At 45.2% G+C, this 72,089-nt stretch overlaps 1 protein-coding gene across 1 annotated transcript; it reads left to right on the top strand.

Annotated features, from left to right (window-relative positions):
* Positions 1-29,663: 29,663 nt before the first annotated feature.
* DAP (death associated protein) lies at positions 29,664-67,661 on the top strand. Its single transcript, XM_029590041.1, has 4 exons — positions 29,664-29,818; positions 38,804-38,900; positions 62,971-63,013; positions 65,054-67,661. Exons 1-4 carry the CDS (start codon positions 29,764-29,766, stop codon positions 65,171-65,173), a joined length of 315 nt encoding a protein of 104 aa, XP_029445901.1. The 5' UTR covers positions 29,664-29,763; the 3' UTR covers positions 65,174-67,661.
* The last annotated feature ends 4,428 nt before the right edge of the window (positions 67,662-72,089 follow it).

The following is a 72,089-nucleotide window of genomic DNA, read 5'->3' as shown; positions in this document are numbered from 1 at the left end:
GCAGACCCAACGCCATCGTGGATGCTGAGCCTCGGCATGAGGAGCCAGGAGAGGTAGAGGGCCTGGAAGAAGCCACAGGATGTCGCGGATGCTGGGAGCTGGCGGTGGCAGCGGCAAGGCCAGCGCTCGTGGAGGGCCGCGCGAGGTGATCAGGTCCAGCCGCGGTGCCAACGTGGCCGGAGCGCTCAACAATTTAAGAACATTAGAACACTATAAGTTGCCATATAGGGTCAGTCTGAGGGTCCATCAAGCCCATCATCCTGTTTGTAATAGTGGCCTAACCAAGTCACAAGTACATGGCAGGTACCCAAACATTAAATAGATTCCATGCTACTAATGCCTGTAATAAGTAATGGCTATTCGCTAAATCAACTTGATAAATCGCAGATTATTTATTTATTATTTAATAACTTTTATATACCGACGAACGTTGGGAACATCTTCTCCTGCAGGAACTTGTCCAAACTTATTAAACCCAGCTACACTAACTGCCTTAACCATACCCACTGGAAGTGAATTCTGGAGCTTAATTATGTGTTAAGTGAAAAATAATTTTCTCCAATTTGTTTTAAATGTGCTACTTGCTAACTTCCTGGAGTGCCCCCTAGTCCTTGCATTTTCTGTTGATAAGCAGAATTCTTTAGCCATACTGTCTGGGTGACATTGTCCGGGCATCACGGGGTGGAGCTGTCTCTCTCTAAGCTCAAAGAGCTTTTGTATGTGCGGCTGCACGGTTCTTCCCATGCTCCTCAAGGGGATCTCCACCAGTTTCAGATGCTTGATAGATCTCTCTCATTCTTTCTCCTCAGAAAAAATGCCGACGACCCCTGGCTTTAAGTACTGCTAGTGTAGTAAGATCATGTCAGTGACCGATGGACATGACTACTGTTACCTGTGTCTAGGTCCCGAACATAATCAAGCAGCCTGTAAGGGCTGCGGGAGAATGTCTCCCTGGGCCCAGTACCAGAGAGCTGCGAAAAATTCAAAATTAAGAGAAGAGTCATCGGGATCCTATAGCCCCTGTCCAAGGGAGGGAAGGACAACGTAATCCTCACCCGGCTGAAGACTCAGCACTTCGACCCGGTAAGGCGGGCCTCTTCAGTGGGATCCAAGGGAAACAGAAAACAGGTCGATAAAATTCTGACATTTTTGTCCTCGACGCACGCTGACGTATATAAGAATGACACAGCCCATAGTGTCAAAACGACCAACACAGGTGACAGCGTCGAAGTCAATGGAAGAGAAAACATTGCGGCACTTGTTGCTGACCAGTGCATCGAACAAATCAATGCAAGTGAAAGCGTCGAGGACATTGACACATCTGGAACCATCCAAAAAACCGATGCATGTCAAAGCATCAAAATCAATGCAAGTAAAACCAATGTTGACACAATCAAGAGCATCGGAAACATAGCATAATATAGTATCACGCAAATTGACGCATGATGAGGCATCGTATGAATCGACGCACACAAAATCTCATGGCCATCCAAAATGGCTTAGAGAGTCAGGAACGATTCTTGCTAAGATATCAGAAAAGTCAACTTGGTTAAAGGTGTCCTCCTCTCCTTGCACCAATCCTTCTGAACATGACACCCCAATAAATCTTGACGCAACTTCAAAATTTATAATTCGACCAGAACATTAACCGCCACACTCCCGACAAAGTATTGTCCGATCACATAGGTCTTTATTACAACTGTCTGACCAGGGCTTAGAGGAATCTCCTGTGAAAGTGGAATCCTCATCAGACACATCTCACTCCTTAAAGGACCATAAACATTCCTCCTTTCTTCAGGAACCTCTACATGATAGGCCTGTTCACCCACTGAAGGAACCTCCAGCTGTTACGCTCGCCGCCTGCGGCAGCCCCACAGTACAGTCCTCTCACCTCTCTACACAAGCTTCAGGCTCCAGCTCCTCGTCGCTGGCAGCAGTGGGCCGCCAGTCCCGAACTCAGACTTCCGCCAGCACCTCCTGCCCTGCTCTGCTTCCTGGGACCTCCAGCCAGGATGCCTCCATCCGTCGGGCCTCTCCACGGGGTTTGCAGAGAGACGCCGCCGGCGGCCCCACACCCCTCCCTAGGTGCACGCGAGCACCTGTGAAACATTTAAAGGGCCCGGATGTTGATGTCAGTTCCCGCAACATATAAAAGCTCAGGCAGTGCTCCTCAGCGTTGCCTTTGCAACAGGTCGCCTTGGTCTCCTGTTCCGGTTTCTGAGTTCTAGTTGCCTTGCACTTGTCTTGTTCCTGTGATTCCTAGTTCCTGTTTCCTGTGTTCTTCTTGTCTGTCTACTGGATCGACTACCTGGTTCTTATCTCTGCTACGTCTGACCTCGCCTGTCTTCTCCGAGCCTGACCTCTGCTACGTCTGACCTCGCCTGCCTTCTCCAAGCCTGACCACTGCTACACCTGACCTTGCCTGCCTTCTCCAAGTCTGACCATTGCTACGTCTGACCATACCTGCCTTCTCCATGTCTGACCATTGTTACGACTGACCATGCCTGCCTTCTCTGTGCCTTGACCATTGCTACGTCTGACCATGCCTGCCTTCTCCGTACCTTGATCATTGCTACGTCTGACCATGCCTGCCTTCTCCATGCCAAGATCATTGCTACATCTGACCATGCCTGCCTTCTCCGTGCCTTGACCATTGCTATGTCTGACCACGCCTGCCTTCTCCATGCTTTGACCATTGCTACAAATGACTTCGCCTCAGACTTTCTAGAGTCCAGAGTTCCACATTGCTTGCTACACCTTCCAAGTGCTGCCAGCTTCCATTCAAGTTTGACATGACGCCTCTGTCCCTACCCTCTGGACACGGACTATTAAGGCTTCCACCTTCCTTTGCTCAGGCACCTTCAGTTCTTTCTTGTCCCTTGGTGCTTGAGTTCCTGTTCCACATCCCGTCCGGGATAGGACCATGCCACCTGCCGGCTGCTGTTTCTGGGCTGCCTAAGTCCTGCCTGCCCCGGCACCTGAAGGCTCAACCCGAGGGGAACGTGGGCTGGTATAGCTGAAGTTCAAGTGGCCTCCAGCTTCAGCCCACTCCGCCTGCTGATGGTGGGGACCTATAGGCCCTCGCCTACGGGTTGCGTCAACCCCACCTCAGCCCAAGGATCCACCTCCTACGCAACACCAGCACCCAGATCTAAGGCATTGAAAGCAAATATTCTCAGTGCAGTGCTTCCCCCACCCAAAAATAAGATCCACAGAAAGCCATCTCCAGATACCCCTCCCAGCCCTCGTCGTACAAGAGTAAGAGGATGTGGAGTCAAGGCCCGGATACAATTGCGGAGGAAACAATGTTGAAAATTACCTTTATTCTTAAGAAGTTCTTTGCCAACCTGTCTTCTCTCCTAACTCACCAGCCCCTTCTGAAGGGAACCGTTCCTCTCATTCAGGGCACCCTCTGTCACCTGCGAATATAGAACTTAGTCCACAAGATACAGCCAGTCCTCCTTCCTCGCCGTACCCAACCAACCATCCTGAAGATTCACTGCTATCCTCTCTTGGAAGCTCCATGGGCATCCCTTCCGACCCACCAGAGGAACAACCTCAACCTTCCTCACCCCTGCAAGATTTAACCTACTCCAAATTTTTAGCAAAAGTAAGATCGCTATTGAAAGTAGAAACCCACAAGATTCCTGATCTAAGAGTGGAAACAATGGCTATATTAAAGATTTTAGAGATTTCATCAGAACCAACCTCTCTTTCGTCCCATGCAATATTGGATTCAGTTATGGATAAAGCGTGGGAATCCCCCCACACTGTAGTACCAGCATCCAGAAAATTAGACTTAAAATACAGGAAGCAAAAATCTATCCACTATACCAATGTCCAAATCCCACACACGTCAGTAGCAGTAGAATCAGCCATGAAAAAAGCAAAGAAAACTAAACTATATTCAAATACACCTCCAGGCAAAGACAACAAGTTGCTGGATGAATTTGGATGAAAGTTGTTTCAAAATTCCATGTTAAATGCCCGTATTCAGCAACACCAATTTTACATAACCCAATATTTTTATGAATGTGTCCACAATCTAAAACCATTCGACTCTGTAACACAGGGAGATGCATAAATGCCACAACCTTTGACAGACCTTCAGGAAGGTTTACAGCACCTGCTGAGAACTGTATATGAAACTTTTGACATTCAGCCAGGTGTTTGGCAGCTTCCATTGCAGCCAGATGTATAGCGTGGCTTCGCTCCAGTAATATACGTGAGGATGTTCACGAGAGGTTGGCCAATTTGCCATGTAAAGGTGACAACCTTTTTGGGGCAAAACTGAGAGAAACAGTCTCTCAGATAACTGTAGTGGTATAATCTCTGACTTCCCCCACTGACAGTCAAGCTACTACTAGGAAATACTATTCTCAATACAAAAGAGGATACTACCAGCGTAGATCATATAAAATCTACCAACCATACTACCACCCATATAGGTCTCCCTCTTACCAGCCCTATTCAACGCACAGTCGCTTTCCAAAAAAATGCACATTCTCAATGATTACCTTATAGAAGTCAACCCAGACATATGTGCAATCACGGAAACATGGTTAAAACCCTCTGACATAGTACTAACGAACCAGCTGCCTATACAAGCCTATGACCTCATCTCAGTCCCCAGACCCAAAAAAAGAGGAGGAGGTCTCCTTCTAGCTGCTAAAAAACAATTAGGCCTAACTCTACAACATACAAACTCCACCATGAAACTCGAATTTTCCTCTTTAAATCTGAACAACTACAAATATGCCTCATCTACGCCCCACCAGGAACGCTAGATTCTGAACCCTCTCCTCTAATAGAGCTGATAGCCAAACACATCAATGTAGACAAGCCAACTATAATCCTGGGAGACTTTAACTTGCACATCGACGCTTATCCTCAATCCACAAACTGTGGAACAGTTCTTTCTTCACTCAGTCACTTGGGTTTCACACAAATAGTCAACAGCCCTACACACAAGGCAGGACACACATTGGACCTCATCTCCATCAACGACAGCTTCTCCATCTACTCCAATCTCACCTGCTCACTAGTCCCTTGGTCAGACCACCGAGTCATCTACACGACCCTCAAGATCAAAAGCCTCCTCCCCAAACCTCCACCAAAACCACCATCCATTTCAGGAAACCATGCTCACTGGACCTACTCAGCGAACTTAGCTCCAAAGAACTAAACCAGCTAGACCTCTCTGACGCTACCACAGCCACCACTTCATGGATCAAACTCACCAATAAAATTGCGGATCAAATCTGTCCAACCACCACTAAAATAATACTACCTGCACTTGACAACAGAAAACCTTTGTTTACCCCTGAACTTAAATCCCTAAAACAAAAACTACGAAATAAAGAACAAAGCTGGAGGAAAAACCCCTCCACTGCATCACATGCTATCTACAAAGCCATGCTCAATACCTACAGAAACGCCATCCATAAAACCAAGAAAGATTTTTATGCAAAAAGAATCCACAATTTCATTTTTCACTCAAAGGCACTATTCTCCTATGTTTCATCACTTACCAAACCATCTCCTCCATCCATTCCAGACCACCAAGCACTCATCAAAGCCAACGAACTTGCCAATTATTTCAAGACAAAAATCTCAAACCTAACCCGCTCCCTTACAACCCACAGCTTCACACCAACCCCCCTCCGTACATCCCAGCCTCAACAGAATTTTAGCCTAGAGTCCTTCGAACCCACCTCCGCCCTGGAGATTGAAAACACCCTCAAGAAAATCAAACCATCCTCCCACCCATCAGACCCATTACCTACAAACCTGCTCACCGCCATCCCGAACACCATCGCACAACCACTTACAGAAATCATCAATACCTCTTTATCTCAAGGCATAGTTCCCAATCAGTTAAAATTAGCAATTCTTAAACCTCTACTGAAAAAACCAAACGCCTCGCCTACGGACCCGGCCAACTTCCGGCCCATCGCAAACTTACCCCTGATTGCCAAACTGATGGAAAAATTTGTCAATAAGCAACTGTCAGAATACCTTGAAGATCACAACATACTCTCCCCGGCTCAGTACGGCTTTCGCAAATCTCTAAACACCGAGTCCCTTCTTTCTCTCACGGACACCATCCTCTTAAACCTGGAGAAAAAACAATCCTACCTACTGGTGCTTTTAGATTTATCCTCAGCTTTTGATAATGTAAATCACACAATACTCATAGACCAACTAGCAAACATAGGCATCAAAGGTGCAGCACTTAGCTGGTTTAAGTCCTTCTTGTGCAACAGGTTCTACAAAGTCAGGATAAATAACAAGGAATCTCAGCCTGTCCTGTCAGACCAGGGTGTCCCTCAAGGCTCCTCACTTTCACCCACTCTCTTCAATATCTACCTCCTCCAACTCTCTGCCAACTACTCACAAACCTCAAGCTCACTCACTACCTCTATGCGGATGACATACAGATTCTCATCCCAATCACCGAGTCACTTCAAAAAACCATCACCCACTGGAATGACTGCCTTCAACCAATCAAACACCTACTTTCCAGCCTCAACTTGGTGCTGAATGCCAACAAAACGGAGATGCTACTTATTTCCCACGACTCTCTCATCAACCCATCAAGTTCTGCGCAATCCACTAGCTTAAACATCGATTTCGCCCCGGACATCAAGAATCTAAAAACATGACTGGACAACCAACTAAACTTAAAAAAATGTATAAACACCACCACTAAGGACTGCTTTTACAAATTACAAGTCCTCAAAAAGTTAAAACCTTTCCTTCACTTCAACGACTTCCGTCTAGTTTTACAATCTATCATCTTAACAAAACTCGACTACTGCAACTCTATCCTACTTCCCCACCAATATTATCAAACCCCTACAGATGGTTCAGAACGCCGCCGCCAGAATCCTCACAAACACCAATAAAAGAGACCACATCACCCCCATTCTCCGCAACCTACACTGGCTACCCATCAAATACAGGATCCTATTCAAAGTTCTCACTATCATTCATAAAGCGATACACAACATCTCGCCCATCACGTTAAGGACACAACTTCGACCGCATACATCTTCTAGACCCATCAGAAGCGCTTACAAAGGCACACTGTATGCCCCTCCTGCAAAAACATTACTAAGGAAGAGAGCACTATCTACTGCAGGACCTCACCAATGCAACGCGCTCCCCCCAGACCTACGACTTGAACCTAGCCTACCGGAGCTTTAAAAAAAGTTAAAAACCTGCCTCTTCAGCCAAGCGTTCCCAGACACGTAATGTAACTAGGTTGACATGATTATACTTTAATTTTAAGTGTTACCTCGTCAAGCCCACTATGCTGACTCTCTTGATAGGTGGTACTACCTCCTTGCCGTCCTCCTACTCTCCTCCTCTCTCTCTTCCCCCCAAGGTCCTCCCTTCTTCAGTAGACAATGCTGATCTCCTCCCTCCCACGTTAGCCCTCCTCTTCCACCCATCCAGATCTCTCCCCCTCTTTCCGCTCCTCTCTTATATCCTTCCCCTTCAAATTTGAGCCTCCTATCTGGCAGTCATCCCATTATTTTATTTATTTTATTTGGAGTTTTTTTATTATGTGGAACAGATAGCAATCTGAGCAGGGGAGGGTTAATGTAAGATATGGGTCTGGGTAGGAGCTTGGGGTATGTTAGGTGATTTCAGGTAAAGACTTGATAAGGTTGTATGAGGGACGAGGGCAATGAAAGGGGAGGTGAGAGGGAAAGAAGCGGGTAGGGGGGGGTATTGCTCCCTCCCTACCACCCTGTTCAATTGTTTTCATGTTAAACTGGTGGCGAGCTATTGTTTAATTTTAAGTAAAGCCTTAAGCATGCACTTACAGCCCTGGGCAATTCTTCTGTTTAATTGTTAACTGTATATTGAGACTTACTGTTTAATCGTTATATGTAAAGTTTGGAGACTCACTGTTTATTGTTTTATGTAAAAGCCTTGGGTGGGCATGTAAACCCTGGGCGATTTGCCGTTCCATGTAAACTGGATTGATTTGTATCTCATACAGGAATTTCGGTATATAAAAATTAAAAATAAATAAATAAAGAAGCACAACTCTTGAATCCAAGGCAAACCCGATGGGCGCTGTTCTTCAAGAGATTTAATTTTGAACTGCACTATCAACCGGCCTCGAAAAACCTTTGCGCAGATGCTCTCTCCAGATCCTTCGAACCCGAACATGTTCCCAATGTCCCAAGACATATCATTGACCCTGCCTGTGTATCCCTCGCAGTGACCACCACGGTCCCTGATGGAAAGACCGTCATTCCACATAGATTACGTGAGCGGGTTCTCCAATGGGCCCATGACTCTAAGCTGGCTGGACATCCGGGCCGTGCCAGAACCCTCGAGATGTTGCGGAGATTCTACTGGTGGCCCAATATGGTGCAAGACTCCCGCAACTACGTAGATTCATGCCCCGTCTGTGCCCAACAGAAACCCTCTACAGGATGTCCATGGGGTCTTCTCCAACCGCTTCCAGCTCCCACCGAACCTTGGTCAAGTATATCCGTGGATTTTATCACAGACCTTCCACCGTCACAGAATAATACCGTGATCTGGGTTATCATTGACCGTTTCTCTAAAATGGGTCACTTCATCCCCCTGCGAAGCCTTCCATCGGCCCCAGAGTTGGCTAAATTGTTTCTAAAACATGTCTTCTGCCTCCATGGTCTCCCAAAAGAGATTATCTCAGACCAAGGATCACAGTTCGCTGCAAGGTACTGGTGCTCTTTATGTAAAAAGTTCAACATCACCTTGAATTTTACATCGGCCTATCACCCCCAGGCCAACGGCCAAGCACAAAGAACCAATCAGACCCTGAAGACTTTCCTCCGCTCATATGTGAATGACCAACAAGACAACTGGTCTGATCTGCTGCCTTGGGCAGAATTGTTGCATAATACCCACATTGCTGCTGCCACCGATGTATCGCAATTTTCCATGGTGTTTGGTCTATAACCACACTTACCTCTGCCAGTACCCCTCTCTGTTCCCTCGCCAGCTGCTCAGTTCATGGCCCACACCATTTGTCAGGTGTGGAACCAAGTCAAGTAATGCCTCAACCAGGCCACCGAGCACTCCAAACGGACTTCAGATGTCCACAGACGTCCCGCTCCATTCTTCCGTTCTGGCCAGAAAGTGTGGCTAAGCACTCGTCAGATAAGACTACGACTCCCTTCACACCGCTTGGCACCGAAGATCATCAGCCCATTCCCAATCCTACGGAGAGTGGGAGCAGTGTCCTACCAATTACAACTGCCACGTGCCATGGGCATTCATAACACCTTCCATGTTTCCCTGTTGAAGCCACTAGTCTTATCCTGGCCCTCTCAAAGAGATCCGTCACCACCCCGGATCTCCACTGAACCTGATGCGACTCTTCAAGTAAGAGAAGTCCTCGAGGTCCGTCAGTGTCGAGGCAGATGGGAAATCCTGGGAGGGTTACAGAGCCATGGAGAACTCGTGGGAACCTTCTCACAATATCCTTGACAAGGACCTCCTTAGAGCCTTCCACAAGGCTCACCCTGAAAAACCTCTCCCGTGTAGAGGGAGGCCTAGAAGGGGGGTACTGTTGTGCGCCCCATCCGTGGTCGGCCCACGCACGGGCCTGCTCACCTTTCCAACTCCACTGCAGGTCCAGGGTTGGCCTCTCCAGCAGCAGCTGCAAGCTTCTTCAGGCCTCGGCATCCGGTGGCGGCAGTTGCCGGGCCTTCCTCAGCGCACCAGGCCTCACAACGGGACTCGGCATCCTCCGTGGCGTCGGCCCCGCCCCTAGGCGTGCGCGGACCGCCGGTCCCTTATAGGACCAGGGGCAGGTACAAGCCCCACAACACGCCCTGATTGAACGTACTACTAAAGGAAGTGCCTGCCTGTACTTCCTTGCCTTGGCAATCGGGTCGACACCATGTATGTACTGAGTTTGCCTCCATGTCTCATAGCCTGTTCCAGTCTTGTTCCAGCATCCTTGTGTTCCAGCGTCTGTCTGTTCCTGTGTTCCCCCACGTAGTACCTCTTGGACTGACCTTTGCCTGTCTCCTTGACCACGCTGATCGCTGCCTGGATTCTGACCTTTGCCTGCCTCCTTGACCACGTCTGCCCTCTGGAACCTGATCCCTGCTTTGGCTGACCATTCTCGGACTGATCCTTGGAACTTGATCCCTGCTTTGGCTGACCTCTCTCAGACTGATCCTTGGAATGCGACCTCAGCTATCCTTGACCATGCCTCCTTGATTCTGGCCCTGCTCCTAGCCTTGTCATCACAGACACTGTACTGGCCTTCCTTGATCCCTCGGGCCTCCAGTCAAGACATCGCCCGGGCACCCTTGATCCTGGTGGGCACATCTCTATACTTCCTATCTGGGAGACCCTGCGAGGGCCACCTAAGTCCAAGCGGCCCAGGTCCCCAAGGGCTCCACCTGGGGGGACCTCGGGCTTCCAGTGGTGAAGCTCCAGCTAGCCTCTGTCTCCTCCTGTACTCCCCCACCTGGTGGCCGGAGCTTCCTGGGTCTGACCAGGGAGCCATTCTACATTGCTCCAGGACAAGGGTCCACCTCCAAGCGCAACAGCAGATTTTCTGTTTCAGATATAGTTTAATAAGCTTTTATTTTGAGTTTTTACCTCTTAAGCCAACTTCTTTTCAAATTCTCTTAGCCTCTCTTATCAATGTTTTACATTTAACTTGTCAATGCTTATGTTTTTTTCTATTTTCTTCAGATGGATCCTTCTTCCAATGTTCAAAGAAAGTTCTTTTGGCTAAAATAGCCTCTTTCACCTCGCCTTTTAACCATGCTGGTTATCATTTGGCCTTCCTTCCACCTTTCTTAATGCATGGAATACATCTGGACAGCACTTATATGATGGTATTTTTAAACAATGTCCATGCCTGTAATACACTCTTAATCTTTGTAGCTGCACCTTTCAATTTTTTTCAATTTTCCTTATTTTATTAAAGTTTCCCTTCTGAAAGTAATGCTAGAGCTGTAGATTTACTTATTGCCCCCTTACAATCATTAATTCAAATCTGATCATGTTCTAATCACTATTGCCAAGTAGCCCCACCACCATTACCTCTCTCACCAAATCCTGCATTCCACTAAAAGATCAGTTATTTATTATTTTTATATACCGTCCATTCCAAGGCATGACAGCAGGACTCGAACACTGGTCTCCTGGTTCATAGTCCACTGCTCTAACCACTAGGCTATTCCTCCTAGCTCCCTCTTCTTGGTTCCTTAACCAAGAAGCCTTGATACTTTTGATGCAACTCCAACATTGCTCTCTGCTTCAACAGCAGGGGAAAAGGGGAATTGGATTTAGATACCAACCAACGAGGGCCCCAACTTTTACGGTCTGAGGAACTGATAAGCATGGGAGTAACCTGCACAGGGCAGCAGTTACTACCCTTAACAGAAGGCCTGGGATTAGTACCCTTAATGCTTTTGATACAATTGCAACATTACTCTCTGCTTTAAAGGAAAGGGTTGGGGTGGAAGGAAAGACGAATTTGGAGTCAGAGACAACCAACATGAGCCATGACTTTTTTACAGTCTGGGGTACTGGTGCCCAGACATTAAGGAAAAAACACAGGAATGCTTCTACGACCAAGTCCATAAGCAAAGCATGTCAAGCAATACTGTCTGGTACCTGGGGGTAACCTGCACAGTGCGGCAGATACTATCATGGGAAGCTTGCTGGGCAGACTGGATGGACTATTGGTCCTTTTCTCTTTCAATTGCTCTGTGAAGCATTCATTTATTCTGCCCAGGAACTTTACCTCTCTATTATGTGCTGATGTTACATTTACCCAGTCAATATTAGTGTAATTGAAATCTCCCATTATTACTGCACTGCCAAATTGGTTAGCTTCCCTAATTTCTCTTAGCATTTAATGTGGACATGTAGAAAGTGATGCACAATGCACATAGAGAAATTATAGCTACAAAATGCAAGGTTCCACATTAGGAGTCATCACCCAGAAAAAGGATCTAGGCATCACTGTAGATATGTTGAAATTTTCTACTCAGTGTGTGGCGGGGGCCAAGAAAGCAAATAGAATGATATGAATTATTAGGAAAGGAATGGATAATAAAACACAGAATATCATAATGTCTCTGTATCGTTCCAAGGTGAGAATGCACCTTGCATATTGTGTACAATTCTGGTAACAGTATCTGAAAAAAGATATAGAATTGGTAAAGGTACAGAGAAGGGTAACCAAAATATAAAGAGTACGGGACAATTTCCCTATGAAGAAAGGCTGAAGAGGTTAGAACTCTTCAGCTTAAAGAAGAGACGACTGAGGGGAGATGACAAAGATTTGTAAAATAATGAGTAGAATGGAATGGAGTGGAATAGTTAATGTGATTCGGTTGTTTATTCTTTAAAAAAGTACAAAAACTAGGGAACATGCAATAAAATTACTAGATAATACATCTAAGCAAAATAGGAGAAAATATTTCCTCATCACATAATTCTTTGTTGGAGAATGTGGTAAAAGCTGTTAGTGTAGCTGGGTTTCAAAAAGGTTTGGACAAGTTCTTGGGAGAAAAGTCCATAAAGCATTAAGGTGGACTTGGGGAAATCCACTGCTTATTCCTGAGATAAGCAGCATGAAATCTATCGAACTTTTGGGATCGTGCCAGGTAGTCGTGACCTGGATTGGCCACTATTGGAAACAGGATACTGGGATTGATGGACTTTTGGTCTGACCCAGATTGGCAAATATTATGGAATTATGTTCTAAAATAATTACCAGCGGTTGAAGGCATAAGGAAGGCTTCCTAACTCATAATACTTCAATCTTTGAGGGATTCGACAGCAATTTATGAACTTGTAGCCAAATGGCTATTTCCTGCATGCAATGATAGATTTTTTTGCACTGCCTCTTCCCTCTCTTGGCCAATAGGAAAAACTATTTGGATGTCATCTGCATATATAAATGGAATCATCTGCAGATCACAAATCATTTTTCCTGAAGGTTGAATGTATATGTTAAAAAGGATAGGGTATAAAACTGAGCATATGTGGTACATCCTGTGCAATTTGCTGAAATCTACTCTTTAAAAAGGATTCAAAGCATCTTAAATACACCCTTCCTAATCCGATAGAGCTTAACCACTCCAAAAGAATCTAGTGATCTATTAAATGCAGCAGATTGGTCTTCCAAAATGACGAGAGTCAAGCCCTCTGTCTAGCAATTTATGAAGATTATCTGATAGAATCCACAAATTTTTTTTAGTGCTATGATGAGGCTGAAAGTAAATTTGAATAGCATACAGAACCTTACGGGACTCCAAGAAATGATTCAGCCGCAAAGGAATGGCACTTTCATTTAATTTTTCCAAAAAAAGGGAGATTTGATCCTGGGTGATAATTTGAAAGAATATTAATGTCTAAGGAAGGTTTTGCCAGCAACGGATGGATAATTACTTCTTTCAGGAAGAAAACAACTCTTCATCAATGAGGCATTAATTATTACTGCCAAATATACTCTTCTGTGACATAAATTGTAAGAATGGAAGAATAAATGACATTTGTTAAAAAGAATTAAAAGAAAACTACCGCTGACTTTTTTTTAAATGAATATCCCTGTAAATGATCTCTGTTGTTACCACAGAAGGCCATGAATTTGGAACCTGAATCCATTTCAAAAATCAATACATATTCTTTATAATTTTTGTAGGTGGTCCTGCAGGAGTGTGGTTTTTGATGTAAGATCAAAACAGGAAAGTACAGAGCAAAGATTATAAGCAAGCGAGTCAAGAGCCACTCAACAGTGTTTGTGAGCTCTACCTGCTGCAGACTAATGAAGCACCTGCTGGTTGATGAGGCCTGCGCCAGAAAACTAATTCAGAAGCACAGGAAGGCCTTTGTCAACCCCAGCCTAAAGGTCCTTTCAAACATTGAAGATGGCCTGATTAAAACTCTGCCTGTGGGTGCAGATTTGTATACAGAAGAAAAACGTGTCTTGGAAAAGACTAAATAATATTTAAAAAAAAAAAAGGGATGGCAAATTAATGCATGCTGGAGGGGAAGAGGTTTAATTCTCCTGCTGAGGCCATGCTGGTAACGTTTTGTCTTTGGGTTGTATGTTACTACAAAGGGTACTCACGCTGTGGTTTTCCTCTCTTTGGATTACAGTAGGTTTTGCCTGGGGTGTTTTTAGTGCAGATACAATCTTCCTGAAGATTATTTTAAGGCTGTAGCCTTTTTGTTTGAAGGATTCTACCAGGACTTATAGGTGTTTGCCCCTGTCTTTTGGGTCACAACATATATGGTGAGGCCTTAAATATATATATATTTTTCTTCTAGTACTACTGCTTTACTCATGATCTAGCCTATATAATTCTTTTAATGCTTCATTTATGCATGTTTACAAATATTGGCAACAGTTCCATTCAGTCACCAGTCTTTGCCTTCTTTAAGTATTTTGCAAGAATTGCTGTGGTTTCATGTTTACGTTGTTGTCCAAAGAGATTGGCGATTTATAGCCCTGAAAAGATTATCAGGGTTTTGTTTCTCTTTTTTCATTATGGTACTTCTCTTTTCCTTGAATGTTTATGCAAAGTAGGCAGGCATTACAGTCCTTTCACTGACAGCCTCTTGTTTGGATATTTTACATACAGTAGCTAAAACACCAGGCAGAGGTGGCAAACAAACATCATGCAATGAAGGAGTTAGCCGTAGGCAGGTTTATTGGCACATCAGAGAAAAAGTAACAACTATAATAATATACAACTGCATGGCTTGTATATTTTTGGGGGAAATAGTCTTTGGAGTAATTCTGTGAGCTAGGAAATATTAATATTTGTTTGTAAGTATGAATAATTACATTATTAATTGAGCAGGTTGAGTTAGGTAGGGTTGAGGCTTGAGTGTAATAGGATAAGTGAAGAAGTAAATTGTAAGGTAGTGATTAGTGAACAAGGTTTGCTGAAGACCCTGATGGAAGGAAGATATGCAGCAGGCAGAACCTTGGCACAGAGAGATTGCATAGCAGATGAAATTGCAAAATAGGAAAAGTTAGCATTTATTTGTAAGTGTTAATAATTGTGAACAATCTGGGAAGATAGACTTTGGTGTAATTCTAGGAGCTAGGAAGGGTTAGCAATTGTTTGCAAGTGTTAGAATTGTGAGCTTACAAAGCCACTTACTTGATCTGAGAACGTAAGCGTAGAGGTTCCTGAGTAATTAGATTCCACGCCCTTCCTCCCCCCCCCATCTCCCCACCCATCCCATGACATTTTTCATTATGCAGATTATCAGCCCCAGTATGAGGCAGATCTTCAAAATAAAAATCAACTAATAATTAGAACATACAATTATCCCTGATTTTAGTGGTTGACTAATTTTAGTCCTTTTGCTAATCATTCACACACACTAACATTAGTCACCTAGTAAGCAAATTCAAAACCTTAGCTTTAAAAGACACCTAACAAATACATTTAAAAACCCTGGTCAAGAGTAAAACCCTTAAATTGAGCTATATCCACTCCTAAATCAATTTTTAAAACTTCAGCAACTCAACAAAATTAAAATGCAGAAAGAAGTCCACACCGAGATGGGGCTATCCAGTCTTTTACACCGAGTGCCACGTGTATGATTATCTAACTGCTGGTGAGAGGCTGCAGTTGTGCACCTGGTGCAAAGAACTCCCGGCTGTCAGAAAATGAGTCCGATCTCTGGAGGCCAAAGTGGAAGACCTCTAGGAGCTGAAGCAGATAGAGAGATACATCCTTCAGAGTCACAGTGGAACAGTCCTAACTCCACTCAAGCAGCCCTTATGCTGCTTTGGATGAAAAAGGGCTCACCTGGCAGGAGAGCATTGCCTTGGTGTAGCAGGAAGTGATCTAGGATCTGCTCTCCAGCGATGCTTTATTCTTTTGCACCGAGGAGGTGTCCCCCAGAGGCGTGTGCCCAGGAGGGAAGGGGCAGGACAGACGTTGTAATTAGTGATTCAGTCATTAGTAATTTAGATAGCTTGTGAGTGTGAGGATTACTTGGTAAGTTACCTGCCTGATGGAGGACCTCTCACGCCACCTAGTTAACATTTTAGAGAGTGTTGGTAAGGCGCCAACTGTCGTGGTACATGTGGCTACCAATGACATAGGAAGGTGCAAGAGGGAAGATAAGTTTAGGCCCTTTGGTAGTAAACTGAAATCCAAAACCTCCAGGGCGCCATGCTCAGTAATTCTCCCTGCTCCACACATGCAGGACCCCATAGGCAGGCTGAGCTTCGATCTCAATGCGTGGGTGGGACAATGGTGCAGGGAAGAGGGTTTTAGATTTTGATATGAACTGGGGAACACTTTAGGGAAGGGGAAACTTATTCCAACAGGAGGGGCTCCACCTTGACCAGAGTGGAACCAGGTTGCTGGTGCTAAATTTTAAAAAGGAGGTAGAGCAACTTTTAAACTAGACCTTGGGAGAAAGCCGACAGTCGCTGAGAAGCACAAGGTTCTGAGAGAGGTATCTTCCAAGGATACTTGCGAAACAGGGAAGTTACAATATCCCAGCAGAGAGGTTGCGATTACAGCTGACATACCTGGCCTTTATAATTTGCTAACAAGCAGATTGTGAATACACAGAGAAATGAAAGTACAAACAAAAAACATACTTTGTATGTGAATGCCAGAAGTCCGAATAATAAGACTGCATGGCAGTGTATGATTATAGATATTATAGACATTTCATAGAGATGGTGGAAAGAGGAAAATCAAAGGGAAATTGTGATACCAGGGTATAAATTATATCAATGTGATAGGGAAGATTGAATTGGTGGAGCCAGTTGGGCCACTAGATGACAAAGGGGCAAAGGTTCAATTAGGTTTTACCTGCTAATTGGCTTTCCTCGAGTCCTGACAGAGTCTCCCTCCCACCAGCAGATGGGGACAGGGCGTGAAAGCTTCCTCTCTGATGTCACTACCATAAAGGCTGGCCCAGCAGAGAGGACGTCAGTAGTCTTTTGCCAAAGCATGGCTTGTTGCTTGTATTCTTATATCCCCCCCCCTTTTTTGTTTCTAAATTTAAGGAGACTTACTTATCAGCTCATTACCTGGAGTGCTCCTTTGTCTGTACCTCCCCAGGATGGCATTTTCCCTAGTATTACAGGATACTGGTTCCCTACTTTCTGCAGTAAGGAATCCAGGACACATCCCAAAATGAAAGAAACTAGTAAGTGGAGAACAGCCTGCCTTTGCATTCAGCTGTGCTCCCTTGTTCCTTATGTTTTAACTTACTTATCAAACTCCGTTCCTTTATTCACAAGCCTGTTTATTCTTTTCTTAAGGGCGGGAACTAAACCAGTCTGTCAGGACTCAAGGAAAGCCAATTAGCAGATAAGACCTCATTGAACCTTCCTTTTTGTCCTGCCAGACCAGTAACCTGTGGGATGTATCTAAGCTGTACTTGCCCTGGGTGGGATCCCTAGTACTGCTTTCAAGATCCCAGTACCAAAACTCATCTCCTCCCTTTCTTGAAGGTATAATCTATTGTGTTTTGTAAAAGTGTGGACAGACGACCACATGGCTGCCCTGCAAATGTCCCTAGGCACAACTGCTCTGCATTCTGTCCAAGACACTGCTTGTGCTCTCGTGGCGTGCACTCTTAGCCCTTCCGGCACTGGTTTGTTCTTCATTATATAGGCTGTTGCTATTGTCTCTTTAATCCATCTCAAAATTGAGGCTTTGGATGCTGCCTGCCCTTTTCTGGGTCCTGTGAACAAGATAAACAGTCTGTCTGACTTCCTAAAGTCATTGGTCACTTCCAGGTACCTTAAGAGGCACCTGCGAACATCTAGGAACCTCAAATCTCTGCATTTCCCTACGCATTCCGCCTTCCTAAATCCAGGAAGAGAGATGGGCTGATTGAGATGAAATTCTGATACCACCTTGGGTAGAAAGGTAAGTACGAATAAGTACAAATCCCTGATGAACAGTGCCTTCTTTAGTGTTAGGCCTTTCAAGGAAACCTCCTTGATGGGCTCAAAAGGCACTCTGACTAACATCTTCAGTACCAAGTTCAGGTCCCATGGTGGTACTACGACCTTCCGAGGAGGTCTCAACCGTTTTGCTCCCCTGAGAAAGCGTAGTACATCTGTGTTAGCAGTCACCGATATTCCTCTGCATGGCCCTCTGAAACATGCAATCGCTGCCACTTGCACCCTCAATGTGTTAACCACTAGCCCTTTGTCTAGCTCTTCCTGTAGAAACTGCAGGATTGAAGCAATAGCTGCTTTCATCGGAGCCAACTCTCTCTACTTGTACACTAGGCTTTGAAAAATGTCCAAATGCGACTATATGTGAAGGAGGTGGACTTCTTTCTGTCCTTTAGTAGGACAGAAAGAAGTCTTGAGCTGAGTACCCTCTTCTGTTAAATCTTCTCCTTTCAATAGTCAGGCCATAAGAGAGAATTTTTCCGAATTTGCGATTACTATTGGCCCCTGCTTGAGAAGTGCTGCTATCCCTTTGAATGAGATTGGCTTTGCCTTCTTCATTCTTATCAGATCTGCATAACAAGGATGTCTTGGCCAGTCTGGCACTCTCAGGACACCCAGCCTGGGTGTTGAGAAATCTTCCTGACCACCTTACCTATCATCAGCCGGGGGGGGGGCAGAAAATATATGACATTTGACTTGCTAGCCAGGGTTGGGACAGTGCATCCACTCCCCTGCATCTCTGTTCTTTCCTTCAGCCAAAGAACCGACTGGCCTTGGTATTCTTTTCTATTGCCATTAAATCCCACTGTGGGGTGTCCCATACACCCATTATGAGCGCAAATGCCTCCTCTGTCAGCTCTCATTCTCCTGGGTCTAGCTTCCGTTGACTGAGGAAATCTGCCTGCAAATTGTCCACTCCTGCTATGTGCACTACCAAAAGATCCAAGAAATGCCTCTCTGCTATCTCCAGGATGAGGCATGCCTTTCTCGCTAGGGCTGCGCTCTTTGTGCTCCCCTGCTTGTTCACATAGGCCACTACTGTGGCATTTTCCGAGCGAACATGGACCACTTTGTTCCCAAACTGGGGTTGAAAATGGCCTAGGGCCAACCTGATTGCTCTTAACTCTAATACATTTGTGAAACTTAGAACCATTTTGTGTGACTAGGACCCCTGAGCAGTTTGGCCCAGAGTGTGTGTGCACCTCACCCCCGATGACTCGTGTCTGTGGTTACTTTTGTCCATTGTGGGGATTCCAGAGGAGCTCCTCTGGAAAGGTTGTTCAAGTCTAGCCACCACCGCAGACTTTGCCTGCTTCGGTGTGTCAGTGGCAGACTTTTGTCGTATTGCTGACTTTGTGGCGACCAGTTGTACAAAAGTGTGCCTGAAGAGGGCGCATGTGCCCTCTCACCCATGGCACTTCCCCGATTACCGCTGCCATGGAGCCCAGGACCTATAGATATCTCCACACATATGGGAGTGCGGCTTGTGACAAGACCTGCACTTGCTCCTGTAAGTTCCCTATCCTTGTGTCTGTTAGATACACTCTGAGGGGCGGATTTTAAGAGCCCTGCTCGCCGGTGAGCCTATTTTACATAGGCCTACCGGCGCGCGCAGAGCCCCGGGACTCGCGTAAGTCCCGGGGTTCTCCGAGGGGGGCGTGTCGGGGGCGGGCCCGGTCGTCGCGGCGTTTAGGGGGCGTGTCGGCAGCGTTTTGGGGGTGGTTATGGGGGCGTGGTTACGGCCCTGGGCGGTCCGGGGGCGTGGCCGCGCCCTCCGTACCCGCCCCCAGGTCGCGTCCCGGCGCGCTAGTGGCCCGCTGGCGCGCGGGGATTTACGCCTCCCTCTGGGAGGCGTAAATCCCCCGACAAAGGTAAGGATGGGGTTTAGACAGGGCTGGGCGGATGGGTTAGGTAGGGGAAGGGAGGGGAAGGTGAGGGGAGGGCAAAAGAAAGTTCCCTCCGAGGCTGCTCTGATTTCGGAGCGGCCTCGGAGGGAACGGAGGTAGCTGCGCGGCTCGGCGCGCGCCGGCTATACAGAATCCATAGACTTGCGCGCGCCGATCCCGGATTTTAGCGGATACGCGCGGCTCCGCGCGTATCTACTAAAATCCAGCGTACTTTTGCTTGCGCCTGATGCGCCAGCAAAAGTAGGCCAAATCGCGCGGTTTGAAAATCTACCCCTAAGTGAAAGTACCCCTAAGTACACTAGCGTCTAAGACAGCTGAAACTGGCTCTTTGCCCTGTTCACCATACAGCCCAATTTCTCCAGGACATAAACTGTTCTCTCTGTGGCCTGTCGGCCTTCCTGCAGGGAGTCTGCTCTTATAAGTCAGTCCTCCAGGTAAGGGTGCACTTTGACCCCTTCCTTCCTTAAGAAGGCTGCCACTACTATCATCACCTTTGTAAAGGTCCTCAGTCCCGTGGCCAGTCCAAAGGGGAGTGCCCAAAACTGGTATTGCTGACTGGCTATCTTGAAGCATAAGTAACACTAGAAATCTCTCCTGACGGAAATATAAAAATATTGCTTCTGACAGATCTAAGGCTGCCAGGAATTCCTCTGTCCTTACGGCTGCCTTTACTGTAGCCAGTGATTTCATGTAGAAATGGGACCCTACCAAGGCCCTGTTTACTCGCTTTAGGTCCAGCACTGGCCAAAAGTTCCTTCCTTCTTTGATACTAGGAAATAAATGGAGTATACCCTCGTGCCTTCCTGACCGGGCAGTACCGGGATAATGGCTTGCAGCTGAACTAACCTGTCTGCATAACCACGTCTCCCCTGATTGCCTTGTATGGGGGAGAAATGAAATCTTCTAAGGGGAATCTTAATTCTAGGTGATATCCTTTGCTTATTATGTCCATGACCCACTGGTCCTTTGTTATTTTGGCCCACTCCTAATAAAAAATCTGTAACCTGCCTCATACCTGGGGAATCATGGAGCAGGCCTGCTCCCCGTCATGGTGCAGTTTTGTGGCTAAGGGAGCCTCGGGGATTCCCTTCCTTTGGAAATCTTCTATTCCTCCCTGGGCCACTGCCTTCAGTTGCCTCCCCTCGCGAAGCCTCTGGGCTTTTCTTCTGGTAACCTTTGGGGACTCGAACCTCCCCAGTCTTTGACCATCTTTTCTAGGTCTTCTCCAAACAGAAGCCTCCCCTTAAAGGGTAGCTTTCCTAACCTGGTCTTGGACACTGAATCTGCCACCCAATTCTTTAGCCATAAAAGCTGCCTAGTCATGATCTCTGTTGCTGCTAACTTCACTGAAACTCTAATAAGGTCATACATAATATCTGCTACAAAGGCTGCTGCTGATTCCACCAGGGCAGACCCCGCCCTATCCTCCAAGGGTCCTGCATCTTTGGGACCCTGGATCTCTTATTGAGACCAGATTAGAAGGACCCTGGCTACATAACCTCCACAAATAGCTGCCTGGAGGGCCCAGGGATGAAAGATCAAAACCTTTCTTTTGTAACATTTCCACTTTCCTGTCCTGAGGGTCTCTTTAGGCTGCTCCTTTTTCTACTGGTAAAGTCATTTTCTTTGCTATTTCTGAGATCGCCGCATCTACTCTAGGCAGATCTAGAAACCTATCCTTATCCTGCTATTCCAATAGATATAGTTTCTGCATAGCTTTACAGCTTTGAAGCCTAGACTCTGGGATCTCCCACCCCACAGGCAGTATATCCTAGATTGCTGAATGGATGGGAAAGGCTTTGCAAGGTTTCCTAATCCCTGTCAGAATGAGATTTCCCTTCATTCTAGCTCTGGCCATTTCCTCTTTCAGACTTAAGACCTGCGAGACTTTTGTGATTAGGGCCCCCAACTCATTTGCCCTCAACAAACGCACCACAGAGTCCCTAGCCTCCAATTCTTCCTTACCTAAAGTCTCTTCCTGGGAAGAGCCCTCCTCTTCCTTGAAACCCCCCGGGTTCCATCTAGGGATTTCAACCTTCCCAGCCTGAAAATGGTTTGGGCTTTTCCCTTGAAGAAGGAGCCTTATTCTGTTTATCTTTCATCTGAGGATAGGCTTGGTGCACAGCCAAGATGAAGTCCAAGGAAAACTCAAACTCCTCCCACCGGGAGCTCTAGTCGCTGATGCTGCTTGCCCACCTCTGAAGCTGCAGAGGAATGCCTTGACCGCCCTGAGACTTGTTCCATAGGCGGAGGAAAGGACGTGTTCCCTGATGCGTACTGTTCAATTGGCCCAGCCCCGCCCCTTCCTCCACCGGGGCCTGCTTTTCGCTGTCACAATTGTGCAGAAAGATCCAGCAACGCTAGGGACCTGCACCTGGCACACTTCCCACACCTGGTTCAGGCCGGGCTGCTTCTCAGTCTTTTTTTTTTTACTCACAGGCGAATTCATCAGGAAACCAGGAGACCAAAAGAATGGGTTGCCCTAGGGAGGCAAAGATCAGACTTATGGAGGCTGTTATCCTGCAGGGACCCCACCCCAGCCCAGGCTCATAGGGAAAGCAACCTTAGGGTAGGCCGTTGCCCTAGGGCCCTTCTTACACTGTTGGACCAACGATATCTGTGCTCCATCCCATCTGCTGTAGGCAGATACTACTGACTTTTTCTCTGCTGGACCAGCCTTTATGGTAGTGACGTCAGAGAGGAAGCTTTCGCACTCTGCCCCCATCTGCTGGTGGGAGGGAGAATCCCACATGTTACTGGTCTGGCAGGACAAAGAAGAAATGAATGTTCGGGAAGGACAAGAAAATAGAAGAAAAACTTATTGAATTCTTTGCCTCAGTCTTTACTGAGGAGGATGTTAGGAACATACCCACACCTGAAACATTCTTTAATGGTGAAGATTCTGAGCAACTAAAACAAATATCTGTGACAATGGAGGATGTAATAGATCAGGCTGATAAACTAAAGAGTAACAAATCACTGGGATCAGATGGCAACCCACCCCAGATTTCTAAAAGAAACAAAATATGAAATTGCTAAACTGTTACTAGTAATCTGTAACCTATTATTTAAAACAGCCATGATACCTGAAGACCGGAAGGTAGCCAATTTGATACCAAATTCTAAAATGAGTTCTAGGGATGATCTGGGAAACTATGGACATTAGTGCCGGGCAAAATGGTAGAAGCCCTTCTTAAAAACACAATCACTGGCCATAAAGATAGATGTGGATTAATGGAGAAGAGTCCACATGGCTTTAATAAAGGGAAGTCATGCCTTGCCAATTTTTAGATTATTTTAAAGATGTAAATAAATATGTAAATAAAGGTGAGCCAGTTGATATAGTATATTTGGATTTTCAAAAGGCATTTGACAAAGTCCCCCAAGAAAGACTCCTCAGGAAATGAAAAAGTCATGGGATAGGAGGCAATGTTTTATTGTGGATTGGTAAATGGTTAAAAGACAGGAAGCAGAGGGTAGGACTAAATGGTCAGTTTTCCAAGTAAAGAAAAGTCATTAGTGGAGTGCCATAGAGATTGGTACAAGGACCTGCGCTGTTTAGCATAATCATAAATGATCTGGAAAAGGGCATGACAAGTGACGTGATCACATTTTCAGATGACACAAAATTATTCAAAGTTGTTTAAAACAGCAGCAGATTCTGAGGTACTACAGAGGGTCCTATGAGACTGGGCAACTGAATGGTAGATAAAATTTAATGTGGAAAAGTGCAAAGTGATGCATGTAGGGAAAAATAATCCCAACTACAGGTACACAATGCTGGGTTCTATATTAGAAGTCATCACCCATGAAAAGGACCTTGGAGTCCTTGTGGACAATACACTGAAATCCTCTGCTCAATGTGTGGCAACAGTCAAAAAAAAACCAAATAGAATGTAAGGAATGATCTGAAAAGGAATGGAGAATAAAACAGAAAACATCATATTGCCTCTGTATTGATCCATGGTGCAAGTGCACCTTGACTATTGTGTGCAGTTCAGGTCATCTCATCTCAAAAACTACATAGAACTAGAAAAGGTGCAGAGAAGAGCAACAAAAATGATAAATGGGATGGAATAGCTCCCCTGTGATGAGAAGCTATGGGTTCTACAGATTGAGGAAGAGATGGCTGAGAAGAGACATGATAGAATTTTATAAAATCATGAGTGGGGTAGAACGTATATATAAAGGATAGCTATTTACCCTTTTAAATAATACTAAAACAAGGGGACGCTTCATGAAACTGACAACTAGCAGATTTAAAACAAAAAGCTGAAAGTACTTTTTCACTCAGCACAATCAAGCTGTGGAATCTGTTGCCAGATGATGTGATGAAGGCGACTAGCACAGTGGGGTTTGAAAGACATTTGCACAAGTTCCTGTACGAAAACACATTATTAGCCAAGTAGACTAAACAAACTTATTGCTATCCCTGGGAATAACAGGAATTAGATCTACTTTATGGGATGTGCCTGGTATTTGCGACCTGGAATGGTCACTGTCAGAGACAGGATGTTGGGCTCAATGGACCTTGGTCTGACACAGCATGGTATTTCTTACATTCTTAACCTTGTCAAACCCTCAAGTCATTACAGCTAGAAAATATCATCGCTGCTCCATCCCAATCCCTCCACCCTGCATCATCCCAGATAAAACCAGATTCCCTCATTCTTGTTGAGAGATAGCACCCACAACTTACTTTATTTTCAAATTATTTCAGATTAATCTAATATAACATCAGTACTTATCGATAGGCTGATGCAACAATCTGAGCCCATTTGAACTGGTTACAGGGTACCCTATGCCAACACTTCCCTCCCCCCCCCTCCCCGGGAATAGATCTGATTGACTGATTTGTCTCGATTATCTGATTCAATGATTTCATATTGCAAGGTAGTAACTGAAGCTATTTCTAAGACACCTCAACAGGTCAGTGCTGCACTGGCAAATCCTGGAGTGGATATTGCACATGGGATACAACCTAGTGATGCTGTTTTAATCGGTAGCTTCCTTTGGGAAACTGCTCTCGAACCACGTTGGGAGGGACCTTACCAAGTCTTGCTCGCCACATCTACAATGGTGAAAGTCAAGGGCAAAAAGACTTGGATCCTCGCCTCCCATGTTATGAAAGCCAACGCTAGGAAGAGAAGCAGGTGACGATGGACCTGGAAGTGAAGTAGATGACTGCACACCAGAAGCAGTTGACAGATGAGGCTGAGAAGATGACAAATAACTGAAACAAGGAGTGTTTGGGTATAATAACCCCTCCCCCTTCAGGCTATTGCTTATATAGGGATACAGAACCTCACCATAGAATTTCTATATATTTTCTTGCTCTTCAGTGAGATAACACTCCTGGCATGCCCACACCTCACAAATACTTACATTGCTTTGATTATGAACTGGGCCAAAACCTTTAACTTACTTTAACTGTTGGGTATGCATGCAGTCTGGACAAAGAGCCTGTGGGCCACTCTTAAATTTAGTGAACAAACTATTTTCTGTAACCAGCACCACCCAGTGTCGATATGTCCCATTGCAACCCCCTGACTCTGATGCAACCTTGTGTGTGTGATGGATAAGACCACAAGCAAAATGGCCCACTGCTGGACTCAAATGTAATAAAAATGTTAAAATATTTCCTAATGGTACCAGGTATATGCTAAAATCATGAAACCGCTCAGACTGTTTTTGTAATGGTACTATACCAACACATATGTGCCTTATTTAGCCCTGTGGGAATTCCCCTCTTGCGCAGCTGCACAGAATCTTCGCAGAATTTGGCACGCCTGGGCCTTCATCTTCGCCACAAGTAGGACGGCCTCTGCTCACGGCACACCTGGGCCTGCTTCATTTTAGCTGTGAGTGGGACAGCCTTCATTCACAGCGAAGATGGAACAGGCTCCGACATGCCGTGAGCAGAGGCCGGCCCGCTCGGGTCGAAGAAGAAGCAGGTCCCGGCGTGCCGTGAGCGGAGGCTGTCCTGCTCGCGGTGAAGATGGAGCAGGACCCGTTGAGAGTTTGTGTGCGTGTGTATGCATGTGTGTGTAAGACTGCGAGCCTGGGAGGTGAGAGGGAGCATGTGTGAGGGTTCTTGTTTATGAGAGAGGGATCCTGTGTGAGGGTGTATGTGTAAGAAAGAGAGCCTGTGTGAAGGGGTGTGTGTGAGAGAGAGAGGGAGCCTATATGTAGGGGGGGGGTGAGCGAGAGAGGGAGCCAGTGTGCAGGGGTGTGTGAGACATAGCTAGCCTGCGTGAGGTTGTATGCATGAGAAAGGAAGACTGTGTGTTTGTGCAAGAGAGGGAGCCTTATGGGGGAGGGGGCGCGAGGGGTGGGGGGAGTCTGTTTGAGGGTATGTGCGTATGTGCATGAGAGAGAGGGAGCCTGTATGAAGGGATGTGAATGTGTGTCAGAGAGAGAGCCTGTATGAGGGAGTGTGAATGTGCACTAGAGAGAGGAAGCCAGCCATGTGTGTGTGAGGGACAGAGAGAGCATGTGTGAGAGTGGAAATACAGTGGAAGGGATTGAGCCTAGAGGGGGGAAGAGGAGATAGTGGCAGGTGGAGGAGTTGAGGCCTGAGAGGGCAAATTGGGAGTAGGGAGAGAGGGTGGAAGAGGCACTCTTACAGTGAACTTCTAGGGAAATTCTGCTCTTTAAGTAATAACTTTTTTCTGTATTACATATTAAATTAGACTGTCATATATATTGCTATTTTGACCAATATAAAATATTCAGAATCTTGCAGAATTTTAATTTTTTTTTTGCTCAGAATTCCCCCAGGAGTACTTATTGATCAAACTAATTTATGTTGTTTATCTAATATTACTACCCTCTGCTCATACTACAGTACACCAGGTAAAAAGGTTCAACCTCTATCCCTTACTATGCAGGAATGGCTGGAAATTAGAGATAGAAACAACCTGCAGCAAATGTATTGTTTACTTTTGGAGAAATCGCTGGGAAAGCAAATATATCAACAGCACTGATACTGCAGCTCTGGGATCCATAACTCTCCAGTTCCTCCATTTCCCAGCATATTCTTGGTTCTGTTTTACCCTAACTCTTACCTTCTCATAGCTCACGTTGCTAGGCCAGCCTTCTCACTTAAAGACACACAGGATTCCATAGTTGTATGAGAGCTTTGTTTCCCCAGTTAGGATGCAGAATTAGAACCTGCCATCCATAATACGTCAGCCAGAGTCCCTTGCCAATGAAACCACTCACAGAATAGACAGCGAACAAACCAAAATAAGGTCCTTAGCTGGGTTGATCTTACAGCACCGACAAGTCCCCTAGATATATTATTAGCTGAACAAGGGGGGGGGGGGGGGTATCAACACCTCTTGCTGTACTTTTATTGATAAATCTGAAGACAGATACAAAAAGTCTCTCCCATCCTGTGACCTCTTCCATCAGGCTAATATGTCCCCACTGGGTTCTTGGGATAGGGATTTTCTAGGTATAGGGCCTGGCTTGGAGGTTTGGGAAAGAAACTAATGCATATTATTGTTCTTATTGCTGTTATACGGATCTTATTGTTTTATGCCTTGGTTGCCAATGCGTAATCAGTCTCTGTCGTAAGTCTGCCTTAAAACTGATTGTTTCTGCAGTGATGCCTTCTCCATTACCTCATAGACTCTGGACATCCCTCTGCAGAAATCTGTCCAGTAGATTCATATTGCCCTCCAACTCTTCCCGAAGAATTTGACGTTGCAAATAAGCCTCAAATAAATGTAAAACCTTATTTTATGCCCTGAGCCTCCACCTCTATGTTGAATAGGAGTCCTAGACTACCTATTACTCTATAGTCAAGCCTGCATAGGATCAAAGACAAGGGGTGGAGGATGGTGGTCTTTAGAGGTGAGTGTTGCATTATGTCATCATACTAAATACTATGAAGGGGGCGGGGAACTGTGAGGGTGCCCTTCAGCAATTTTTATGATAAACCTCAAAGCGGTGAAAGGGCAGAGAGGCAGTATAAAGGTCATTATTCTTATATTGTTAAATATATTACATTTTTGCTTAGTATGGAATGGTGCATCTGCAAGACAAAAGCAGTATAGAAAGGAATGTTCTGGAAAAAACTAGTACTGAAAGTTCAATGGGGAAAAACTAATCAGATATACTGAAGTGTGCCAAAGTTCAGTGCTTACATTCCAGCTTAGCTGCATGCTCATTTTACAAGTTGAAAGGATTTACATATTATTCAGGGAATTTACATTTAAGCACTTGGAGAAATGTTTAATTGTATTAGCCACTTAAAGACATGTTTTGCTAAGAAACTAGATCGTTGCTCTATAAATTAGAAGTGGTGACCTATTTAACACATCAGGAATCAATCTGAGACAGACCTGTTCCAATGCATGGGAATCTGTAATTTTTTCCATATCTTATTATTCTGAATAAAAAGGGTTTTCTCTTCTAGCCACTGGTATTTAGTATTTTATTTTTTTTGCCGCCTACAACAGGATTAGCAGTGTTGGGAGAGAGGGGGCAAGGGCATGGATGGGAAATAATGTGCCATCCCACCTGCCACCAATAAGACTTCTCTTCTGTTCAGAGCAAACTCTGGCAGGCATGGCTCCTGAAGTCCCTTCATTCCAATGCCTATGGTTGTTTCAATTCTTGCAGCCTACCAGCCCCAACCTCTAGTTAATTCTACTATGGCAACTTGCCAGCAAACTTGGCCACTTGGATGCATATTAACCATTTTACTGTTCATTCTGGCAATCCTAATACTCATTGTTTAAACGCTGAAGGTGACACAATAAACAGATGCCATTAAGTCATGCTTTCTCTTATGTCTTTGTTTTTAGCATTCAAGGATCCTCTGTTCTTATCCCATGCCATTTAAGCTCTTTTTTGTTTTAGCTTCCACCACCCAGCATATAGGCAAGTCTCATAAGGCTGATGCAGACCCTGCACCATTTTGGTAGGCTTCCTTATTGGTTCCTGGTTTCACACTCCATTTCTTTGCTCACTGCTTTCAAGTCTGTTCTTGTTTGCTGGGTCTGGTAGTACAACCTACAGTGATTAGGCAGCATGGAGTTGTAGTTCTGGTTTCCCTTTGAAAAATAAGGTAATCTCCAAGCATGTAATAGGTCAAAACCAGGCCTGGATAACTCTCTTCGCATTGATGGGGGGAGGGGGGAGAGATAGCAGTATTATGGGGAAATAATACTCCCCAATGAACCACATAAATTTCACTTCCTTCAAAAAAAAAATGAACTAATACCTGACAAGTTGCGTCTTCCAACTTTTAATACCATAATCGTGGACTTAGTTTATAGAAGCTCAGCTGAGCCAAAAGCACGCTCTTTCCCTTAAAAACGGGGATATGCTTATAATGATCTCCTGGCCCTCATTCCTACCCAAACAAAAGTGATTTTCTAACGTCTCCCTCCATCCCCCCCCAAAAAAAAAACCAAAAAAAAAACAGAGAGAGAATGGGATTGGGCCAAAAGCGCTCCACTACCTTCCACTCCGGTTGCAATGAGGCAACAGAAGTAAGTTTTCCACAATGCAAAAAGATTGCAAACTAGCAATCTAGTTTGCCGTGGCGTAAACTCAGGCTGCCTGCATTATGCAATGTCTTAAAAAGTCTTCTGAAATCCGCAGCCCAGAAATAAAAAAAAAAAAAAAAGAAGAAAAGCGCTTTCCAATTCCACTATGAAAACTCAGGCAACCGACAATGGGAGAACAAGCACGCGCGCGCGCGCACTCCTGCCCGCCGAATGCGGCCCGGGAGCTTGACGTCACATGGTGGCGCTCTGCTAGGCGCCTGCACGAGCCACGTTGCAGAACAGGCAAGAGAGAGGAGGAGGGGAGGGTTGCATGCTGCTGATGTGTTAGGAAGTGTACGGAGCGCCTGCGTTCATCAGAGATCTCACGCGCCCGAAGGGGAAAAATATCATGTCTTCTCCTCCAAAAGAGAAACCGGAGACCAGGGCCGGGCACCCTCCTGCTGGTACTGAACAAAGCTAACTTTTATGTCTCCGATCGTGTGGCAGGGGGCGGGAGACGGTTTACTGCCGTGCGGTGCAAACACATAGGGAGGTCTTTCGGGAATTCTATGTGTTATTGGTGTTTCTAAATGCAACGTGGATTAAAAACACGAAGTTGTTCTCGTTGACTGCAGCTGTCACAAGTGAATCTGGTTTGCTCTAAGAGGGAGAAGGAAAGAGCGGGTATTTTCTCCGGTACCTAAGTTGCTTGTAGTTTGAGGTTTGATTTTTTTGTTGGGTTGGATGCTTAGCTTTTCGTTGCCGATCCAAGCTGGCGAGCAGCTGTGAAGTTTCCGTGCATGGTGGATGGGAAATGATCACCTGTTGATCTAAGATCTGCTCTCTCAGACATCAACGCGGAAGACAAACTTCAGGGATTGCTGATTTATCTTCTGCACGTATTTCTTTTACATTTGGGAGGTGCTAGGCTGACATGAGATTAATTCCATGCACTGCAGCATATTAGCATACAGTTTAAATTAATCAATTTTGGTTACCAGTGCAAAGAGGTGGCTGCTTTATTCAACCAGCACAGCTTGTGGCCTAGTTCTGCACTTCTGTCCATAGAACAGCAGGGATAATTTAAGCAGCGTTGTGGATCAGAGTTGGGGGGAGGGGGGTAACAAGGGAATAAAAGTTAACAACACCAAATATTATAAGATAATACTTTTTTACTGGACTAACTTAATTTTCCTAGCTTGTAGACAGATGGATTCAGGACTAGTGGGTTTATGCACCCCTGCCAGCAGATGGAGACGAGCAAGCTGACAGCACTGTGTATATAACCCTGAGGTGACCCCAGCCTGGCATTATTCTCCATCTCCAGCATATGGTGAACATGCATCTCCCTATAACGATTGCTTTGAGCTTTTTGAAAGGAGAAATTTTAAATTCAGGAAACGAAAGCCCCGCTCTCCTGGTTCTTCCCCCAGTTGAGAATTCCAGAGGTGATTTCTGTGGTCCCTCCGAGGAGTGCCTTGGTCCGGGAGCTGGGTTTCCTGGTGTGGGCTTAGCTGCTAGTTCAGCTGAATGGCAGTGAGTGCAGGAGGCCAGCACAGTGGTGATGGGAGATGCCTTCTCCTCCACCATTTCTGTACTCACCGGTAAGCGCTGAGCTCAGGTAAGCTTTAAAAAAAAAAAAGGAGAACATTTTACCTGAATTAGAGTCAGTTAGAGGGGTTTCAGGACTTCCTCTGGTTTCCATTCTCGGCGCGCCGTGCTAACGTTCATTCTTGCTCCCATTAGGGTTGGGGAACTGGGCAGCCTGGTGGGTTGAGTGGCCCCCAGTGGAGCCAGACCCTGCACTTAGGCTTTTTTCTTGCACCCCGCATGGTAGGCTGCGGCGGCCAATTTTATGTGCTGTTGTATATGTTCTGCTGCCCTCTATAGGCCGTCAGTGTACACAATGTGTCAGCTCTGCGCACGCATTGTGCACTCGGTTTTTGGGTGCGCTTTTTATGCGCACAAACTTTTTTACGTGCTTAGCTTGGCACACAGGTTGTGAGTGTGCCTTGCCGCTCTTTCTTCTAGGCACTTATTTTTTGGGTGCTTTTCATTTTTGAGCGTGAGCTGTTCCGATGCACGTTTACCGCATTGATGGCACCGGTAAGCAAGAAGCCTAAGTGTCTTCCTATTTGTGTTGCCTGTCATACTAGGGCTTCTCAGCCTGACCTGGCTTCTAACCTGTGTCAGCCCTGCTCAGATGCTCAGGGAGCGTTGTCTTCCTCGGATTTTGCAAAGCCTGGTTCGTCCCATTCTGATGATGGGTTGGTCACAGCCTTGACTGGGGGGATGCCAGATCTTGGTTCTCCCTTGATTGGCTCCTCTGCTGGTGAGGGCAGTTCTGTGTGACCAGCCTCAGTTCCTTCTGGGCTTGGTCTGGACCCAGCTGCTTTTTATTGAGTGGAATTTTTTCGAGGCTTTCTTCAGGTGCAGTCCTCCGCTTCCCCCATTCTGTCCGGTCAGACCCTCAGCCGGTGGCTCCTCCCTCTTCCAGTCCTATGTGGGGTTCGCCTCAGCTCCCTGTTTGTGTTCTCGACAGGAATCCAGATGGCACTGATGATGAGATTGATTCTGATTCCCTGGAAGATGGGGAAATTCCTCCAGGGCTGGAACTGTATCGAACCATGTTGCGGTTCTTTCATAGATATGAACTGCCGGCCCTGATTTCCCAGACCTTGAAACAGCTGGGTGTTCCTGGTTCAGAGACGAGGAAGAATCCCATTTTGGTTTCCTTACGTAAAGCCTCTTGTTTTTTCCCGATGATGGATGCCATCCAGGAATTGATTGATCTGGAATGGGATACCCCAGAGGCAAATTTTAAAGGGGGTCGGACATTGGAAGGCCTTTACCCCCTGGATCCGGCTGTGAGAGAGCATTTGCGTTTTCCCAAAGTGGATGCTCTGGTATGTGCCATGTCTTAACGGATGACTATCCCCGTAGAGGGAGGAGCGGCCTTGAAGGATGTACATGATAGGATTTGAGTCTATTCTTAAGCAAGCCTTTGAGGCAGTGGTGATGAATTTACAGATTGCCTCCTGTTCCACCCTAGTGGCGAGATCTTGTCTGCTTCTCTCTCAGGAGGTTGATGAGTCGGGAGGGAATTCCAGAGTGGTTATGGAGCCTGCTGCTGCCTTTTTAGCAGAAGCAGGCTGTGATTTAGTTTGGACCTCATCCAGAGTAGTGGCTTTGGTGATAGCGGCCAGAGGTCAACTCTGGTTGCGAAATTGATCAACTGACACAGCTTCCAAAACTAATCTTAACACGATGCCCTTTAAAGACTCGCTCTTGCTTGGGAGCGAGTTGAAGAAATTAGCTAGTAAGTGGGACAAGTCTCTGGTGCCTCGTTTGCCGGAAGATAAGAAACAATTACAGCACCCCTTTGGTATGAGGGGTCATTTCCAGGGTACCAGGCGTTTTCGTCCCTACAGAGGGATGGCCTTTCAGTAGGTCTCAATCCTTTTGTCCCCGGCAGCCCGAGAGAGAAGCAGGCTCAGGTGGTGGACCTTCCCGTGCTTCCCAATGAAGGTTTGCCGACCCATCTTCCGGAACAGGAAATAGCGGGACTTCGCTCTCTTTTTTTTATTGGAGGTGGGTCGAGATCACGTCAGACCAGTGGGTCCTGGAGGTGATACGCGGAGGGTATGCACTGGAATTTCACATCATTCCTCAGGACGTGTTCATGGTGTCCCCTTGCTACTCTCCGCAGAAGAAGCAGACAGTGGAGTTCAGGCTGCAAAGGCTCCTCAGACTGAGGGCTGTGATTCCGGTGCCCACATCTCAAGAAAGTATGGGGCGATATTCCATTTATTTTGTTGTGCCCAAGAAGGAGGGCTCCTTTCATCTTATCTTGCATCTCAAGAGGGTCAACTGTCACTTGAAGGTGACTCATTTTCGAATGGAAACCTTAAGCTCTGTAATAGTGGCGGTGCAGTCGGGGGAATTTCTGACCTCCTTGGATCTGACAGAGGCTTACCTTCATATTCCCATCCGAATGGAACACCAACGCTTTCTACGCTTTGTGGTGCTGGGGTGCCATTATCAGTTTTCAAGCCTTTTGGTCTAGCCACTGCTCCCAGAACATTTTCCAAGATTATGATGGTGGTACTGGCAGCCTTGCGCAAAGAAGGAATCCTGGTGCACCGGTATTTGGATGACTGGCTGATTCGAGCAAAGTCTCAGGAAAAGAGTCACCTGGTGACACACAAGGTGATGTCCTTATTGCAGGAGCTCGGTTGGGTGGTGAACCTGAACAAGAGCAATCTTCAACCATCCCAGGTGTTGGAGTATCTGGGGGTCCAGTTGGACATGGGACAAGCCAGAGCTTTCCAGTCGGAAGTTCAGATCCAGAGATTGATATTTCAAGTGCGTCAGTTGATGAACACCATACGCCTGACGGTGTGGTCCTACTTACAGGTACTCGGCTTGATAACAGCTACCCTGGAAGTAGTGCCGAGGGCAAGTGTGCATATGCGTCCTCTTCAGCACTCTCTGCTATCTTGTTGGAACCAGTCTCAGGATTATGCGGTTCGGCTTCACTTGCCGATGGAAATCTGCTCCCGCCTCCAGTGATGGTTGCAGGAGGATCATCTGAGAAAGGAGTTCCCTTGTCCTCTCTGGCCTGGTTGGTACTCACGACAGATGCGAGTCTCCTTGGTTGGGGGGGGCTCACTGTCTAGAGTTAACGTCCCAGGGGCACTGGAATGCCGAAGATTCCCACTGGAGCATCAATCACCTGGAGGCCCGGGCAGTTTGGCTGGCATGCTTGCAGTTCAGCCACAGGCTGCGGAATCAAGTGGTTCGCGTGATGTCGGACAACATGACAACGGTGGCCTATATCAATCGCCAGGGAGGATCCAAGAGCAAGCGTCACTCGAAATAGACCAGCTGATGGAATGGGCGGAAGGTCATCTGCAGATGATCTCGGCCTCTCACATTGCAGGAAAAGACAACATAAGAGCGGAATGTTTTAGCAGGGAGAGTCTGGACCCAGGAGGGTGGGTGTTGTCAGCCGAGGCATTTCAGCTTTGTGGATCGCTAGGGCCTTCTGTTCCTAGACCTGCTGGCGACTTCTCGGAATGCAAAGGTTCCTCGCTTCTACAGTTGCAGGAGAGGTCCGTGGTGCCTGGGAATACACGCTGTCATACATGTCTGGCCGGAAGACAGATTGCTTTATGCCTTTTCTCCATGGCCCCATGGCCCTTGCTGAGCAGAATAATTTGCAAGATCAAAGGCCATAGGGGGCTAGTACTCCTGGTAGCACCAGACTGGCCCAGGCGTCGGTGGTATGCGGATTTGTGACGACTCCTGGTGGAGGCCCCCCTTCGTCTTCCACTGCAGATGAATCTGTTTCAGCAGGGACTGGTTCTTCACAAGGATCCAACTCGATTCTGTCTTACGGTTTGGCCCTTGAGAGGGCTCGCCTGTTACAGCATGGTTATTCCTCTGCTGTGATTGCCATTTTACTCCACGCTCGCAAGTTCTCCACTTCCTTGGCTTATGTGCGGGTTTGGTGAGTTTTTGAGGCCTGGTGTGAGGAGTGGGCTGTACTTCCTCATTCAGTTAAGATCTCTCTCATTCTGGAGTTTTTACAGGATGGATTGAATAAAGGCTTGGCCCTTAATTCCTTGAAGGTGCAGTTGTGGCTCTTGCCTGTTTCTGAAGCCTTGTGAATGGTTTTTCCTTGTTGTCTCATCCTGATGTGGCTCATTTTTTGAAAGGAGTGAAGCACCTTAGGCCTCCCTTGAGGTTACTGGTTCCATTGTGGAATCTTAATTTGTTGCTGGACATTTTGCCAGTCCTAAGTCTGACCACTATGAAGCCTTTCCTTACGGTTGTTGACATTGAAGATTGTGTTCCTGGTGGCTATAACTTCTGCACGTCGGATTTCTGAGTTGCAGACCTTGTCTTGCTGTGAGCCATTCCTTCGGGTGACTCCTGGGCTGTTACAGCTGCGTACTGTTCCATCCTTCAACCCAAGGTAGTCTAGGACTTTCATTTGAATCAGTCCATCTCCTTGCCATCCCTGGATAAGGTCAGTGACGTGGAGGAGTTTCGCCTTTTGTGCTTCTTGGATGTTAAGCGTCTTGTCGTGCGGTATTGAGGTCTCTGATTCTTTTCAGCCTGTTTGTTCTCCATGGCGGGAGTAAGCAGGGCGTTCCAGCTTCGCGGGCTACCATAGCTCGTTGGATTAAGGAGGTGGTCACAGCTGTGTATGTGGATGCTGGAAAGCCATTGCCTACTCAGGTTAGGGCTCATTCCACTAGGGCTCAGGCTGTGTCATGGGCTGAGGTTAGTCTTTTGTCTCCCGTCGATATCTGGCGAGCTGTGACGTGGTCCTCCTTACACACTTTTTACAGGTTTTATTGTCTGGATGCGCAGGCCCGGGAGGATGCAGCTTTTGCACATGTGGTGTTGACTGTACCGCGGGCAGCCTCCTACCTTGTTGGGAAGTAGCTTTGGTACATCCCATTGGTCCTGAGTCCATCTGTCTACATGCTAGGAAATGGAGAAATTACTTTCCTGATAATTTCGTTTTCCTTAATGTAGACAGATGGATTCAGCTTCCTGCCCTTGGCTGCCGAATGCTTGTGTCAGCAGTCCTCCTGTGAGGCTACGGGTCCCAAGGGATTACTGGTAAGTGTTCATCCAGTCCCTAGCTTGGAGTACCTAGAATCTTATGTGAGTTCGGTGTTTATGGTTGGTTGAATAAAATTCTGATTATCTGTTTTTAATCATGGTTTCATCAAGTTTTTTGCTAGTCTGTCCACAGTTGCTTTTGAATAGAATACTGGCAGGCTGGGGTCACTACAGGGTTATGTATACTGTTACGTCAGCTTGCTCCATCTCCATCTGCTGGCAGGGGAGCATAACCCACTGGTCCTGAGTCCATCTGTCTACACTAAGGAGAATGAAATTATCAGGTAAATAATTTCTCCAACATGTCTTGTCGAGTTTTAGGGCACTAATACTATTTTAATCAGGTCAAAACAAAATGAACAGGTCAGCAAAATATGACATTGCCTAAACATTTAGGTGACTAACAAAATGTATTCCAGTGAATTTTTTTTTTTTTTTTTTTAGTAGAGAATTGTGTGTAAAGTTAACCCTCTTATTCAGATAAAATCCTGAGCCATGCAAATTACTGAATAGCCAAAGAGATTTGGTCTGGGTAATTTTTATTCTCATAATGCACAAAAAATGTTCCGAGCAGCTTGGGTAGGTTCAGCCATGTACTATGGACAGACATTCTTTGCATACTTCTGAAATTTGTGTAATAGCGCTTGTGATGGGTTTAAGCAAAAACTACCTGTTCCAGTAGGTGAATACCAGTTTTATTTATGTTGTGTTTGTCTGCAGGTATAAGGTTGCCAGTTCTTAACTCCTCTGATATGAGAAATGCATTTATTTCATCTTTAAAATGAATTGAACAATAGTGACTGCTTTTTACCCCAAATAGGAGTGAGTCCTACTAAGAAGGAGCAGTTTATCAACTGTACTAATGACTCAGGCTTAATCGAACTGAACACTGAAAACACTAGATTGAGGCACAAGGAGGAAGAAGTTAGAGAAAGAGGAAAGCAAACTAAAATAACATTTAAAAAAGTAGCAAAATATAAGGAAAAACATTTTTCTCCAACACTGAAACAATTTTGATTGATACCCAAGAGATCTAAATATTTTTTCATACCTCCTTGACAACTTTTTGTCATGCAATAAATTCCTTTATGCCAGAGGTTCAAGACCTGTCCTGGGGGACCCCCAGTCAGTTGTGTTTTGAGGATATCCTCAATTAATATGCATGAGATAAAATTGTCATGCTATGGAGGCAGTGCACGCAAATGTATCTCGTGCATATTAATCGTGGATATCCTGAAAACCCGACTGACTGGGGGGTCCTTCAGAATAGGCTTGGGAACCACTGCTCTATACCTTTCCCTTGGATAGTAAATTAAGCTTTTGCTGTCCGCTTAAATAAATAAATAAAATGGAATATCCTACACAAAAAGCAAGTACCTGAAAACTGGAGCAAACTATTAAAGGTTCGGTTAGCAACATGGCTGGCACAACTGTATTCTGACTTGCTGCATTTATCAAGAGAAATTCTCCATTTTCCCAGTCTGTGCATTTTAAGATGTTCCACTTCAATAACTTATTTCAAGATAATGGAAAACTGATCTTCCTTCTAGCCCAGTTTTTACATATGGAATTTCCCTCTCCACAGCTGAAGGAGACAGAGCACACATCTTTTTATGACCTCACTCTGGTCTATAATGGAGGCGTGCCCTAGGCAGCTGCCAGTAATCTCTGTCTCCAGTATCTGTGGACACATGAAGACTGGTAACACGAGCTCCCAGAGCCTAGGTTCGGCTCCACCTGGTTGACCCTTCTCTGCTCGGTGCTGAATTTACCAGTGGAAGTGTTATCTTCCAGGGATATCTGGTTGAGATCCCCTAGGTTGATCCCAGTGAATTCCCCAGGGAGGTGGTTTCTTAGGTTACTAGATGAACCAGAAGAGAGAAGCTTTTTTTATGTTCTAGTGTTTAAAAAAAACAAGAGAGGAAAAGAGGGTCTTCAAAGCTTCTCTCTCTCTCTCTCTCTCTCTTCCTTCCCTCCTGCTCTCTCTTTTTCCTTCCCTTATCCTCCCCTCCTTGTTTATGGGTGGACAATAAAGTTTTAGAAAGAAAGAGGAGGGGTGGGCCTGAGAATTGAGAAATTGACCATGACCTGCCCTGGGGAGTAGTGAATACTTGCTTGGGGGGAAGGAGTATGGATAAAAAGGATACAGGTGTAAGACTGTGACATTTACTGGGGTTGGGGGTATGTTTGGCACGCTACGTCTGACCCAAAAAAAGTTTGTTTTTGCCTCAGAATCTCCAGCACCATGAGCTACAGGTGCAATACAGCGGCGGTAGAGATGCCACTGCAAGAATCAGCTCACACCACCGTGGTAGCAAACATGATTTGTTCTGTGTGTTTTATAAATGCATACCTTTGTATTTTATTGTGGTTGTTTATCTGTTATTAAGTATTATGGATATTGTTTGTGATCTGCTGTGAAGTAAATTTTTAGGATTGCGCAGAATATAAGTAAGTGTAAATAAATAAACAGCGTTCTCTAAGATACCCTCAGATTTTATTTATTATGACACACAAGTCACTGCTCAAAAAAAAAAAAATGCTCACAGCCATGAACAATAAATGTCATAAAATGAGTAAATAAAATACAAAGAAATAGTTGTAGCAGCAATAAGTCATAAGCATTAACCAAAAAAGTAGCAGCAAGATGCATAAAATACAGTATAGACATTAACAAATCAAATCAGATGAGACAAAATGAATTTAAACCGTACAATACATGCATTTAAAGCAGTTTGATCAAAGAAGGTTATTTTTGTTCCCTCCCTTCACCGCCTCCATTTTTAACCTGTGATGTGTTTTCGTTCAAGTGAAAGCCGGTGGGATGCGCATCGTACAGAAACACCCACACAGCACCGACGCTAAGGAGGAAAAGGACAAGGACGACCAGGAGTGGGAGAGCAGCAGGTGAGCAGCGTGCTCGGCCCTTCGGAGATAATATTCTGTCTCTGAAGCCCGGTGCTCGTTAGTGATGGCTCCGCCTTTTTTTTTCTAATCTTCGCCCAGCGGCAAATTCTCTTTAGAATGAGCGGAGCTTTGCTTTTGCTTGTGCCCTGGTTTCCCTCAGTGCTGGGAGTGAACCACAGGACGGGTTTCCCTTTGACTACGTGTCCCTGAGCAGTTCTGCTGTGCGCTTCCCCCCTCCCCCATCCTCTCCCCCCCCCTCCCTCCCCAGCACACTGGTGACATGCCTCAGCCTCCCCCACCAGTCATAGCAATACTTTTCAGCCCGGTCCCCTGGCGATGCCAGCTTCTCTGCCCAGGCTCCACCTCTCATCATCAGCTTGTCGGCGCAGATCTTCAACACTGGCCGGTGGCTTTTCAGCCCAGGCCGGACCCAGGGGGGCCAGGCACCAAATTGTGGTTTTATATATTTTTTTCCATCCCTGCATTCGGTAAACCAAATGTTCCATTTTGTTTAAATGCTGTGGTATCGCTTTTTCTCTTAACGACCTGGAAAAGACCAGTTTGAGCCACAGACAGCATATATGATTGATCTCATTAGTAAAGCAAATCCCAGTTTGGAGGTCTCTAGTTTTATCTATCAGAGGGGTTCAGCTGTCACGCGACAGTTCAGAGAGGTTTGATTCTCTGAGCTGTGCTAGAATGCTTTGTTAATGTCCTGTAGGGTTTACAGATAGCCATGCTTTTTCTCTAGTAACAAAAGTAACTTTGGTGTCTTAAGGCGCAGGTAGTGTGACGTTACTGCTGACTGGTAGCTAGCAAGAAGCATCAAACGTTTGACAAAATGGTCAGAAAAAGACTAGATGTGGCAAGATCATCTCACTGTCCCCTGAGAATCAAATTTGTGTCAGCAGCACAGAGCAATCGGTGATGTCATGTAACAAATAAACGTGGTTGTGTGTTTGCCATATTTGCAAAGTCTCTCTTTACATTCCATCTTCCTGCTTTCTTCGAAGTGGAGATTCTTTTAACCGCTTTCATTATTTATCTAATGGAATCTCATCAGCTTGTGATACCTTGATTGGACTGACAAAACAGCACTTGTAGCATTTGAATTTCAGAGACCTCACAGGCCCCTCCTCCTCCTACTAAAACAGGGCGTGTCCTCTAGCTGAGTGGTTCTCAACTTTCATGACTGCTGCACCCCTCACCACAGCCGGATTTAGGCATAGGTAACTCAGTCACAGGCCTAGGGTGCCATATTCTAAAGGCGCCCAAAAACTGGGATTCCCCCTGATGGTTTTTGATTTCCGGGGAGCGAAACCCCCCTCCCCCCCCAGCTACCTCTAGTCCTCTGTCTCTAGGCTCCATAATCTAAAATCTGACCCTGTGCCGTTCAAGAGTTTGCGATGTCCCATGTATCCCCGGGGACAAAACTTCAAAACTCACAAAGAATACTGTGTTTGCATTTCATTGTGATATTTGGGCCTGACGCTGCTGAATTAAGGCAATCTTGCAGAAAGTGATGTTGGTACAGTGGAGTCAGTGAAACTGAGGTAGCTGGAGGGTCTCGAGTATCTCTGTGCTTCGTTGTCTCTTTTTAATAAATTGGCACCAGTTTGAAATTCAGAGGAGGAACAGAGGGAACTGCAACAGACATTTTAGTGCAGGGGGCAAGTACCTCAGCGCTCAATCCCCAGCCCATCCTCCTCCCACCACCAGTTCTCAGTCCCTAGGCAACTTTCCTCCCTTCTGTCTCCCCTTGTGGTCCTCTGTCCCCAGTCTCCCCCTCCTATTCATCCAGACTCCACCAAGGCTCTCCCTCTCTCCACCCTTTCTTTTCCCTGGCACTCCTTCATCCACAGCACCACTGCCCCCAAGTCGTCCTGGATCACCCACAAAATACAGAATAAAAAGCGTTCACTTTAGATTCCTGGTTCTCCTTTCCAGTTTCTCTTTTTTTCTATGTGAGTCCCCTCTTTTTTCTTCATCCGTCTGTCCCGGATGTCTTTCTTTAATTTCATTTCTCTTCATCTTTCTTTTTTGACCGTCTCTCTCACTTTTTTTTTAACCATTGCATTAGCTCTGTCCCTCTTCTCGTTTTCCTGTATCTTAGCCTTCATCTCTCCAATGCCCCACCCTTCCACTCCCCTGGTTCTTCCCCCATTGACCACTTTGAGCCCTCCCCCTTCTCTCTCCCCATCTCTTGCTCTTCATCTCACTCTCACTGCCTCTTACTCCCTCTCCCCCCCACCCCCAATCATCCTTGGCTCTCTAGCTCTCTTTTTCTAACTCTCCCTCCTCCTCCACCTATATGTATTGGCATTCCATTTTCTTTCTTTCCTCTCCCCCCCACTTCCCTTCTCTTGTTTGTTCTCCCCAGCTCAAAGCCCCTCATCTCCCCAGTCTTGCTCACTTCCTCATGGCAACTGGGGAGACGCAGCAAAGCAAATCAGCACAAGCTCAGGAGAAAGAGAACTCGGGGGAAAGGCAGCAGGATCCACGGGAGCTAAGTTTACTGTCCCTGTAGCTGCCACCACCTCCTGCCGCTCTGTAGGCCTCATTGCTAATCAGAAGACCCATGCGGTAAGAAAACAGGAGGAGGAAGAGGCAGCCGCCACAGAGACAGGAAGCGCAGCCCTTTCACTGGCTTTCACGGTACCTGTTGCCTCTGCTTTAGTTCCACGCCCAACTTCCTCTCCTGCTCCTCGCTTTCCGCTCAGCAGCTGCCTCGATGCTTCGGGTGATCTGGGGAGGTAGGAGGGCGTGCAGGTGAGTTTTGGCAATGGATCGCCGAGAGCAGCAAGGCTGGATCTTCCTGCTCGGTGGCTGGTGGTTGCCTCATGCAATTTAGACTCCACTCTCTTATGTGGCAGTGGTAGACTAGATGTTTACCCCCGACAAGCTTCCCCCTACCCCCAAGGGTACATATAATCCTGGTGGAGAGCCACTGCTATAAACCAGGCTGAAGAAAGAGCATGCGGGGTCTGGGAAGCTCAGGTGCTGCAGCCGCTGATCTCTTAGTGTCACCATCTGCAGAGCTTATGGTTGTCTCCAGGAGGAATTGGTATCTGGAATCCTGTACTATTTTTTTTCTTTTAAAGGAGAAACCAGAGAACAAAATGTGTCGATAGAACGGTAGCAGACCCCGAACCCAAGGTTCAGGAGCTGTTTGTGAGTTTTTTAACGTTTTCATTGCAGCTTTTCAGTAGAATTTATAAAGCTATGCAAAACCAATTGGACACATCTCTTAGATCAGCTTTTCTCGACCGATGTCTTGTGACGCACTAGTGTGTTGCCGCACTTCCCAGTTCCCCACTGGAGGAGCAACGTCAGCTCCCGCAGCCGATTGGGACTCCTTTCTCGAGACCACAGTGGCTGGAAGAGGAGGAGGAGGCTGCTGCTGCTCCCAGTTGTTTTTTGGTGGTGGTGGTGGCGGCGGCGAGAGAAAGAGTGAATGAGTGAGTGGGTGTGCATGTGTGTGAGACAGCATGCATGGAAGTGGGTGCCTGAGAGCCTGTGTGACTGAGAGAGAGGAGAAAGTTACAAACAAACCCTCTTCCTCATCTCTCCTCCTCCTGCTAATTCACAGCAATCTCAGGGCACCTGGAAAGCCAATGTTCCCAGGCATGGAGAGCAGAGCATTTTTTTTATCCTTATTATTTTTTATTATTGGGTCTTTGTATCTGATGTTTTGACATATTTTATTGGTGTCTATAAAATTTTTATATACGTTTTTAATTATTGGATATTCCATTCATCAGCTATTTTGAAATCTGTTCTTTTTGTTAGTATGGTTTTACTGCTATTGATTTTATATTTCTTGATTTGTTTTGAGGTCTGGTGAAGGTTCTCTTTTTCCTTTGTTACACTGCATGCAGTCTCTCTGGCTTGTTGCAGTTTCAGTTCAGTTTTTGTCTGCATGCTTCTATTTATGTTTTATGGTCTTTTTATTCTTTGTTAGGTGAGGGTACTCCTGGGGGAATTCTGCGGAATGCAGAATTTGCGCAGAATTCCTCCCTCACCTCGCAGATTTCTTTATTCGTCGCAGTTCCCGCAGATTTCAGCGCTGCTGCGCAGATTTCCTCCCTTGCTGCCCTCGCGATTTCCTCCCTCGCTGCCCTCACGATTTCCTCCCATGCCGGAAAAGGATTTAAAAAAACCCAGAAGCATGCCGCGCACGGACAGCGGCCAATCTGGGACAGCGACGTCAGGTGGCACGGCACCGGCGGCTTGAGGAGCAAGCAGCAAGGAGGAGAAGAGGGAGAGAGAGAACGGAGGGGAGCAGAGGGGAGGGGGAAAGAGAGAGAGAGAAGGGGAAAGCGAGAAAAGGCAGAAAAAGAGAAGAGGGAGAGAGAGAAGGGAGGGGAACAGAGGGGAGTGGGAAGGGAGAAAGCGAGAAGGGGAAAGAGAAGAGGGGGAAAAGAGAGGAGAAGAAGTAGGGGGAGAGAGAGAAGGGAGGGGAAGTCAGGTGGCGCACGGAGAGTGGGGGCATCGCAGCACAGCACCAGCGGCTCGAGGTAAGCAAGCAAGGGAGAGAGAGAAGGGAGAGGACCAGAGGGGAAGAGCGACAGAGAAAGAGAGAAGGGAGAAAGAAGGGAGAGGGGGAGGGGGAAATAGAGGGGCTAAAGAAGAGGCCCTGGCCCTGAGAGTGTATGTTTGAGCCCTTGTGTTTGTTGTGAGCCAGTGGGTAGGTATCTACCTGGGAGTCTGTATGGGGGGGGAGGAGTGTGTATGTGTGTGAGAGAGTTGTATGTGGGGAGATATGTGACAGGTTATTTTGAAAAATAAATGTGCAGAATTTAGAAAATGTGTGTGTAGAATTTTCAATTTTTTGTTGCAGAATTTTTAATTTTTTTGCGCAGAATTCCCCCAGGAGTAGGAGAGGGTCTGCACATGTGACTGAGGTGAGGTATTCTGCTGGCGTGTAGTTTCTGTGTAGGGCTCTATGGCAGCCTGGGTTCTTTTTTTCCCAATAGGAAGAGAATTGGAGTTTTAAGGCCTGGTGTAATATTTTCAGTGTTGCCTTTTCTTAGGTAAGGTAGTTAGTGGCTTTTCCTGGCTATATACTAAATGTAGAATTGCAGGGTGTGCATGCATGTGTATTTTCTCTTTTTTTTTTAGATTATTTATAATATCCTCAGCAGATGACTGATCCATGTTTTAATTGTGTCTTTCTTGCAGCAGGGATGGGGGTCAGTTCTGCTAATTGCACTACTCTTCCTTTCTTCAGCATGGCTCACTTGGGCTCCAGCACCATAAGCCTTCATTTGCAACTACCTAGGGATTTTTGCCATAATTTATTTTATTTATTTATTTATTTTTAATTTTTTATATACCGAGGTTCTTATAGAGACTACAAATCACTCCGGTTTACATATAACAATAAACTGCCCAACAAGATAAGGGGCTTTACATAGAACAGTGGCACATATGTAACAATATAACTGGATGACAATAAAACATAATAATAATAAATATTATAGATTAACATTGTAATTAATAAAATTGTGTAATATAATCTGTATAATTTAACTATTTAACTTGGATATAGTGACATATTAACCATGCCAGATGTAAATAAGATAAAATGAGTTTTTGAATTTTTGAACTTATTCCCAGCTTTCTTGGTGCAGTCATTGTACCGTAGTAGTAGTCCTTTGGCCCGATGTCCATGTGGCAGGGCTTCTCCAGGACACTGCAGTTGTAGCCCCTAAGTCTGGCCACTAGGTGTCAGCATTGTGATGAAAACTGGAACGCCCTCCCACACCTGCAGCATCCCCAGCCCTGGCTCAGGAATCAAATCCTCACTCCCCAGCATGGCAACCAGCAGTGCTTGCACCGAGCCATGGGGCTGGCGCCAGGTCCAAGAAACTGTAATTGTCACCACAGTTCGTCTGTGTCGCCACGTAATACATGAAGTGGTAAAAGAATAACCAGGACACATTTCCAGGTTCTCTCTCTGATGATATTACATTTCTTATTTTACTGCTCGAACTTCGCTTTCCCTCAGGATGATGCAGAGTTTTTTCCTTCTCATTCTTTTGAGGGAAGCCTTTGATATTTTTTTTTTCTGTCAGCTTTTGGGAAATGTGCATCTCCTGATATTAGGGTAATTTGCACAGCACAGGAGGAAATGCATTTCTGTTTCTGCATGCAGAGTCTGGCTTCTTGAGGTGTCCATTTCAGTCTGTGTCTGCATCTTTCTGCGTGCGATTTGTGGTCGCGTAACCCGTGCCTGAGGATTTATCTGAATTCTGTGCGCGAGTCCAAGATGAGGTATTGTTTATGTAAAGATCGATAGTGGCCCAGCTTGTTATGTTTTCTAATTTTTCTAATAACTCCTAGTAGGGAGTAGTTATTACTATTTTAGAGCTGATTGTAATGCTTGTGGTGTTTGCGTCCTGTTTTGAGGCCTGGTTCTGTGATGGTTTGGTAAGTTTGCAGTGCATTTTTTGTAAAGTGTTCTTTTGTGTCACCGGAGGGAGTTTGTGTTCCCATTACCGAGGTAACATCAGAATTATTATAATCTTTTTTTGGCGTGGGGTGAGTAGTGGGGGTTCTAGTTCTGCTCTGCCCCCGTTATTAGGGGGTGCTTCTGCAGACATGGAGTGTCTGTAGAGTTTGAGAATAGGGATAGGCCCCAGACTTCACTCTTTCATGGGAGAGCTGGGTGAGTGATGCTGTCGATTAATTTTATTGGGTGGTTAAAACCGGCCTGGATTTCTTTATTGTGTAGAAGACCCTTGGAGCTTTTACTTCTACTGTCTTTATACCAAGCCTAAGTCTCCCAGATGCACTTAGTGTCATGCCCAGATATATGTAATCTGGCATGTGCTCTACTTCTTAGATATTTAGGTAAAATTTGAACTTTTTTGGGAATTGTTTGGCTTTTTCTGGAAAGTCATAACTTTTTTCTTTTCCAGATTCATCTTCAGGGCCCACAGTTTGCAATTGCTCTCTAACAAGTTCAAGTTCTTTTGCAGACCTTCTAGGGTAGAGGATAAAATGACCAGATCACCTCTACACAGCTTCTCTCTCTCCTCCCCAGGTGGTAAGAACGTACAGACCGATGCAATACCAATGCGCCAAAAATGTGCGTCCAAAGTGGACGCTTGCGTACAGTCGCCTCTCGAAGCAGTAGACAAATGAGCCGCCACGCTAAAAAGGACGCACTAGGGATAAATTGTGCGTCCATGGCATTGGGCTCCCAGGAGACGTGGCTGTGCGCGGGTTAGGAAAATGGATGCTCGTAAATTAAGTGTCCGTTTTCCTAACCTGACCGCCGGCAAGACATTTTTATTTAAAAAAAAAAAAAAAATGTCATGTTGCTGCTTTCTGTGGTTCCTCCAACTTAATATCACCATGATATTAAGTCAAAGGAACCACAGAAAAGCAGTATTTTCTGCTTTTCTGTTAACTTTTGGGGCTCCTCAAGACTTAACGCCAGCTCCGGCGCTGGCATTAATTTTTGAGGGTAAAATGTGCGCGTCGGGCGCGTATTTACTTTTTACAATAAGGGGGGTACTGGTTAATAGCCTCGTCAACATGGCATTCACATGTGATGAGCGCTATTGGCTAGGCACGTTTTGGACGCGCTAATCCCCTTATTGCATAAGGGGTTAAGGACGTGCCTCTAAAAGACGCATCCAGCTGCGGGTTTATTTATTTTATTTATTTATTTTATTTATTTATTTATTTAAAAGTTTTTTATATACCGCACATAAGGGCACTTACGTGTCCGTCTAGGCGGTTTACATGCTTACATACATAATAAAACAAGATTTACATACATAAAAACAAAGTAGTACATAAGAATAGCGGTATCAGAAAAAATTTAGATTGGGTTCAGAGTTCAGGTACTGTATTTGTATGCATCATTAAATAAGAAGGTTTTAATCATCTTTTTAAAGTCATTTCAATTGGATGTCATCCGGATATGGTTAACCTGTGCGCTGGCCTGAGCGCATCGTATTGCATTGGCCTGTTTGTTAGGACTGCAGCTGGACGCATGCCATCACGTAAAAGGATTTTTTTATGGTACACTGAGCAACGAATGTCTTCTTGTTGCGATTGGTATTCTGCACTATCTTCACTTGGCAAGCTACAGAATCCGAAGGGTAGGGAGAGGAGGAGGACTGAGGAGCCGTATAAGGAAATATTTCTGCACAGAAAGGGCAATGGATGGAGGCAGGGATAGTAACGCCAGTCAAGAAAACCTGGGACAAGCACAGAGGATGCTTAGCTGCAAAGAAGTGAGGGAAGGATTTCATTTATAAAATGACTATTGGTGTAATCATTATTGTTGGTTGTTTTTACGATGATTTTTTTAAAATGTATATGGGATTTTAATATAACATTTTCGAGGAACGTGTGTTATTCTTTTGTGTTGTGAATCGCCAGGAGCATTATGTTTTTGGAAGGAGCAATAAAGACATTTAAATAATAAAAGCCAGAGATCTGCTGGGGTCAGTGGTACTGCAACAGGAAGGGGGATTGGGCAGTCTGGATGGGCCTTGCCTGCCCCCACCCCCGTTGTATGTTTCAATCGCGTGGTGGGAGGCTACTCTTCAGGATCGGGACCGATTCCTGGTCATTTGGCTTTTCTCTGGACCATAGCTAAATTCTTCATTAACTGCTATGTCGAGTTCAGTGCAGGGTGCTACAGTGCAGTTTTTGACTCTAGAGGCCTATTGTACTTATTTATTTAAAAAACAATTTAACCTGCATATTTCAATAGGAATTTCAAGGCAGTTTACAAATAGCATATACAAAACAAGTACATGATAAAAATACATCCACAAAGACAATATAAATAAAAAAACAATGATTAATCATTAAGCGCTGGCAGTGATGTAATTCCACGGACCTTAAAGGCAAGCATGACGAGATGAGTTTTTAAGGCCTTTTTAAAAGTTTTAATGATCGGTGCAGCATGGAGAGACTCTGGTAAGCTGTTTCATAAGCGTGACCTGGCTACGGAAAAGGCCTGGTTTCTGGTCACATCGTCTTGTCATATTTGATGTTGGGACATCCAGTAAATATTTCTCCTAAGACAGCAGAAAGGTAGTCCTCACACATGGGTTGTTAAGATTTGTAGGTATGTGGGCCCTGGGCCGAGGTGAGAGATGGTACTGCCCACGGGGAGGAGCCCTGTGAGCCTCACCATCGGGAAATGAATACGACGAGTGAGGTTATCAAATTTGCAGATGACACAAAATTGTTCAGAGTAGTTAAATCACAAGCAGATTGTGATAAATTGCAGGAAGACCTTGTGAGACTGTTAGGTTCCATATTAGGTGCTACCACCCAGGAAAGAGATCTAGGCATCATAGTGGATAATACACTGAAATTGTCAGCTCAGTGTGCTGCAGCAGTCAAAAAAGCAAATAGAATGTTAGGAATTATTAGGAAGAGAATGATGAATAAAACAGAAAATGTCATCATGCCTCTTAATTGCTCCATGGTGAGACCGCACCTGGAATACTGTATACAATTCTGGTCACCACATCTCAAAAAATATATAGTTACACTGGAGAAGGTACAGAGAAGGGCAACCAAAATGATAAAGGGGATGGAACAACTCCCCTATGAGGAAAGGCTGAAGAGGTTAGGGCTGTTCAGCTTGGAGAAGAGACAGCTAAGGGGGGGCTATGATAGAGGTCTTTAAAATTATGAGAGGTCTAGAATGGATACCAACAGCACCAGTATTGTGCCTGTTGGCACATGGTTAGGTGTCTGTTGGTCCCCTACTGTGTTGGGGAGCAGCCTGTAGCTAGGGATTCACACATATGTGAGGACTTGCATCCTGCTTGTCCTAGAAGACAGCTGAGTTGCTTACCTGTAACAGGTGTTTCCTAGGACAGCAGTCCCACGAAACCCACCCGCCACTCCGTGGAGTTGGGTTTCTCCTATCGTTTAATTTTTTTTTGTTTATCGTAATTCTATGTTACAAGACTGAAAGACCCGGGTGGATGCGTGGTATAGGGCACACTGGGCATGCTCAGTGTACCCAGTCAAAGTTCTGGAAACTTTGACATAAGTTTTCCGTGCCGGGCTCCAACCGATGATGTCATCCATTTTTGAGGACTAGCATCCTGCTGTCCTAGGAGAACACCTGTTACAGGTAAGCAACTCTACTTTCTTTGCGGATCTTAGCTGCCTTAATGGTTTATAAAGACATAGTGTGGAAGCAAGCCATGTTGAGGAATGATAATTAAGTAAGTTGTAGCTGAGGGTAACTACCTTATATAGAACCCAAGAGGCAGCTGGAAGCCAGTGTAAATTAGAACTGGTGTGATATGGTCTCTGCGTCTGGAACTGGTGAGTATTCTGGCAGCAGTATTTTGAATGACCTGGAGGGGTTGTAGTGTATTTGCTGGAATGTCCAAGTACAATGAATAGCAGTGGTCTAGTGCATTCAGTATAAGATGCTTCAGTACTGTGCGAAAGTCCTGCTAATGTAATAATGGTTTTAAGTTCTTCAGCGGACTGCGTTGTGGCAGTCTGTGGTGCCAGGCTATTGGTGAGTTTAGCGGGCACAAAATTTTCATTTGTGAATTTGGCCACGTTTCCTTTGCAGAACACCAGGGTTGGTAACTTTCAAACCTGCGCACGGGCGTACTTTGGGGGCATGTGTGTGTCAGTCAGTGCGCAGCCAGGGAGGCAGCGCTTTTATAACTTAGGTAAACACCCTGAACCTAGAGAGCTGGAAATGGGTCTGGTCTTTTGGAAAATCAGCCTATGCAAATTAACCTGGTCCTCGGATCAAATGTATGTAAAGGTGCCTAATGAATATTTATTGTGGATATCCTGAAAACTGTGACCTTTGTGCACCTCTGCCTTAATAGTAGTAGGAAGTCCCAGTCCCTGTATCCCAAAAAAAAAAAAGTTTTCCCATGTAGTACTGACAAAGCCATTGGCATCATTTGTAGCTTCACTAAATAGTTTAGCTATGGCTTCATTCGGTCTTGGCTGACAATTGTTCTCTAATTAAAGCTGACCTTTTGAAGTAGGTATTTCTTACAGTTTTTTAAATGAATTTTTTGCTATTAGAATATTTCTAAATGTTTTTTTTTTTTAGAAATTTGACAGAGCTCATGTAGTCAGCCAGGGTGACCCATGCAACATGGCATGCTGTCTTAAAGGCCCAACAGTGCCATCCTGTGGAAACTCGTGTGGTCTTTGAAATAAAAATTCTGGAGACCAGATGTACCTTTATGTACTATGTTTCTAGCATGTAATAAAATAAAGATTTGGGGGGAGGTTTGCACTCACCTTGGATTTTATAGGTAGCAAGGCTGCTTATGTCCCCAAAACCAGCGCAAATATTACTTCAAGCAAAATCAGAAGAAAATCTCCTAAATCCAGACCTGACAGAGGACATTTTTATACAGGACTGGTGATGAGAAAATGTGATTTCAGTCATTTTTCCAGTTAGGGATGACTCGGCACAGCAGATTGCTGAGTCTAATGTTTCAGCACGTAAATGTGAAAGTGCATGCGAGTGAGTCAGGAGAGGAGTGACGAAAGAGCATGCAAACAGGCGTTGGTTGTCTAGTTCTGTCTCTGCTACTGTGTTTGTTTTAACCTGTGCCTCTGTGCTTCAGTCTACCCATCTGGAATCGGTTAGTAATCCTGTGCCTTCCCACTGGGAAACCGTATGAAATGTACACTCATGAATTCGGTCCCGAGGGTCGTCCACCCCGGAAGTGGCTGTGGGCCAGCGCCTGAAGTGCTGCCACAGTACAGTCAATCAGATGAAGGCTGATTATTGTCCCTGTCTTGCATTACTCTTTTCACTGTTACTCTTCTCTTTATTCACAGAACTAAGCTTACTTTTAATGCTTATTGGTATGATTTTATTCTTAACAATGATATTCACTGCCTGGCGGTTTTTGAAGGTCAGGTTAGCTTCATTGTTGGCTAATCTGAATGAAGGGGACCATAAGGTAGAAAAAGGGCCCTGCCAGGTACTGGCTTTTAACTTCCAGGGCTGCACGATGTGGCCAGTCACTCCAAACCAAGGCCTCCTGCCTCTCAGCTCGCTCAGAGCCGACGGCTACTTCAGCCTGCTAAATGATTTTGATGGGAAGCTTTTGCAGCAGAATCTCAGTGACGGAGGAGCTGAAAGAGAGTTAGAGACGCCACAGCCCGTTGCTACCATTTTGTTGGAGGCAGGGGTGGAAAACTATTTTAAAATCTTAGGCAGCAGCCAGAAATTTTTAGGAGCCCGGAAAATTGCATTTTTTTTTGGCCATTTTGTGCTCTGGTCTTGCTGACTGCAGTCTCCATTCTCTCTGGCCCCGCCAGCAGCAGCAGCCGTCTCTTCTTCTCCTCCGCAGCCCAGCCACCTGCAGCTGCCGCGACTTCCTTTCTCTGGCCCGGGTCCCAACCCGTATCTCTTCCGTTTGTGCACGAGGCCCTGAATTTTGTAGAGCCCAGCTAATTTAGCTTTACTAGCCCCTTTATTAAGCAGAAACATTTAGCACCCCTTTTCCCCGCAGCAGTAACTTGGTATGAATTCAACTTTTGCAGTGAGAAATACACACTGTTAGTTTAAAGGTGGGAAAGAGCAGATTCACTGGGTAAAATACATAGTTGCTATTGTAAATAATAGCAACTATGTATTTTATCCAGTAAATAATAGCTTCTAGTTTCATTTGTAAGGTTAGAAACGGGTGCCTCTTTAATAATAGAGTAGATGGTGGCAGATAAGGGCTCGTTGGCCCATTGAGTCTGCCCAGTTGTTGTCGTCTTTGGTTTTACTACTACCACGTTGAGTAGATAAACATAAATTTCCATACATAAACTAACACCAGCTCCCTCATCCCTGTCCTTTACCCATTATCTTAACCCTGTTCTACCACTGCCCTCTATGTCTGTCCAAAGTATGTGTATAATCTGTTGCCATGCTGGCCTCCACCACCTATGCTGGCAGGCTGTTCCAGGCCTTGGGTTACCTCCCTTCTCTAACTGCCTCCACCTTCCATCCCCCTTTCCCACCACACACACACACACACATACACACTCTGCTCAGACTAAGGCTGTCTACATCCATGACAAGGTTTAACACCAGGACGTCTTTTGTGGTTCTTACAAATTCTATACTTAATCCAACCCTTAGGCCCCTTTCCATAATTCAAACAACTACCAAACCTAGCAAGGACTTCTCAAACTATTTCCTGATTGTAGTTTTCCAGTGCTGCATTTTCCATTTTGTGAGGGCTGTATCTGTTAGTGTGGTCGTACATACCCACTGTGGTTTATGGTTCAGCCTCTGGTTCCTGCATATCCTCCTCCTCAAAGTGCTCTGCTTCCTGGATAGACATGAAAGACGCATGCTTTGGGAGTTCCCTGCCTACTTTCCTCTATCTTCTCTTTCTTTCCTTCCCCTGCTGTGCTGTTTTTTTCCACCATTATCTAATGGGCCTGACTTGAGTTCCTCCTCCATTCTTCTGATATGTGAGAGCTCTGCCTGCACCACTGCTTCACCCTACCTTCTCTTCTTTCTCTTTCTTATCTTCTCTCACCTCTCCCAGATGCCAGTTGCTCCGGCACTTCACTGTTGTTCAACCTTCAGTCTGGATCTGTCGCACTTCCCCTCAGCTTGGCCTGGAGGTGGAGTCACTTCGCAAATAGCGAGCAACAGAACCTGTCCCATCTGACCAACAAGATCAGGGGTTCTACTCCTATTAGCTTATCCATAAGAAATTTGGGGCATTGTGACCCCTTCCGGATATACGTTGAGTGAACAAGAGCTATTATTTATTTATTTATTTAAGATTTTTACATACCGACTTTCTTGATACAAATCAAATCAACTAATTCAAAATGAATTCCATCCATACCATCCTGTCCTTCATCCAGGCAGCAGATTGGATGTGTGACCTGAAGAGCATGTGCCCACAGACCAATCTGTCCCTCCCACTAGGACTATCTAGGGTTTGTCTCACATCCGAGTACAAGGTGCTCCCCTTTGGGATCTCAGTGGCCCCAGATTCCTCACTAAATGCCTACCTGTGTTTGCAGCACATCTTTGTCACCAGGGCATCCTGTGTTTTTCCTTTCCTGGATGTCTGGCTGGTGACGGGGACTTCCCGTGCAGGCTGTTGAACTTCCTGAGAAGACAATCCTAGTTTCTTCAATCACTGGGTTTCTTTGTATATTTCGAGAAAGCAAACCTGATTTCTGTCCCAGAAAGTTAAATTCATTGGGGCATGGAAAGACTTCATAAAGGAAAGAATGTTTCTCCCGACAGATTGAGCATGCTGCTTCAGATCCCTGGCTCATGGGTTGGTGCAGATGGATTAGATGACAGCCAGGGCAGTGATAGTTATCCTGGACCAAATGGTGGCGGCAGTTCATGTGGTCTTTCTAACCTGCCTCCATGTAGTTATCCTGCAACGTGGGGTCTCAGCGCCCAATGGGACAAGTTAACTGAAACCTTGACACAACCCCAGTGAATATCTCACAGGAAATGAGAGACCTTTGCTGCTAGTTGGACCCAAATATTTTAGAGGAAGAAGCCCCCTTTCATCTGCTTCTCCATCAAGTAACGTTAGTAACAGATGTGTCCAACAAGAGTTGGGGAGTGAACACAGGTCCCTTCTAAACCCAGAGAACTTGGTTGTCAGTGAACAGCAGTTTGAGATCAACCTGTTAGAGCTTCGAGCAATCACACATGCCTTGAGAGCTTTCTTGTACCTTCTTGGGGGAAAGAGAATTCTTATCCAAACCAACAACCAAGTAGCTATGTTTTACGTTGAAAACAAGGAGACACGGGATCATGGAATCTCTGTCAGGAGACCATAAGGATTTGGAAGTGGGTTGTAATCAAGCCATCCCACGGGCAACCTACCTTACAGGAATTTCCAATGCATTAGTGGATCACCTCAGCAGGATGTTTCATCCTCGTGAATGGTCCCTACATCAGTCAGTAGCGACAGGCCATTCGATTTTCGGGACATCTGTTGATCAACTTTTTCGCATTGGAGGAAAACAGAGAAGTGGAAAAATTTAGCTCTATTCTTCCAAGCAAACTTAGGTCATCTCTGGATGCTTTTCTGCTCACTTTTAAATCAGATCTCATGTACATTTTTCTACTACTTGCATTAATAGCAAGGATAGTGCAAAAAGTGCTGAAAGACCGGACTTGCTTGATAGTTCTTTCACCAGTGTGGCTCAGACAAGCGTGGTTTTCATACTTTGCCCAGTTGTCTGTCAGCCCCCCGATTCCTCTAGGGGCCAGTCTAACCTTACTGACTCAGGTAAAGGGCTGTCTGTATCATCTGTACCTCCTCTCTCTCAAATTGACAGCATGGATGTTGAGTGCTTGCTGATCATTTCCCTATCTCTGTTCAAAGAATTTAAAGATGTATTGGTATCTGCCAATATCTGTTTTCATCCTGGTGCCATTGGAGCTCCCTGGACACGTTTGCTTGCAAACCACAGGTACTGCTTCAGAACTTATATTGTGTTTCCTCTTTGGGCAAGGTGCATCTCAGTGCCCTATTCAAGTGCAGGGACGACTGATATCCACTCATCCTTTAGTCTGAAAGTTCAAGAAAGACCTATGGCATACAAAACCTCCAGTAGCCAAACCACTAGTGCCATTGGGATATTAATGTGGTGCTGGCACAGATATGGAGCCAACCTTCAAACCAACTGAGTTGGGCTTTTTTTTAAGTTTCTCACATGGAAAGTGGTGATCCTTGTTGCGATCATGTCGGTTAGAAGAGTCAGTGGTCCAGGTGTGTATTTTGTTGGAATCCATATATTCCCCAAATATGCACATGCAGTTGTTGCAGTGTTTGTTTTGCATTTGATCCACACCAAATGTTTAGGAAATGTCATGGTGTCCAAGGTGATACTTTCAGCCAACTTTCCAAAGGGACAAGTATTATTGCTATGCCTCTGTTTAGAAGGGTCCCTCCCTAATAATTTGTGTAGCGCCATCAGCAAGATGGACCCGACACTGTACATGAGAGAGAGTCCCTGGTGATTGACATTTATGATTCAGTCAAGATAAGACATGACACAGGCAAAGCAAATAAGCTTTGAGTTAAAAGATCAAGGCCACGATTGGAAAGAACTAAACCAATGGGTTTAGAGGTGGGATTAGTTGAGAAAAGAACAACTCTAATTGAGTAAAGCTGCAAGGAATGAGGCTTCTTAAGAGCTTATCTAAGAAACACATTCAGTGGTGTGGGTGAGTTCCTAAATGGGGCAGAAATGCACCTGAATAGCAGTTTCCAGTTTTCATCCTTCCCTCCCTCAATAACATCAAGTTAAGCATTTTTCAAGCAAATAAGTAAACTAGGAAAACATGAGTCCATATTCAAAATTTATCCGGCTGAACAAGTTAGCCAGATAAACTTCCCTGGCTCACTTGTCTGGGATATTCAACAGTGCAGCCGTGCTGCTGAATATACCCAGATAATTTAAAGCTAACTGAATAAATAGCAGATCTTATGTACCCAGCTAACTTAGGGGGTCATTCTCTAACGCTATTGCATGTGAAAAGAGACTTTTCGCACGCAAAAAGTCTCTTTTCGTGTGCGATAGCTAGCTCGGGGCGGAGTCGGTCCTAGAAGAGGAGGAGTCGGGGCGGCACCGGGGCCGACGCTGCGGACACATCGCTGGTGGCGAAAGGTAAGATTCCTTATCGCCGCCAGTTTCGCGCCAAATAACTACTCCTTTTATGGTGTAGTTATTCGGCACAAAAGCCGGCAGCGATTGCACCACAGAGGTGCGATCGCTGCCGGCTATCGCAGGACCGCCCCCCGCCCCCCTTAGTCGGATAAGCGTGAATATTGTCACTTAGCTGGATAAGTGGTTCTTCCCTGGAACACTTAACTAGTTATCTGGCTAAGTGATGGCTGCTCAGCGCAGCCGAATACTAAAACTTTGCCACTTAGCCGGATAGGTTTGTGCTTATCCAGCTAAGTGTGCAGAATATTGAGCTTAACAATGTTACTTTTCTTATCACTGAAGGTTTCTGCTGAGCTTTAGCCTTAGATATGGCTTTACCTTGGAGTTACACTCTGGGCCCCTGTACAGCTCTTTTGCAGGCAAGGCAGATCTATACCTGAAAAAAAAACAGATCAACTGTTAGAACTGCAACGCACAGTTGAAAACTGTTGATGTTTGTAGTTTGAACCATGCAGGAGGGAAAGGTGCTGGCGGTGGGAAGAGCAGGTTAGAAGTGTCAGGCTCCTCCCTCTGCTATCCTGCTACGAGCAACTCTTCCTCCTGCAACATTCAGCAGTTTGAACTGTGCAAAGGAAGGGCTGCATGCATTTGGCGATTGGGTCAGAACTCGAGAGATCAGGGACTCTGAGATTAGGTGGAGGATGTGAGCGAGGATATTTTAGATGGGCTTGGGTGGTATAAGTGAGTGGTGTGAGATAGGATGCCAAAAGATGGGGAGGGATTTGTGAAGTACCCTGAAGATTGGGCAGCAGAGAGGTGAGAATTAGAGGAAAGGGTCAGGTGTCTGAAGAAGATGAAAGGATAGAAGTGGGGGTGCGGGGAGGAGGTATTAATATCAGTCCTGCTCCTGGATGTGGACCAGATTTATCTGGGCTTCTTGGGGGCAGAAACAGCCACATTCAAGGTTCTTCAGCTGAGGGAAGGAAGGTGATAAGTGACCAGGAAGATACTGGAACTGGTGAATGAATGAGAGGTAGAGAATGTAAATGAGGACTGGGGAAGGGATGAGTATTGTTGGTGGAAATTGGGAATGAGGGAGTGGATGAAAGAACAGAAAGCTGGGAAAACAGTGAGAGACAAAGGATCGGGGGAGATGCTGAGAGTAGGAGATGGAAAATTGAGAGGTGAAAAGAGAGAACTTAAGGACTCAAACAAGTGAAGAAAGAAGGTTAAAATAGTTATGAGTGGATTGACAGGCAGGAAAGAGAAACAGAAAAAATGAAAGGGAATGAGGGAGGAATGTGGTGGAGAAAGAGAAGACAGGAAGAGAGAGAAGAAATGGAAAATGGAATGGAGAACCCTAGAAATGGAATTAGGAAAAGACCAAAAGAAGGTGACTGGATCAAATACAATTAGAAAAATAAAATGCTCAGACAACAAAGTTAGAAATGAAAACATTTTCTATTTAGTGATAGTTATGTGTCAGCTTTGGGAATGTGCATTTCTCATATTTTTCTGTTTTGCTCATTATGGGCCGGATTTTCAAAAGGTTACACGCGCCGGGCCCATTTTAAAAAGGCCTGGCGACATGCGTAAAGCCCCGGGACGCGTGTAAGTCCGGTGGCTTTACAAAAGGGGCAGGGGCGGGGCCAGAGGCCAAAGTAAGACAAAGGACAGGGTGGGGTTAGAGTAGGGCTGGGGGGGAAAGGTTAGGGGAAGGGGTGGGAAGGTCAGGCTAGGGGGAAGGCAGCGCAGCTTGGCACGCGCAAGGGGGTGCACAATTGTGCACCCCCTTGCGCGTGCCGACCCCTGATTTTATAACTTGCACGCGCCTGCGTGCGCAAGTTATAAAATCGGGTGTGCATGTGCGCGCACCGGGTAAGCGTGTGCACATGTACGCCCACGCGCGCCTTTTTAAAATCTACCCCTATGGTTGGCAATACATTTCTGTTTCTCTTTCTTCAGTTTTGTGCTGCATGCAGTCTCTGGCTTCTCGGCTTTTTGATTTCAGTTTTTGTCCATGCATTTCTATTTCTAATTTGTGGTCTCTTAGTATTTGGTGAGGACCTGCCTGTGTTCTGTGTGTGTGAGATGTTCTGCTAGCATGTAGGCATCCGTGGCAGTTTGATGTGCTCTGACCTCTCCGTTACACATCTGTCCACATATTTCATTGCAGTGTAGAAAGGAGATTGTATGTGGGGGGGGGGGGGGAGGGGGAATGAAGGACCCCAGGTGAAAGAGTATCAGAGAGTAGGACGAGAGAGGGAGAAAGGCTCATGTATTGAGAGGGAGTAATAATTGGATGGAGTGAGAACGAGACAGGATCATGTGGGGGTGAGCATTGTGAGAAATTTGGTTAGGTGGACTGTAAAGTGTGCCACGAAATAACAAAGGTTTAGAAGCACTGCTCCGAGGGTCTACATATTTAAGCCCTTAGGTGCTCTCTCATGTTACTTCTGCTGCAGATTCTGCACCCTCTTGGCCTCCCTGCATCCCTTCTTTTTCCTTTTGGAGGTACAGCAGTATTCCAGGCGAGGTCTCGCCTGTGAGTTGTACAGAAGGCGTTGTGCACGCGCCTCATTCTGTGCTCCCTCAGGAGCATCCGCTCTGTTACAGATCTTACTGTCATCTGGAAAAAAAAAAAAGACAAAACACTTTTCCTTTTTGCAGATGGCATTATGATCTGCAAGAGTCTTTTTTTTTTTTTTTAACAAAAATGCAAATGGCCATGTGTGAGATAGCATAGTCTTTGTTTGGTAAGGGAAGACAATTAGCCCCTTTTTTTGTTGTTGTTTATAAATTGGATTTTTTATTTTTTTTAGAGAAAGGCATAGTGCATCCTCAAAACATCTGTCATCAGATTAAGTGTATCCTTTCAGCAAATGCTCCAGTTTACCAAATACCAGGCATGTAGTCTGCTCTCTAAATAAACTGTATCTTGACAGATGGAAATGTTTCAGTTGTTAAAGTTCAAACTTGCCTTTATGCTGGGGGTAGGGGGTTGTACTGTGTTGTTTTTTTTTTTATTTTTGTTGGTGGGGAGTTCATCCTCCTCGTTTTGTCTGACTTTTCAGATTTGATTAGTTTTTTGGCAGGGGTGCGGGTGGGACTTAGCATTTAGATTTTTTTTTTTTTCTGCAAATGCATGAGAACACGTCCCCTAAATTTAAAAATAAAATTCTAAATGCTAAGCCCCCACCCACACCCCCGTAAAAAAAAACCAAAACAAAACTGAAAAGTCTGATGAAACAAGGAGGACGAACTCTCCATGCTAACCTTACCACCCCTGACTCAACCTGTACTTGACTGTGGTCAGTGCTACAGCGAACATCCTTTCTGAACAAATCCTGGGCATCAGATTATAATGCTGTAAGTAAAGTACAACAATAAGATCATAATGGCATCATAATAAAAAAAAAATTATGCAAAAACCCCAACATAAATCAAAGCAATGAAAAACCACAAGATGCACATAAACACAATAAAACATTCATGTGGTATTACAATTAACCCTCTATGGCTTGTTGTTGCTGTGAAGTCTGTTTCTCGGCATTGTATGTTTTTAAGATTTAAGAGATAATTAAGTGTTTTCCTTGAACACAGTAGGATAGAATTTCTAATTTGCATGAAAATAAAAATAGAAAATCTCAAAGATCTCATTTTTTATTTTGTTTTGTTCAGCCCGGCAGTTTTCTCCTGCACCTTTGGGCTTGCAGCTCAGTTAGAACCAGGACCAGACCCCTGGCGCCATGAGGCTTCCCTTCACTGCTCCCCGAGGACTTTCCCCCTTATTTTATAACATCTCTCCTTGCACCCCGCAACGCACTGTGGTTTTTTTTTTATTTTTCCTGCGGTGTGGGAGACCAACGTTCAGCCAGCCAATTAATGTGGGCAATGCATTTCTTCCCTGCATAAATGACTTTCAAAACTGTCCTTGTGGATATTCGCTGAGTTGAAATACAGGAAGGGGAATCTTCAGAAGCCTTGCTGCGGGTAGCACGGTGCGTTTTAACATTGCCTGCCTGACGTAACTGTGTGCATGGTCCTGTAAGTTTACCCGGACTGAGCAGAGGCATTCTCATGGGGTGGCGTTGGGGAGGGGTTAGTACTTCGGCACCTACATTTGGATCGTCATGTAAAATTTTCACAGGAAATTTGTGTGCTCATTTTTTAGCAGGCACAAGTGCGCGTGCGGGTAGTTTTGCCTGAATAACTCTCAAAGTGGACTTAAGTGCTTTCGTCTGCTTTGAAAATTGGTGCAACTTAACTCCTGCGTGCGCCGGCTCATTTATTGATGCTGTGACAGAATCACCCACATGGGGACGATTTTGCATTTGCTCGGATTTGAAAATGCAGGCCCTGGTAGGTTTTGTATTCGCAGATTCTGCATCCATTTTATATGTGCAATGAAATACGCAAAGGGGTTTCAGCATGAAATACCTGCCTGCGCTTTCCCTTCCCCCACCACTGCACCCGCTACAGTTGAAGGTGTGCATGCTGCTTCATAGCACACATACTTTTAACCACTGAACAGGAGGGCATTTTTCAGCCCAGGGAATCCTCAGCAGACGAAAGCACTTCTGAAGCCATATAGTAAATGCTGTATTCAGGGACTGTCGGGTTATAGAGAACACTTCTGTACCTGATTTATTGGCATGTGCATACCTATATATTGTATATATCCAGTCTGTGTAATAAGGCAGTCTATCCATAAATCCATAGAGTCCACATATTTGAGGTTCAGTGGGGTTAGGAATTGATAGATTTCACTGTACAGTCTTCTCATAACCACCCCCCAAAAATATATATGTACAGATATCCATCTCTCTCTGTATATGTAAAAGGCTTGTATCAGTCAGTCGTGTAGGTATGTGGCCACCAGGTGATGCCCAGAACAGTGAAACGTGCACTGTGCAAAGACAGTATGCTCAGTTTGCAAAGCCCTCTCATCCACATTCGCAGGAGCACAGGCACACACACATATACAGGTACCCACAGGCACTTGCCCCTCCCACACACACACACATGTGCACACATATAGGCTGTGATTGACCAGATAACCTGAACAATGCCAGTAATGTTTGCTACTATGCTCTGTCTGTGAAGCCCATATCTCTCACACTCCCATGCACAGGGACAGGCAGGCATAGGCACACACAATAGCATGCGCAGAAGTGTTCACAAGCTCGCGCAGGTGTGCAGAAATGCGCACGAGCTCACAAACGTGCGGACAGGCTCCCCTGCAAGCACACACACAAGCAGGCACAGACACATATATTCAAAGGTACACGTACACGCAGGCTGTTATAAACCAGTCTGCCTGAGCAATGCTGGGCACTTTTTGCTAGCCTATATATGTAACGTTCTTGGCAGGAAGTGGTGTCTGTCGGCAGCAGAGGAGGTAAAGGATCATTTGCATACTTTTCCCAGCAGCCCCAGCAGAGGATACCAGTGGATATTGCAAGTCCCCACACTGTTTCCAACTGCAGAGAACTGGAGGGCTCATTTACATATTTCTTCCAGCAGCCCTAGCAGAGGACACTGCAAACTATCTAGGTTTGAGCTTTCATAGCCCCCATACTCTTTCCAACAGAAGATAACCAGAAGGCTAATCTACATATTTCTTCCAGCAGCCTCAAAAGAGAATTCTACAGCTATCTAGGCTTCAGCTTCCACACCTCCCCCCTTCTTTCCAGCACATGAGGATCAGAAAGCATGTGACAAAGCACTGCTTAATATAAATTTTCAGCAGATGTATTTATTTGATAAATAACAGAGAAGTAGTTCAAAACAAGGGTCAAGGCGTGTAACTGGGTAGATTAGTTTAGTCCTGGGGGAATTCTGCGCAGAAAATAGCAGAGGAGACCCTGGCATGCCGCAAACGGATAGCGTCCCGCGTGTGCTGCGTTACATGCTCTGCTCGTGACGAAGGTGAAGGCCCCAGCGCGCTGTTCGCAGTGAAGATGGAAGGTCCCCGTGTGCTGAGAATGGAGTGTGTGTGTGAGAGAGAGAGGATGGGGGAGGGGAGGGTGTGAGAGCATGGGAGGTAGGAGAGCGGGGGGCGGGGGGGGGATGCTTGAGTGTAGGTTTCAGAGAGAGGGAGCCTATATGAGGGGAGGAGATGTGAGGGAGGGGAGGTGAGAGAGAGCATGGGAGGTAAGAGGGGGTGCTGCTTGAGTGTGGATTTCAGAGAGAGGGAGCGCACTGAAAAAAGTACAGAAAAAACTGCTTTTCTGTACTTTTTTTTAAAGTTAAAAAAAAAACAACTCTGCCGGCCGCTTTGAAGATCTACGCCGATATGCTCGGCGTCGGTTTTCATAATCAGCCGGCTGCAGTAATGAAAACCAATGCCAAGTTTATCGGCATTGGTGTTCATAACTGGCAGACCGCCGGTAACCACGGGGTTGCGTTAGCAAGGAGGCACTAAGGTCGCACTAGCGACCCTAGCGCATCCTTGCTAGCGCGACCCCCTAATTTCTTTATTGCATGGCGCCCCCCTTGCGGGCCCCATGCATGCACTAAGAAAGCGGGCGCTGAAAAGTCAGTGCCCGCTTTCTGCAAATTTTATTGCATCGGCCCCCATTGTGAGTCCGCTGGGGATAGGGAAATACCTACAATACCTGAATGTTTTTGATTTAAAGTGCCGAAAAGCGAAATAAATAAATACAATTTAAGCTTTTTAATTAAAATGTTTTATTTCTCAGTCCCTCTCGTGTGTGTGTGTATGTATATGTCAGGTCTGTAACAGCCCAGAAAGTGAGAATTCAGAAAAAGGGCAGGAAATACCTGTAAGATAGTGAGTATTGTCACCTGGAGGTGCTATCGCCGGGATATGAAACTTCATGCGGATCTCTCTGGCCTCCTGATAGCTTTAGTTTAGCATTGCCCACAGTGAAGGGGAGAAGTCATTCTCCGTCCGTTGTTAGTATCCAGGGCTTATAAAATCGTGTCTTCCATGTCACAGAATAGTCAAGCATATCGGTTGCCAAGTTTCTGCTCTTGAATATTTTTAGAAATAAAGACTTATTTTTAACAGACACGATGCAGGGAGTGTATCTCTAGAAAGTGTTTTACCTCAGCTTTTATAAAAAAAAGGTGTTGCCTACTACATGCTTGCTGACCTTTATGTCTTCATATTATTAATAGAATTGTGTATATCTCTCTCTTTCTCTGTCTCTCTCCACACACACACGCTTACGTCGTTTCTAGCTAAGTAGGAATAAACCATTCAGTGACATTAATGTAGAGCTTTGCCCTTGGCTCCAGACTCCCAGAGAGGTTTGTGATTTTGTCAGTTAATTGCATCGCCTTTTAGCCTCATCTTGAGCCACACCATATTACAGACTGCTTGCACATGCTAAACATTTTGTATCTGACTGCCGTGCTCTGTTTTCTCACAGTGTTTTCCGTTCTTTTTCAGCCCACCTAAGCCAACTGTTTTCATCTCTGGCGCTTTAGCACGGGTGAGAGTTTGCTTTCGTTTTGCATGAAATGTTCGGTTCAGTTCCTTCCAACCCTCCCAGAACACCGTGTGGCAAGCGGCAGGCGAATGGCTGGGGCAGAAGAGCTGCCTCTGCCACCTTCCCCACCTTCGCTTCCGCTCCGGAACAGAGCCCTTCAGAAAGGTGGGGGGCTGAGCGTGGGTTTGGGAGCCTGTGTGTTGCTCCCAACTCCAGCCCTTCCCCCTCAAGGACCCCCGTGGGGGGGGGGGGGGGCTATCACGGGGGTCCTTAAGCACACGCCGGCACGCGGTCCCGCTGTCGGCGCTGCCTTTCTGCCGGCTCTGTTTTTGCACAAACGCCTCTGTCAGGGCACCGGTGAGCTGGAAGCAGGGATTGTACGCTAGGCTTTCTGCTAATTCTTGAAGATTGATTTTTTTGATTTAAAAATAAGCGAGCCGCCTGCCTTCCTCTAAATATAGCCATAACAGGCCAACCAAAGCGTTAAATGTATGCAAGATAAATTAGCTGATCTCAGTGATGTTCACTGAAAGCTACTGTAAAATACTTACTGTCCGAACAACATTTTATAAAAATTGCTGGCTAAACATTGCTAATATTTGTGAATTGTCACTAGAAGGTGAAAGTATGTTGAAACAATTATGGTGAAATAATTGTAGAATAAAAAGTAGCTCTGTTTTTTTGTTTGGGTTTTTTTTGGCTGGCCCGGTACATTCCTCCTGTTCCTTTTGGGCTTCCAATCCAATCAGAACCAGTCTCTGTTGGGCCGCAGTGCCAAGAGCCTTTATGTGGAACTACCCCTGGTATTTGTCCCCTGTTTTATATTCCCATCTTACTTAGGCCAGTCATCGCAGCAAGAGTCCTTGGCCAGGTGGGGGCCTTGCAGCCATGCACCCTGAATCCAGGCCATTGGGCGTCATCACTGTGCAATGGCAGGAGCATCCCAAATCCTGGCCTATCCAGGGAGCAGAAGACCTGACACAAGTCCGTCCGCACGGCAGCGTGTAGCACTGCCGATGAGCCATCAGGCTGGGTCAGATTAACTCTTACTGATAAAGAGGACTTGTACAGTAAATGAATGTGCTGACTGCTAAATTTGCAAAAGTCATAGGTGTGATAAGTAAGGGGAGAAGGTGGCACAGAAGTAGAAAATAAGATTTTCTAGAAAGTTGTAAAGGAAGTTGACAGAGAAGCAGGACAGTAGATATCTCACTTTTAAATTGTGATCACAAATTACTGGCTAAGATCATGGTGGGCAAATATACTATGGTTAGCGCGCACTAACACGAAAATTGGGATCTACAAAAAAAAAAAAAAGTGGGAAAAACGAAAATTCCTGCAGGGCCCCGAAAACAAAGCCCGAACTGATAAAACAAAACGAAGCACATATCTAGTTGTATATAAAGCCCACTGGCACTGTAGCTCAGTAGAAGCAGGTTCCAACTGAGCTGAAGCCCAAAGGAGCAGGCCAGGCCAGCACTCCCCTCAAACCTCAGTGGGAGGTGCCGTAGTGGGTGGTTAACAGTCATTACTGTTGTCCTTTTGCTGCTGTTTCACAGTGTAGGAGAATGATGATAAATCTGGGAAGTGCACTAATAAACCCCAGGAGGTACCCACACATGAGTCCATGTAATCACTTATGTTCCACATAAGAAAAGGAGCACAAAGTTAGACTGAGAGCCACCAATTGCTGCCAGGTGAAACTGTTAACACTTCATTAGATCAACAATAGGCAGAGTTTTGTAGGCCCTACCCTGCCTAAAGATCCTGAAGTTGATGTTTGACCATATCTCAAAGCCAATTCACAGTATAGCCTGCTGACTTGTGATTTATCTGGTATGGAAGAATTGGAGGTGGGATTTATCACATTTAGATAAAGGCATCGTGGCATCTTTAACGTCTTTCTCTGTAGCCAAAACACCAGAAGAGGCAGGTGTTAACAAAGAATGTTATTTGAGAGGGGTTCTTCAAACACCTAATTGTTTTTCATGCTTGCCTTTTTAATCTTTCCTATGTGTTTTTTATTTTTTTTTTGCCGAACAGGGCGATAAAGACTTTCCTCCAGCTGCGGCTCAAGTGGCTCACCAAAAACCACATCCCTCTGTGGAAAAGCTTCCTCCCCTGCAGCACGTCAACCAGCACATCCACCAGCCTCGCAAGTGAGGACCTGAGCCACGAAGCAACATCAAAACTGCAAACAAGTGACTACATTGGCGTGGGAAAGGAGCTTAACCTGGCTTTAATTTTTACATTACCCTTTCGGTGAAAGACCGAGAACCATTTCCTTTCATTATAGCTTTACTTTTGTTTCTTCCTTAAGTATGGACAGTGTTTCAGGAAGTCTCAATTTAGAGCACTTGACGTCCAAAAACAGGTTTTTTTGGGGTTTTTTTCTTTCTTCAACAAACCAACCAAAGAGCGTTGAATGTCCTCCAAAAATGCAAAACAGGAAAATCTTTTTTTTGGCATTCCGAAATGTCGCTGGCTCCCCAGTGTCGCAAGAGCTCCCAATTCTGGGGCGCCATATTGTAGTCAGCACCCATGGCCTTACTGTGGTTTGCTTCTCAAACATAGGGATAAAACGACATGTGGAGGTGACGATGGGGCCCCGTTCAGCAAAACACATTTTTATAAACCATTTTTGTTTGGCTATGACAATGAAAAATGTCCATGAATCCCAATTTAAACAACCATGATCAGAGCACATTTTCCACCTAGAGCAGACCGGCCAGTCAAAAAGCTGAATCAACCAGACTGATTGACTCCATTCCTTGCCGATGTACATAGGTATTCACTACATAGCAGTGTTGTTATATCAAGTGTTGCTTAATCCATGTTAGTATTGTTTGGCTAAAACACGAAGGCCAAAAAAAAAAGAACAACCGATCAGGGAGTTTAGAAAGATTAGTGTTAGTCCTTTGATTGCCATAATTAGTAGGTGCTGTAAAAGTTTAAAATGTAATCTGTCTGGTTTAAAAAAGCTAGTAGTAGTATACTGCAGGTCTGATTTCTATGGATGTCTTGTGAATCTTACATTTGTGGGATCTGGATCGAGTGAGTCATTAATTGGAATGTTTATATTAGAGGCAGAAGAAATGCCTGCGGAATACTGCAGGGTACAGATTATGTTTTATTCTCTACCACTGGAATAGCTTGTCACATGAAATGGCATTTGTCTTGTATGAAAAGTGATAGTGCCGTTAATTTTTAACTTGGTTGTAGGCTCAGTAAGCAGATATTTTCTAAAATGGTCGGCAGACGGTCATAAAACTGCATTAACTGTGCAAGTTTTGCAACTAAACAGTCTGGTACAATGGCATGCAGCCGGCCAGAGGATAAGGGGCAAGGGATGACATTTGTCATCTTGAAATACTCTACGTGAGCAGCCAGTGCACAATAAACACTCATCCTGTGATAGTGATTGGTTAAAAAAATCTACAGGTATTTGTAGTAATATATACATTATTCATATAGATGTGATGCTCTCATTAGCTAGGTTAGATCTAAATTTCAAGAGAGGAGGTAATCAATCAGGGCTAGACCAGTGTTTCCCCTATCCAATCAGCCCACCCAACAGATTTGGTTTTCAAGATCTTCACATGGAATTTGCATGAAGTATACATTGGAGATCCAGTGTATGGAAATAGACTGTGCATATTCATTGTCAGTGTCCTGCTAACCTGACTTTTTGGAAACTACTTCACAAGACTATGCATCATGTTGTACTAGGTACTAGAGACCCCCATGTCACCCTAGCCACAAAACAAAGGAAGGCGTTCTGATCAGGGATCTCCCACCGTGAGCCAAAACAAATGAATTTTGGAAGGTCCCATCTGTTTTTAACTTAAACTTCAGGGTACTTGGTGTTAGAGTTATTATTTTATTTATCGCAGCACAATTTGCTGCAGAAAGATCATGCAACTCAGCGTAGTGCCTTTGTGCATAGCTTAATAATTATTGTAGTCCGATACCTGAAATATTGCAGTTTTAAACATACCTTATCAACAGATTTCTTCAACTATATTCAAACGCATAGTAAATGGGCAAACAACTTTTACTTGTTGCCTATGGATTTTTTTTTATGGGTGGTGGGCAGAGGGCAATGCTCAGTGCAGTAGATGTAATTGTCATATGTGCATTATTGGGGGTAATGACTACTTATTTCGGTAGCGCTACTCAACGTATGCAGCACTGTAGAAGGTTTCACCTACAGTGTCTGTAAATATACATATTTCATACTTTTGCTAGGATACATGGATATACACAAGCTTGGCTGTTTTCCAGTGGTTTAAGTGACAAATGAAATCTAATTCATACAGGTGAATGTTTGCTGCTTTGGTGTTTGATCATTTTCAGGGAACCCCCTTTAATGCACAAGATATTATTATTGAAGGGGGGGAGAGGGTCTTTTACCCTGCATCATTATCAGGGACTCTAGCCCTGCCTCTATAAATGCTTACAGACCAAACATAGTTTAAACCAGTCAAATTAAGTGATGCTGATTGCAAATACTATTTTGCCTGACAAAATGTGTGTTTTAATACCATCTAACTGCAGGCAAAAGTATGGAAATGTTTTTATTGATATAATATGAAGAATAATTATGAAAAATATCAGCTATGAATGAATAAAAATTACTCATTGGTTCGTACTTCTCGTCTGTTTCATTTTGAGGCCTTGCGTATCCCAAGTTGGTCCATATTTTTAGTGTGGTGAATTCCCCTCCAGCAGGCGTGAGCTGCTGTAGGCTGTGTTCTGGGGCTTTTAAGCTGAACTAACCAGCAGCATGGCTTTTTTTTTTTTTTTTTTGTTCAATTATCTTATACTGCAGCGACAGGTCCTGTTGCACTGAATCTAAGATCTGCTTGGGTATCTTATGTTAGCAATTTGCAAAATGAACTTTGAGTATTTTTGTAAACAAAAAGAATTGAGCAGTTTGCAATCTTTCACACTGGTGCTGAGTGTTAGCTATCTTTTTTTTTTTTTCTTTTCCCAGCATACAGAAACTGGCATAGAAACATGGGCTTTGTTTAACATCTGAAGAGTTCATCAACAAATACAGGATGCAGATGTATTTCATTTCATATTGCCTATTATGTTCACATAAGTGAAACGCTTATAGGGCAGACTTCTTAGGACAACAGGCGCAAGCAAACAGCGCTGCAGAAAAGGGAGTTTGGGGAAACAGCGGGCTTTGTCTGTTTCTCAGAGAGTATTTTTCTGGGCATTAAGGATGTGCTTAATTGTCCTGGGATTGTTTAGACTTCGTGCTTTGTTGAGAGCTCTTCACAGCTGGTAACAGCTGCAGAAGAAAAGACAAGAGACCTTAATGAAGGGGAAGAGGTATGAGAAGCTTATACAGCAGGGTTCCCCAGATTACTCCTGGTGTCCCTTCAGCACGTTGGGCTTTTCTAATATCTACAATGTATGAGCATTAGATAAATTTGCAGAGATGAGCTGGCCGGTGCAGTATAGTGCGCTGAGGCTTGCACACCGGGTAACACCCGGTGTGCCAGCAGTTGCACTAAAATATCTCTCGATGCAATAGGGGGATTAGCGTGTCCAATCAAGTGCATAGCTAATAGCGCTCATCACTTTCAAATTCCATGTAGATGAGGCTATTAGCTATTACCCCACAAAGCCAAAAATTGGCGCGTGGCCAAGGCACCCATTTTAACGTGGCAAATTTAATGCCTGCCCAGGAGCTGGCGTTTTTGCATGCCACGCTCAAGGGCTCACCAAAAAAACCCCCAAAAAATCCTGCTTTCTGTGATTACTCCTATTAGTATTGTCATGATCCTAAGTAGGAGGAACTACAGAAAGCAGAATCATATTGCGCTCAAAGGCTTAACCCAAAAAAAATTCCTGCTTTCAGTGGTTCCTAATAAGGGGAATCACAGAAAGCAGCATCCCCGAGGTCTGGCCCAATTGGCCAAGCGGTCCAGGTTGGACCCGGGTGTCCTGTCCTTAAATGGTGCATCTGAGATCTTTGTGATAAAACCCTTGCCAGACTCCAAATCCCCCCTCCAGGCCAGGAACCCCTGCCGGCAGTATATAAAGGTGTGAATAAATTAATAAGTGTTGTGCACTTAATATTAATTTATTCACTCCACTTACTGCAGATTGGTCCATTCACTGTCACATGTCAGTGAATGGACCAACCCTCTTTCAGAAGGCTTTCCTGAAAGGGGATTGGTCCTTTCCACTGAAGAATGTGAGTGAAAAGGACCAATCAGTAACAGTCCTGGAGAGTGAGCTCTGGCCAGGCTGTTGTGGGCACACAGCCACGACTCAGCGTCCGTTGTAGAGCATTGAGGATGCACAAATTATCCATTGTGCGTCCCTTTTAGCGTGACAGCTCATTTGGCTATTGCATCGAGCATCCAGCAGAAGTGGATATGCACGCATTCAAAAACGTGCACCCAGTCTATGGATAACATCAACTGTGAGAGATGTTAACAGGTAATCCACCTCTTGCAGCTCTCTTACCAGCTCCCTTAGGGAGCTGGTAAGAGGGCTGCAAGAGAAGGTGTCCAGGCTGAGGAGCATTCAAGAGGATGAAGATTTTATTGATAGCTTTTACATAGAGACCTCACTGTCCATGATAAAGAGCCAGGGGAGAGGATGAAAGCAAAGGAGAAGGTAAATATTGCTTCCCAGGTGCATAAAACTGGATTGTAGTCACGTCTAGTGGACAGCACTGTACTGTACCACTGAGTGCATCAATTCAGCAATTATCGGTTACAGAATTGATAATCACTCCTAGAATTGGGGAAGGAGGATCACACTCCAAACAGAGAATTGTGGAAGCAGAGAACTCCAGAAGCCATGAGGAGGAGGGTGGCTTTTATTGGTAATTACCTTGTACATGAGACAGAGGGATCCATTTGCTGACCAGACTGGGAAGTATTCTCCATGCCAGGAATGCATATGTAAGATGTGGTCCAATGTGTCTGATGAATTTCAGCAACCTTTCCACTGTAATCACTACCAAATGCTGTTCATCCATGTGGATAGCAATGATACTGCCAGGTATGACCTTGAGCAGATTAAAATGGACTATATGGCTCTAGGAGTATAGGTGAAAGAGACGGGCACAGATGGTGGTATTTATCCTTCCAGTCAAGGGTAAAGAAATGGCAAAGGACAGACATGTCCTAGAGATAAACATGTATGCTAGGATAGTATTGACAAACAAGCTTTGCTTTCTTGTTTCATGATGTGTCATTCCAAGAAGAAGGTATGCTGAGTAGAAATGGAATTCACTTTACAAGAAATGATGAGTGGCTTTGCCTATAGACTCCCAAACCTAGTGAGGAGGACTTTAAATTAGGTTCAGCAGGAGATGGTGAGAGAAGTCCACAGGTAAGCAGGAGACTTATTGTTGAGAATGAAATCATGGAAATGGGGAGGTATATAAAGAATCTTGTGTTATTGGATACACTGAAGCAATAGTGAACTGAGAGTGATTTAAAATACTAGATGGAAATTAGAAAACGGGATGAGAAGGAAGGAGGCCATTCAGATAGTGGCGGTGGCGATAAGAGATTGGTGCAATTCCTAGGCTAGCATTGGCAGGACAGAGGAATATGGGCAGCACATTCCATCCAAAATGAAGCCATAAAAGGGAAAGCAGGAGTGATGGTTCAGGTCACAGTGAAAAGGAAGGAACAGATAGGAAACCATAAGAGAGGGAAGTAGGAAAAAACCTTGAGAAGTAATGTGCAAATGTACGTAGGCTATCAAACAAGATCATTGACCTAGAAGCCATCATGATGGAAGAAGAGATTAATGCGACTGCAGTCACTGAATCATTCACTGATAAGTGTAGGAGATGGCCATACCAGGATACACTATTTTCAGAAAAGACAGGATAGATTGAAAAGGAGGAGGAACAGCTTTATACTATATGTTAGGACAAAAACCATTGAAGTACAAAGTAAGAAAGGAACAGCTGAGGTGCTGTGAGTTGTCATGAAGAAACCTAAAGGTTTTGATATCTACAGTATGCAGGTGCAATGTAGAGGCAACCACCACAAGGGGAAGAGGTGGATATGGGTACAACAGAAACCAGCAAAAGGATAGCATGCAAAAGAAAGGTATAATGGAGACTTGAGCCTACTAGATGTAGATTGGCGAGTGCCAACCACAAAATCAACTAGAAAAAGAGGAATAATAGAATCTTTGGAAGAAAATTTTCTTAAACAACTAGTTGCATAGTAACAGTAACAAAGTATTGATGGAAGAAAAAGATCAAATGGTCCATCTAGTCTGCCCAGCAAGTTTCCTATGGTTGCAGCTACCGCTCCGTGCAGGCCGCTCTCATGTTTCTGTTAAGGGTAGCAATTGCTGCTCCATGCAGGTTATCCCCAAGCCTTATATATTAACAAAGCAACATTTTTAGTGGGTGAGAAGCATTCTTGAAAATTCAGATAATGCTGCTTGACGTGCTTTCCTTTTGAACTTGGTCATAGAAGCAGACCTGTGCTTTTTTCCCTTATGTCTGCATAGCAGTACCCCAGATCATAAAAGTTGGGGCCTGTGTTGGTTGTTCTCTGAATTCAATTCCCCTTTTCCCCCCATGCCGTCAAAGCGGAGAGCAGTTGCGTCAAAAACATCAAGGCTTATTGGTTGGGTAGTAATCCCCATGCATATTGTTAAGGATAGTAACCACCACTGAGCAGGTTACTCCCATGCACCCTTTTTTTCATTTCCATCCTTCACTTTTTAGGGATCCACAGTGTTTATCCCATGCTCCTTTAAATTTAACTGTTTTTGTATTCACCACCTCCTCTGGAAGGGCATTCCAGTCATCTACCACCTTTTCCGTGAAGAAATATTTCCTGACATTGGTTCTGAGTTATCCCCCCTGGAGTTTGATTTCGTGAACCCTAGTTCTGCTGTTTCCAACAGAAAAGGTTCGAAGTACATGCATCATTAAAACCTTTCAGGTATCTGAAGGTCTGTATCATATCTCCCCTGCATCTCCTCTCTTCCAGGTTGTAGATATGCAGATCCTTCAGCCTCTCCTCATAAGTTTTCTGATACAGACCCCATACCATTTTGGTCACTTCTTTGG

This window comes from Rhinatrema bivittatum, chromosome 2 (genome assembly GCF_901001135.1).
Source record: "Rhinatrema bivittatum chromosome 2, aRhiBiv1.1, whole genome shotgun sequence".
Lineage (NCBI taxonomy): Eukaryota > Metazoa > Chordata > Amphibia > Gymnophiona > Rhinatrematidae > Rhinatrema > Rhinatrema bivittatum.
The sequence above is the reverse complement of the archived record's forward strand: the minus strand, read 5'-3'. Positions and strand labels throughout refer to the sequence as shown.

Coding starts and splice junctions, on each gene's coding strand:
- DAP (XM_029590041.1), top strand. CDS start 29,764: ATGTCTTCTCCTCCAAAAGAGAAACCGGAGACCAGGGCCGGGCACCCT. Junction 29,819..38,803: donor GGCCGGGCACCCTCCTGCTG/GTACTGAACAAA, acceptor TTTTCGTTCAAG/TGAAAGCCGGTGGGATGCGC. Junction 63,014..65,053: donor TCTCTGGCGCTTTAGCACGG/GTGAGAGTTTGC, acceptor TTTGCCGAACAG/GGCGATAAAGACTTTCCTCC.